Raw genomic sequence first — 60,948 nt, 5'->3', positions numbered from 1 at the left:
ATCAAGGGATTTACCAAGAAGCAAATAACTCACTCAGGCAATTTAATTCACTTTCTGGGCCACTTGACACACTTTAAAAAGGACTGTGAGTTCATGAGAAGGACGAAGTTCTACTGAACTGTGATGATTTTTGCACCATATAGTGCAACCATAGAAAAGAGATGTCATGAGAAAATTACAACTGTTGGCCAACCTCGTTCATTCAAAATATGCAGAAAAGAAAAATGTCAGGGAAACAAGTAGAAATTGCAGCCAGTCACTGCTCAGCAAAATCCCAACATTCTCCTGTGTTACATTTAAAGTAGAAGATGCACTGTAGCCAAAATTGACGTTTTCATCCACTATCAAGGAAAACATTTTTGTTTTAACGTGGTGGAAAATCTGAAGAAGCCCGAGATTCCATCAGACTTCCATCTGGGACAATTGCTTCAGAGTCCAGCAAATTCAGCAAGCCTAGAATGCATCGTTTCAAACTTTAAATAGATCCATGCAGAACTGAGAATTGGGCTTCATCTATCTACTGCATCAAAGCTGATCTACTCCATCCACATGGCCAGCTAGATGGAGAGAGGTAGACTGTAACACTGCATGCTTCTGATTGCTTAATGCTTCACAACTACCACTCTGTGTTATGGTCAGGAAATGTTTTTTTGACTTTGGATTATATAATATTGAAACTTGAAATGGGTCACAGCATATAAAACTCACTTGAAAAAAACACCAAACAAATTGTATAAAGACATTCTGACACTATTGCAATTATGCATATTTGTATTATGCACACAGAAATTTCACTTCTTTAGTTCTACTACCTCAAATTAATCTCCTATCTACTGCCTTATTTGGATATGTAATACAATTTGACTACTAATAACAGAGAGATAGCCGTGTTAGTCTATGTTCTATCAAAACAAAAAGGCAGTCCAGTAGCACTTTAAAGACCAACAAAATAATTTATTAGGTGGTGAGCTTTCGTGGGACAGACCCCCTTCTTCAGACCAGAGCCACATTAATTTGACTATGTAACTAAAACAAATTTTAAAATGGAAAGTGCTATAAACTGGGCCCAGTTTTAATCTGGGTGCTAAAACCATAATTTTACCCGATAAAAACCCTCTCTAGTAAATATCATGCTACCCCCTGCCCGCTAGGTTTGGTCTTCTAGATTGTAAACTCTTTGGGGCAGGGAGTTCCATTTACTGTGCACACAGCAGCTAAATCAATGTGGGCCTGACCTGCTTGAAGTTCACTAAGTGTGGCTTCAACATAAGTAATACTGACCTGAACAAAACATTCTTTTTGGTTGTTTTATTCAAGTTCTTCCATTTCAGGCCATGCTCTTGAAGTGTAGCCTTAGCCCAGTCCATAAATACAAACATGTTACAATAGAAAAGACGTGGCTATACAGGGTCCTTCAGAAATGGAAAGAGACAAAACTCAGCTGTAATGGTAGTAAAGGCTTGAGAAAAGCGCATAATTGGATTGATTGGTTGTTTAGAGTCTGCTGGCCCCTTTCAGACCCTGAGGTTCACTCTGGTTGGCTGACACAGTTTGTGCTGCCCAGTGTTCGCCTGAAGGGTCTTGTTTTGGACCCAGCTATCATGGAAGGGCTTCGTAATTACAAGACACAAGGGACCCTGCAGAATACGCAGGGATGCCATTCAGGCTTTCCGTCCAGGCTGTGCTGGGCACTTACAGAAGCCAGGTCCTGCGCCAGCCCTTGCAGAGCCCACGTGAGAGGTCACAGGGGGATGGATGGGGGCAGGTGCTGGAGCGAGGAAGGTGGGGGCTGCAGTGTTCTTTGCTCCAGTAGAAGATATATTAAGTACAGCACTTTGGCCTGGTTCTCCAGCCCCTGGCTTTGCTGTCACTCAGGAGTACTTCCATTGATGTCCATGGATCTACACCCATTTACAGGTGAAGAGAAGCAGGTGGAAGCTGATTAGTGTGTGCCCAGCCCCTTCAAGATCCAAATACCCTGAACTTAGCTTTGAACTGAGCCTGCATCTCTACTTTCCACCTGACCCAGCATCTCTGGGTTGTAACTCATCCTGCCCCTGAATCCCAGCATACCCTTGAATTCTGAGCAGGGTTGGTTCTGAATCCAAATTCCAGGGGCTCAGGCTGAGCTCACTTTAGTTTCCCTCCTGGAGAAACCAAGCAGCTAAATACATTTCCTTCAATCTTGCATGGACTGATGCTGTACCAAAGGGAAACACAGAGCTTAATGGACAGTCTATTGTCTCTGTTATCTGTCAGCTCCAGGCTGGGGTTAGGAGGAGGAGAGATGAATTTGTTTCCTTTGATTAGTGTCTGAATTAATTCTTAATGAAAGCCAAACCAGCTGAGTATTGTCTGCAGCCCTGTCTTCAGCCAAAGTACCCCCACAGAAAGACATTAACAGCTAGCAGGATTATAGCATTAATGTTGCAAACTATTCTTGATAGGGGCTTTTCCACAATGCTGGTGAGTTTCCTTTCCAGGACTGCTTTCTCTTCCTGGGTCAGTGAGGGCTCTGGGTTGCTGGAGATCCCACAGAACCAGAAGTATACCTTCTTCCAGCAAGGAAGGCTTGCTGCGGCAGGAAACACAAAGAAGGAGGGGCAGTTAATCCCATATTCTAATCGCTGCGGTATTCCACCGCCTCTCCTCTGTCCCATACCCTCAATATGTCATGTCACTGCTTTGAACATCTCCCATGAAGCACTACTGCTCGAGGCACATGGAGAGAAACCAGCCACACCCTCAGTGGAAGGGACCGCTTCACCCTCTCTGCTGCTGAGAGGTCCAAGAACCAATGGCTTGAAGCTCAGGAGGGGCTCCAAGCAGGGGCTGTGCCCGCTCACTTGCTACTGGCTGTAAGTATGAGTTTTGGGGGATGGGGCAGAGAGCAGTGGCACGACTTTTGGTGGAAGAGGCAGCATGAGAGTGGAGCCTCTGGTGGAAGGGGGCAGCATGAGGCAGGGCCTTGAGGGGAGGGGTGGCACCCTAGGGAGGAGATAGGCAGCCTGAGGGACAGGGACAGAGTTCAGGTGCTCATGGAGTCCCCCCGACTTTTAGGCCCCTTCTGTCACCCCATGGCTCTGCATTAGAAGGATTCGCCCCGACCAGAATTAACAGTCCACAAATGATCACGATTGTGTGGTGAGAAAGTTGTGCTCTTTTAGAAGCACAGAGCATGATGTAGCCCTCCTGGTTAGCAATGCAGAGGAAGTGAATGGGTAGGCTGGTTAATCAGCATGGTCCAGTTCACACTCCCAGCACAACTGCGCCAGCTGCAACCCAGCTGAAGGCACGTTTAAATAGCATACTGCATTCGTAGCACTTGATGTGGTCGAAGGACGGAGCAAACATGAGTCAGTCCTTGCCACTTGCTGGAGATGGCCAAATGGGCATGGCATTATACAGAACCTGAGCTGTGCAGCAGATAGGTGATTCGCAGAAGCGGCCACTGATTTTTGCTCTTCAGTGTTTGGCTGCATCAATTAAGCCAGTTTCAGAAGCTCCTCTCTCTCCCAGTGAAGCTGACCGGGGCCGCAGGAACTCAGGCGAACAGACATAAAGAGTCTCAACATGGGTAACCCAAGCCAGTGGCCAGTTCAGAGATGAGTTGACCTGAATCAATGGCCCAGCTGCAATTTGGTTTGAGCTGTTCCTGGATCCCAGACCTGCACTCAGTCCACAAAAATCCATCTGGCCTTACTTTGTTCCGGCATTCTCAAAACGTAACCATATGAAAGGCTGTCCTTTAACGAGCCTGGGCGTTTGACAGATGAACTATTTGTTGCTTAATGAATTAAAAAGCTGCATTTCTCTACAGTGGAACTTCCACAAAACTTCGAGGATTTCATGCTGTCTGCCACAGAACTCATGGCTTGTTTATCAAGAGGGAAGCTCTGTGTGATTTACACCTTTTAATTGTCACTTGCTGTTCTTTCTAAATATAACCTGCTATGAAAGGTAGCGTGTCATAAGAGCTTGAAAAGCCTGGTACCAAAACCTCATTAACTTGTTGTATAAGTGCTTCTGCATTTCCTTTCCCTTCATTGCTATTTGCCAAATTATCAAGATGTCAGGCTATAAAAAGATGAGCTGGGGCAGGTAGAATAAGCATTGATAATAAACCACAGGCTCATCCCAGAACAGCTGCACTAAACTTTGAATCCAAACATTCGCCTGTTCATAAAAAAGGGAGAACTTTTGTTGTGGTCTCGCCCCCCTTTGTTCCAAGACACTGATGAGAACTAACTCACGAATGGCCAGCCTAGCCTAAGGCAATGCAGAAAATCACATGAGCAAGGGACCATTTTTGTGGCTTCTGGGGAATGGGAGGTGGGGGTTAAGTTGAAAACATGCACTTGTTACTTGGCATGGCTTTCCAACATACACTGCTGACCATGCCAAGAAGCGCTGGTGGGGTGCTGAGGTCTTTCTCATAAGTAGATAATTAGCCTTGTGCTAGTAGAATTTGCTGATGCAGTGTCATGCATTTAGGGTCTAATAACAAGAATTTCTGATACAAATGGAGACTGAGCAGTTGGACATAAGAGATGAGATGGGGGACCTTGGCATGAGGCTTGTAGTGACTGTGAGAGGCAATGCTGCTGGCTGATGTTCCAGCCATTCAGCTAGATAGATCTTTTGTCTCAGCAGCTGTTAACTCTCTAGACTAACTTGCCTGGCCTGTGAAGATTAAACCACACCCCGTGGGTCCTGGAGCGTTCTTGGGAATACCAGGGAAGCAGGAAGAGCATTGGCAGGAGGCCGGGGCGGGACCGAGGGAAACAGAGTAGGGGCTTTTGAATTGGAAGCAGTGCTCCTTTCTGTTCCTGTTGTGTGCCCATAGCAGAGCCTTTTAAGGAGTCAGGGTGCCAGGAGTCGAGAATCCAGCTCCTGCCATGACTAGGGAAGGACTACAGACTGAGAGTAAAACGGGATGTTTACTTAGATGCAATCAAATTAGTTTCTTTATTTTTAGGGCTTGTTGGACGTCTCTGTGCTGAGCACACGTGAACACCTCCCCCTCCACTTAAAAGGTAACATTCCAAACCAGACGAGGGAGCACTTGGTGGTTTGAGTATTAGCTTACAAACCCCTGAGTAGTGTGTTCAAGTCCTCTCAGGGCCATTTAGAGAACTGGGACAAACGGTCTTCCAAAACCAACCACCTGTGGTGGGATAGTGAGAGGTCCTGCTGTAAGTACAGGGGACTGGACACAATGATGCCTGAAGGTCCTGCTGGCTCTAAGCAAGCAGTACCTCCCCATATGTTTATTAACTCAAGTGGCATCCCTGGGAAACAATTCTCTTGTGGTCTCAATCATGTTTCAATTGTTCTGTTACACCTCGCAACCACATAAGGCCTCAAGAAGGGTGGTTTTCTTTAAATGTAATGCACCCCTTTAAGAAGATGATGTGATGCCTGTGTGCCAAAAGGAGTGGGGTGCCGGGGTGCACAGACCTAAGACTATACACTCAAACCACTGAGAGAAATGAATGTGCTGTTTCCAGCTGATGGCAGCAGCCTGGTCTTGAAGCTGGTGCCAGAGGGAGGATTAAACGTGTGTGAGAGTCCCTCACAGGAAGGAATTCCTATTTGGCAGCGATCCCAATCCAAGGTGGGAAGCCTGCGACCTCAAGGAGCTTTACTGAACACAAGCCTTTAAGGGCAAAGTACTTTAAACTCTCTTGCATCTTCCACACCTGCTACCCTCAAAGTGCTGGAGTGGCAGGGGTGGGGGAAGCAGCCAAGACAGGCTTGAGCACTGGGTGATATGAACCACCAATGTGCCGAAAAAGGCAAATAAGTTCCTAGGCTGTGTCACCTGAGGCAGTTCCAGGAGAGATGGGGCACTAGTAATAGCATTGGCCCAGACACGGCTCTCACTGGACTACTGTGCACCACGCTGCTCATGCTCGGTGAAGAAAGACTAATTCAGAGGGGCACGGGTGCAACGAAGCGCTGCTAGGACGAGCAGGCGGAGGGAGGCATTTTGTAAGAGGGGCCTGGACTAGCTTGTTTAATCCTAACAAAGCGAAGGCTGAGGGAGGCGCTGATGGCTGGCTGAAAGCACTCGGGTGGGTGCAGCACGAGTTAAGCTAGGTAGTTAGGTGAAGCACTGGAACACATTACCTTGTGGAAGCTCTGTCACTGGAGACTTTTAAGCGTCAATTAGACAAACACCTGCTGGGGATGGCTTAGAGCAGCGGTTCTCAACCAGGAATCTACGCCCCGGGTGGGGCCATGGGATTTTTTTTGTGGGGGGTAAGAGCTGTGAGCTCCTGCAGGTGCACCCTGGAGCCCCGAAGTCCCAGTGCACTCTATGGGGCTAAGTCAGGAGCCCTGGCAACCAGGGCATCCAATAGCCTTGTTAGCCCCCCCACCCCCACCCCCACCCCCCGGCATGGGCAAGATGGAGGCGGTGGCTCCATGCCCCTGAAAGGGTTGAGACTTTGGGAGGAAGAGGTGGGGCTGGGGATAGCCAGGCCCACTTTTCCCTCCACCCCGTCAGTGGGCCTGCCAGCAACCTCTATGGGGCTGAAGCCGAGCCCCAGCAATTCACACCAGGCTGAAGCTCCCAGCCCCTGGGCACAGTGGGGTTGAAGTTACATCCCCAGATCTGCAGCGCTTTACCCAGAGTAAGCAGTCCTGAAGGACACGCCAAACCCTCTTCCCCAAACACTCCTCTTCCCCCTGGCACTCCAGGCTTGTCCCTGCCTGCGCACTCAGTGCCTGGGCAGTGCAGGACGGCTGCTGCTCTGGCTAGTGCCATGGAACTGGCTGGCTCGGCATTCCCCGGGCTCCTGCTGCTGCCCCTCCACTCCCAGCCCCCTTTGATGTGCCTCCAGCCATTAAGAGCCAGCTGAGCCCTTGGAGCACAGTCACCCCAAAGGGGCTCGTCTGACACACAGCTCCTAGTCACCTCTCCCTGCATCCTGAGCCACCCCTCCTGCCTGGATACAGCTCCTAGCACTCCCTCTCTGCCCGGCTTCACACCGCCCCTAGTTGCCTCCTGATGCATAGCTCACCATGGTGGGCTTAAATGGTCTGGGGAAAGTAGGGGACGGGGGCGGGCTCGGGTGGAGGTGTGGGGTCTGGGTGGAGGTAGGGGTCAGGAGTGGGCTGTGGAGGTGGGGTCAGGAGTGGGCTCGGGGTGAGGGGTCTGGGAGGGACAGAGGATGCGAGAGGGGGCTTCCTAGCCTGGCTCCTGAGTTGCAGCCCCTAAAGCCCTGCCATAATCCAGCCCCATATTCCATTTAATTTCCTGCCATCGGAGGACCCTTATGCATTGATTCAGCTCAGTCCCTCCTAATCTCAGCCTGTGGCCCTGGCCAGTCTAGGCTCCCAAGGGCTGTCAGATTTCAATGTCATTTTGGTTGCTGAGTTTTGTGTGCGAGCACTGTGGGATGCTGGTCGCCTCTGACAGGTGGGCAGTCAGACTGTGCTTCCTTCTGGCCTTAAACAATACACTGCTAACTGCCGCCTCCCACTGCTTTCCTTTCACTCATCTATTTCCCCACATCGCCTGTTAGTAATGAGCTAGTGTACCTATTACAGTGGGCTCTTGGCAAGTTAGCTCTGTATTTTAAGCAGTGCTTTTTGTCCTGAGCACCTAATGGTATGTTATGCCCAAATAAAATCTCATCCTCATTTTAGAATAAGGGAAACTGAGGCAGGGAGACATGACCAAGGTCACAGAAAGCTCAGTGGCAGAGAACCCAGGGTGCCCAATCCAGCGCGCTAGCCACTGAACGACGCTGGCATCTCATTACCTTCTGCTTCACTGAACAGTTGCCTCATTGACTGAATTAGGCCAGTAAAGCAGGCTAGACAGGTAGGAGAAAGCCTCTCTCACAGAGCCTGACATGCAGCAGGGATAGAAAAAAAATGTTGAGAGTCTCCTTTCCATTTTTCATCCACTTAAGGATGCCAGCAGATCGCACTACGGAGATGGTTTTCACATAGCCTTTAAAACAGATGTGTGTAATTAGCCAGACACCCTCTATGGGCCCTAGCAAGCTGCAAGTTGCTCTGCAGCAGACTAAAACACCCCTTATAGGGTTATGGTTACCCCATATCCACAGTGGCATGAAGCATCCCTGAGAATCAGGCTTATTAAAACCTCACCAAATTGCCTGTCTCCATCTCAGAATGGCCTGGCTTTAACGTCCAGATCAGAGGCCCCCCCTAGATCTTAAGCACAGGTGCTACATTGGGCTATTTCAGTGTTTCTCTGGCCCTCGTTCCTGGCACGGCTGAGAAACTGCTGGGACGCTTCCCCATCCAGCTGGCCCAGCAAATGTAGGCCATTAAAGTCAGGTACTTTTAAGGGCTCAAAATGCTTGTGCCGGTGCCAGGCTGAGTTGTGCTCCTCCTGGCTCTGAGGCCAGGGCAGTGTGGGTGAAGGAAAGTCCATATTCCGAGGGATGAGGAGGAGGAAACATTCCTTGGGTAAGTTGTTTAGGTTTTAGATGGAAGCTCTCTGCAATGATGCAGAGGGCTGGCACACTAGAATGCACACAAGGGGGTCAATTAGCAGCAATGTTCCCTCTATTTCTTTCCATCCATGTTCAGAGTAAGCTTTGTTCTGTGCACTCAGGCATGTACGGACATGCACCACCAATAGAAACACATGCTGCTGCTGTTGGGGGCAGTGGGAGCTCTGCAAATCATCTGGGTGCCATTGGAATTGCTCCGGGGAGGCCATCCAAGCAGTCAGAGACCACCGGTTAGCAGGCGGAGTGTAAGCGCAGTAACCTAGACTCTAGCTGTCTCCTCCCCAGATGTGGCAGGGGTAGATCTGTGGGCCTGATGCCTCTGGGAATGGGAACAGATGCCCTACCTCCACACATCTGGTCCATGGACCCCAGACCGAGCCCACCTACCTCCATGTTCTTTGGTCTCCGAATCTGTGTTCTCCCCTGTCGCCTGATCTGCATCGCTCTCGCCCATTGAAGGATTTACCTCCCCCAACTCACTCTTCTGGCTCACCAGGTCAATTGGAGGAGCTTTGTTGTGTCTTGTCCACCATGTCAGGCTAGCCAGCTAGATACAAAATAAGAGGGGGAAAGCGATTTAAGTAACTGTCAGCCTCCAGTCCAAGCCCAGTCTTGGTGTCCTGGCTGGAAACAGGAGCTGTCATTAGAGGGTTTGACCTCACAAAAATCTGGGTTGCTTTGTGACAACAGCTCTTGTGTTTTCCCTTGGCTTGTACCATTTTAATCCTTCGGCAACTTGACTAGCACCGGTCTCTGCATACAGGCTTCTCTCTTGGGGAAATTACATGATCTGTACAGGCAAAAATCTGGTCTGGGGGAGCCCAACAGCTATATGTGTTGAAGTCGCAGGTAGGGCCAATACGCTTTGGGGTCATACTGATTTTCATTTCCGCTTCACGCATACTCCCTTCTCCTGAAAATATGGTCCACTTAAAACCAGGGAACTATTAAGCTTTAATTCATGAAGTTGTTTATTTCCTTCCCCTGCCTCTCCTAGCAACCTGCCAAATCACAGTCTACTAGGCAGGTTCTTAACTGCTGAGTGAAGTGGCCTTTCAGAGCAATGACACCAACAGCGCTTCTCCGCAGAGATGCAAAAGGACCACGGCTGCATTCAGTGCATCAGTAGTGCCGGTACAGAATAGAATTTCACAGTGAAATGCCATCAACCGAACCGAGTCCAAATTCAAGTCATGAAGGTCCAGAAGTTCAAGATTATCAATCAACAGAAAGAACAACAATGGGCCAGGGCCTAGCAGAGCCAGAGCTTTCAGCCTTCCCACACGAGGACACTGGGCCAAGACAGACGTCAACAACATTATGGTCATTCAGGGTTTGGACTGTTCTAGCCCTTATGTGGATTTATGGGGGAGAAAGAGAGAATCTCCCTCGGATCCCCTACAGGGACTGTGATTCTAACCACAGTGTGCACTGCTGTGATGGGGTAGAGGGGGAGGGATCCCCTTTTTCTTGAGAACTAAGAGCACTCCACCCTCAGAGCAATGGGGAAACAGGGACTGCCTGAAACACAGTCCACCCTCTGCTAAGACTATGTGCTGCCCTTATACCAGGAGATTGTAAAGTCACAGCCTATGTGTTAGGGTTCAGAGCAGCTCCACCTCTATTCCCTGTGGTCCAGCAAAGGCACCTACTGTAGGGTCCCATCTCCCACACCACCATCTCTTGTGGGAGGACTTGCACCTCCTTCTCTTCCCCAGTCAGGGGTTTTCTGGATGTGCAGTTCCCTACATGTATTGTGCTGGTTCAGCAAGCCACACTAGCTAACCTGGCCAGCATCAAAAGCTTACAGACAGCGTAAGAGCCTGCAGTCACAATGACCACATAGCCTTTTTGGAGCAAGCACATTTATTCTTAAGGAGGAAGCATCAGAGAGAATTTATATTAGAAACAATAAAATAACCTACCTATATCGAACAAAACTTATCAGGGATCGGCTTCCCCACTCCGCACTCTGGAAGATGTCAGTGTTTCCAATCCTTACTTAAGGAGCTGGGGTTCTACCCCCACCCCTCCGCCCTGGAACAGAAGGTCCTGTCTGATTGCTGGATCAAAAGCAGGTCCTGTGCCATTTTAAAAGCTGGGTATTTATCCCCAAGTCTTTTCTCTGCCAGTCTAGTAGAACTAGTAGAGCTGAGCCTCCCCAGAAGAGGCGTCCCTGTGGAGGGGATACAACCTAAGGGAATTTGTCTAGTTGCTGCCTCCCCTTCAATTCTGTAGGGGCCTTGGTCATCCATTCCCATGGAATTGCGTACAATCCCTGGCCCACATCAGCACAAAACATAACACAATACATATCGCCAGAGATATTGCAAGAAATCTCCATATCTGCCATGCTAAGCTTATGGAAAGTTGGCCACAGAGCTGGGCTGGAGACCTGGCACTACATAGATCCCCTGGCCTTTTCCCAGCAAAAGGATGGCCATCTTGGCATCACAGAAATGCTGCTTCTCATCTTTGACAGGCTGATGTGGAGGCGTCCTCTCTTCCCTATCGGTCTGTGGCACATGCCCAGGCCTAGAATGCATGCCTGGGGATTCAAGGCACCCTGGCACTCTGTGCGAGGTTCTGGAAAACTGCTGACAGCTGGTGATGAAGAAAGAACTCTGCAACATCATAACTTGGCAGCCTTGCATCTGGCTGGGCACCTTCAGCGTGCCTTGGCTTGGCACAAACAAAAGAAACATTCAGCAAAGCAGCTTCTTCCTGTAAACAGAGCCAGCCGATCTGTCTGCATGTCTCCTTTTTATTAAAAGCTGGGAGGTTTCACACTCGCCCTAAGACTTGCCAATTTCCCATCTCTGGCTGGCTTTTGGCAGGCCTAGGAGACCTTCTCCTGCCTCTGGGAGGAGCAGAGTAGCTGCTGACTCCAGAAATGAAGGCTCTCATTTGCTGCTCCTTTCAAAGCACACAGTAATCCCAGGATGGGCCAAACTACTCAGCTAGCAGCAACAGACTTGAAACCAGACTCACATGTGTTCTGTGAGTGCAGGAGTCAAAAAGTCTGGGCCTTCTGGAGAAATGCACAGTGTGGGCTTGAACTGAGCTAGAATTTGCATTGACATGAGGCCTTAACTATTAACACACCATGGTTTATACTCAGAGGGATAAACATGTTAGTCTGTATCAAAGGGAAAAGTACTCCAAAAGTTACTTGAGTAAAACTGTAAAAGTACAACCGCTTGGGGTCAGAGGGGGTGTACTTAAGTGTAAGTTACCAGTGTCCCCTGGAAAACTACTTGAGTAAAAGCACACACCCACCCACACGCACAAACACACACCCACATCACTTCTTTATTGTTCTCAAGTACCCAGAAGTGAAAGCAGCTGCACTTATACTCAAGTAACTTTTGGGGTACGTTTTTCCACCTCTGGTCTGTATCTGCAAAACCAGTGAGAAGTCCTGGGGCTCCTCAAAGACTAACAGATTTCTTTGGGCAGAAGCTTTCATGAGCAAAAACCTACTTCATTGGATACACTGTAGTGATGCCGCCGCCGAAGTGGGTTTCACCCCTGAAAGCATAGGCCCAAATAAATCTGTTGGTCCCTAAGGCATCAAGGGGCTCCTCATTATTTCTGCATGGTTTATACTGCTGTTCCCCCCACCTCTACTCTCAGCGAGGAGGTGGGAAATGCAGGTGCTCACACTTGCCATTTCCTGCCCACTTGGTCGTGGGGTGGTGGAAGAAGGGAACTGCTGCTTTCCTCTTCCTCCCCTTCCCATCCAACGTTACGGAAAGAGAAAGAGGTGGCTCAATTACTTCTGACTTGTTGAGTTATGGGTTAGTGGGAGGGAACAGAAGCCACCAGGACCAGGTGACCCTGGCCAGCCCACACCCCTCAGAGTGGCACTTTTGCCAGGCTGTGCAGGACAGAGGTATTGAGGCTGAGGAACATTCACTTTTCCTTTCCACCTGCAACAACCTACCTCTCATCTCCGCCAACCAAGGAGGCATCTGCTAACATGCAGCTAAGGCATTAGGTCCTGATCTTCAGAGGTATTTAACACCAAAGATTTCCTGCAGCTAAATGCCTGTGAGGACCAGCCGATGCAGGACTTTCACTGGACCGAGGAGGTGCCCTGACTGCAAGCCGCTTGCGGGTGATCACTAACGCAGACCTTATCTACGGTGGTAACCCCAGAAGGTTATCCCAGTGATAAGCTCTAGAAGACAAGGCGGGACAGTGAGGACAACACTGCAAAGTTGTCCTCCTGTCCACCATCTACGATTCCCTGAGCTCTCTGCAGACAAGCCTTAGCAAAACAGGGCTGACCAGAAGCAACAATGGTGATTACGTTGAAAGGCAAAGTCACCCATTTTTGCCACCATCAGATGGATCCGGCCTGCCTCCAGGGAAATTAATTTCTCCACTGGGTCACTCCCAAAGTCACACCATTGTAAATGTAGATTTTTTTTTTAACATGCAAAATCTAGATGGCAATTTCCAGCTGACAGAAAATGTTGCATGAGTTTGAGAAGATTTATAGCTTTATTTAAATAATTTTCAGCTAAGATGAGCATCAGGCAAGGCTAATCTTTCTTGTCACATTTTGCTAAATTACTTTGATTTGAGGATCCTCATCTTTCCTGAGGTATTTTATTTTATTTTATTTTATCACTGAGGAAATATCACTAGAATGTTTCAAAGTTTCTGAGCAAAAAAGAATTCAAGAACAAACACAGCCCCCATGCCTTCACCCCTCCAAACACAAAGGGCTACTTGTGGGGGAGGTTTTTCAGTCCCTGGAATACATGTTTTGATGCCAGAACCTTCCTCAGAGCTCAAAACTAATCACTGATTTGCAAAACACACCCATTTTCACTTAGGCCTCAAAATATGGCTGGGTTTTTCAAAAGAACTTGGACGATTTGGACCTATGGTCCAGATCCTTAAAAGCTGTCCCCTCACTTGCATTGAAATCAATGCAAACCCGTAGCTTAGCTTTTGAAAGCCTGAGGGGATGAAATCCTGCCCCACTCAAGTCAATGAGAGTTTTGCCCTTGGCATCAAGCTACCACTTCTGACCTTCCTGTCCCTGCCTATAAGGAAGCAGACCTTTAGAAGAGCTGCCCGTGCTGAGAATTTGAGAAATCTCATCCTCAGTTTTTAGGAAGAAAGGAGGAGACACAGCTCAGTAGAGAGGAAAAGGGAGAGAAAGCTGTGGAGCAGAGATAGAAACAGAGAGACACTCAAAAGCTACGGTTGCACCAGAGCTATCTGTTGGCAGAAGTCACTGCCAGAAGAGATTTCCTAACAAAACTTCTTTCGACTGAGTGCAGCCACACACGAAAGCCAATCAAAAGAGTGCTCAGCTCTGCCAACAGAGCAGCCGGACTGCCCAGCTGCTCTCTCGGCAAAACAGGCACCTGGAAGCACAGCAGACAGGGCTGTCCATTGTTGTGGATGCCCTGTCTATCGAGAGAAGGCCCCCCCAGAGTGTCCACACTGCTTTTTCGTTGACAGAACCTGCCAAGAAGAGGTGACATTCCTCATCTGGGAGACACAGAAAGTTGTCAATGGAAATGCCAACTTTTGTCAACATACTGTCGATAAAACACATTTTGTGTTGACAAAATCGGGGTTTTGTAGGCAAAATTAACTAGTGTGGCTGTAGCCAAAGTGCACTGTGTGTTCCCCATCACACACACATTCATGTACACACACAACCTTAACTTTCAGAAGTACAGTTTATAGAAGGCAAGAGTTGCAAAGTCACCAATGAGAGTTCAGTGCCTAACTCCCCTGGACAGTCCCTGGGAACTGGCCACCTTAAAAAGCTCCCCTTTCAGCTTCAGCTGACTAGCCACGAAACACCTCTCCATTCAACCTTGTACCCCAATTTTCCCACCCACTCTCACCTTTACATTCAGGAGCTTGCCACGAACTGTTGTTTTGGGGACTAGCCTTATCGTAGGTCCTCCCCAGCCAGCATTGTCCTAGAAACTAAAACTGCAGCAGCTTGCTTCAACACTGACAAACCAAGGACACAGCAGTGGCCTATCTAGAGAGCTGTGATCTCATCAAACTCATTCAGCGTGGATTTACTAGAGGGACATCATGTCTAACAGGGCAGCTATTTTGGAGTAAGCAAAAAACAAAACTGCTGACAGGGGAAAGTTAGCAGCATAATTTACTTGGACCTTAGGAAAGTATTTGACGCAATAGCCTGGGTGTTGCTGAAGAGCTGGAATGCAGACAGAATGGACCTGAATGCTGAAGGCAGGTGGTATTTCTGACTGGAAGCAGTTCACGGACCAGTAGTCCTACTAAGAGCATGTTGTCACAGGGACTTGACCCACCCAAGAGACCTAGATTCAGTGTAAATTCACTTTGCTGTGCTCAGTCACATAGGAAGCTGACACCCTATTTTTGGAGTCATGGCTCCCTACAGAAGGCATGGGGAACATTAGGTGTCTGAATGGGAGCACATTGAGTGGGAAGCTGCCAAAGCTAGCCAACAGGAGAAGCTGAGGAAACAGGCAGGGTTGAAACTCCTCCCCTCAGAGAGAGTTAGGTGCCTGCCAGGAGGTGCCTCTCTGACAGGGCCATCAATGGAGAGGAGGGCGGCAAAGGGGGAAATTGCCCTGAGTCCTGTTGATTTAAAAGGACCTGGGCTCTGGACCATTGCTGTTGCTACTGTGGCAGCAGTGGTGGCCAAAGCCATGGGCCCTTTAAATCACTGCCAGAGCCCTGTACAGCATGGTCTGAGCAGCACTGAGGCTTGTCTGGGAGAGGCAAGGCATGGCCCAGGAAGGCTAGCCTCCCCCAACTCTGCCTCTTCCACTGAGGGACACCCCTTCCTTGCCTCTGATCTGGGCCTGCTCCCCCTGCCCCAAACTGCCCAGGTCCCAGCAGAGTCTATGGCCAGCCTGGCTCCCTCCACTTAGGATTCACAACTGTGAACCCTCTTCTGGGGTTAGGTGCCCAAGCCAAGTCAGTCCCCTCCGACAAACTGTGAGGGAGAGATGGCGGTTCCTGCCTTACAACCCAGAGCCCCGTGGTTAGTCTGCTCACCCAGGATGAGGGAGAGGTGGGAATGTGTGAAGGGATGGATCACTTGGTGATTGCCTGCTCTGATCGTTCCCTCTGAGGCACATGTCATTGGCCACTATCAGAAGACAGGCTATTGAGCTAGGTGGACCTTTGGTCTCACCCAGTCTGGCTTTTCCTGTGTTCTTCCCCTGTAAAATGTAGAGGTCTCCCAAGCGAGTGCCCTAACAATGGGGCTATACGGTGTTCTCATATGTATCTCTCAGCCTCTCCCACGAAAGCCAGTCTGTTTAAAACGCCTCCATTCTGGGGGAGCAGGAGAGCGGGAATCCATGAGGGAGTGGCACAATCTGAGAGGTTCCACAGAAGCACAGAAGAGGAGAGGCAGAGAAAGAGAAAAGAGCAGTAAAAACTGCCCAACACCCCTCCTACACGTACCAACACCTGCCCCTTCTGTGATAAGATCTGCGGCTCCAGAATCAGGCTGATCAGCCACCAATGGACTCACAAATAGGATGGTGACACGAAGACGTCCTACTCGTTACTAGTGACCTCTGACAGGGAGTGAGAGGACCACAGATGAACTTGAGCCCGTGTCTGTTCTGCACACTATGGAGGTCCAATTTTCAGAAGAAAGGGGCATTGCGCCCATTGACTCCACCTGGCAACTCAGCACCTTGGAAAACAAGCCGCTTAATATATCCATCTCACTCTGGAGCAGAACAGTTGAAGCTCCTGGTGCCCTAGGTCACAAGACAAGCACAGGGCCTAGGAATGTACCAGACCATTAGCCCAGGTGGCCCTGTCGTTGGCAGAATTTTTGCATGTTTTTGTAGTCCTTCCTTCCCTTCCCTTCCCTTCCCCACCTCCTACCTTCCCCGTGCCTGAGGGACTTTGAGAGAACTTGGCAAAGTGAGAATAAATCCTTCTATTCCATCTGGCACCTGACAGTTGTGTTTCAGCTTCACAGTCTCAAATTTAATTGTAAGCTCTTTTGCAAGGTTTTCAAGGACGGCGTGACACAATATGGACTGCCTACAATGAAGACATATGAACTCTGGAGCATACCAAACAAATTCTTTGCATATTTGTTTCCCAGCAAAGCATCAATCACCCAGGGGGATAGGAGAGTGTCCAAATCAGCAGGGAAAAATGCTACTGCTGGCAGTTCTTGGATTGTAATTCATTTAAAGCTCAGCACTTTAGCTGCACCTCTTTAATACAGCTACAAATCGCTGTTTTTCCTTCTGCGACTTGCACTGAGTTCTTCCTTAACTGGTGTAAAATAGCATAGCTCTCTTGAAAAAGCAGTTCTTAGTATGTTAAATCAATGGAGTTACGCCAATACACACCAGCTGACAGCATGACCATCTGTATTTTTCTTAGACTGTGTGGTGGCAGGTCTTCTTTATTTCACTTGGCAAAAGAAGTATAAATGTTAGCTCTTATCTGGCAGTCATCATCACTAGATCTCAACACATTTTACGAAGGAGCTGAGTAGCATGATCCCAATTTTACAGCTGGGGAAACTGAGGCAAAGAGCTGCGACATGGCCTTGCTCAAGGAAACCCAGCAGGTCAATTTCAGCATCTGGAATAAAGGCCTGTGGTTGTGATCCCAGTCAGAGCTCTTTTCACTGAACCACGCTGCCTCCCAATCATATGGCGTGGAGGGAGCTGGGTTGGGTCTGGTAAGGAGCTATGAAGCCTTTTCATCACACAGTTTTCTGCTCAAGCCCAGGCCAGGCAGAGGGCATAAAAAGTAATGTTTAAAAATATTTAAAAATTCAGTTTTAAAATTCTTTTTTATTTAAGTTAAGTACAAGGGGATTTTTTTTTAATAATAAAATCCAACCCTATTAAAAATTAAATTTAAAATAATGGCAACCTCTATTAGGGCCTGAATTATTCATTAATCTACCAAAACATTTAAATCGAATGCAAAACAAATAGTATTGAGAAGAATATCTTTGCTGCCGAGTTGTAAAGAACGTCAAACCGCCGAACTGGTGGATATCACTGGCTAAGCCACGTGAACAAGAATATGAACCCAGCTTTTGACAGCAGGAGCCATTTCTCTAAGTGCAGAGAGAATATTTCCTTCTGCTATATTTACCTGCATCTCTGAAGGTATCAGGCGATTGCAGCTCTCTTTGGCTGCTGATCACTGTTTGCTGGGAGCTGCAGGAAGTGGCACAAATCAGGACATGGATTCCCACCGTTCCCATCAACTGCTAAAGGTGGTCTGAGGCCAATGAGAGTGATGGTCACCCAATACCTGCAGGGGCCCAAGTAAGTATAACGGTAGCAGCCCTCCAGGGACTAACCCTGATGGACTGCCGATTTTTATTGCCCATGCCGATCTAGCTACCCCATGTGTGATCCTGTCCGAGCCCTGGGTGGTCAGTGCCTTCTGTTGCTTATACCACCTCAGCCGCCTTTCTATTTTTAGTGTAACAGTATGGGTATGCTCCCACTGCTACCATTCTTGCTCTGCTCTGCATATCAGTGGGGTTGATTGTGAGGTTAGCCCATTGGATTGATGTGCATGCTGCTTGTGCAAATTTATAGACATTCTGATAGACATTATGCTGAGGCATGGAGAAAAGAATGAGATCCCATCCCTGCTCAGAAGGGGAGACGCTCCATCACTGGTGGGTTTGTGGATGTTTTCCTCAAAGATCTGCTCTAGGAATTTTTTGGAAGAGGTTCTCTTTAGTCAGGGGGCTAGACTAGATGACCTCCTAAGGTCGCTTCCAGCCCTAAGATTCTATGATTTTCTGGCTGGAGTTATCCAGGAGGTCTCACTAGGTGATCATAGTGGCCCCTTCTAGCCTTTGAATCTCTGAGGGTCATTTTACCTTCCTTCCCTCCACATGCGATCACCTACATGTAACTCCATTGAGGACAATAGGGAGACACCAGGGATCCATGTGGTTCAGAGAATCTTTACATCCTGTACTCCATTCAGCCAGTCTTTTTAAAAATAACATCTGTGGACTATGGTTGCACTTACTGGGCCTTTTATCCTTTCGCTGCCCCCAACTTTTATGCAACACGCTCTGTAAACTAAACCTCCTCGAATCCTAAACTACTTGACAATGTCTCTCTAAGCTGACACTTATTACAACCTTAACCTTTATGCACAGTTCTGTTTTAATGCAGCAAGTCAGAGAAAGTTGCTTTCCTCTGCAGCATGATGCTGTGTTGTGAGATGTAATTGAGATCACATTGGGATGGAATGCTATTTCTTGAAATGCCAGTGTTGCAAAGATATTAATCTTGTTTGCTTGCTAGACTGATGGGGGCTTCGCTGAAATAGGGCAGAAGTTTCAATTAGGTCCACTTCATTCCTTCTCAGGAACACACTGTGATATCTTATCTTATCTCCCACCCCACTTCTTTCCCTTCTCTCCCAGAAACGTTGTGCTGTGGTGTCTGCGTAGTTCTAAGCATAGCACGGGAACTCACACGCCTTTTCAATAGTACATTGAGCTGCAAGCAGCGTTAAAACTATGAGCCCTAGCAGCTCAGGAAAGATGCTCCTTTGCAGAAGTGCATTACAGAGAGGTCAGTAATAGGAGAGATGTGGCTTTAGAGCTCATAGGGTCCTCTTGACTCCTCCAATAGGGTGGGGCTTTAAAGGTTTGAACCAGTGAGCTGCTTACCTTTTCCTCTGGGATTGGTGTGGTGCAAAGACTAATGAGGATAATGACGATGGCTGTGAGCACGCAAAGAATGAGGGCAAAATACAGGTAATGCACATCCTTTAGGACAGCTGGTCTTGGGTCTACCTCGCCACAGGATGGCACTCTATAGCAAAACTCCATGATCATCCGAGTGGCACCTACTACGAGGCCGAACATGAGGCCCCAGAAAGCACCCTGCGAAGAAACCATGAGAAGTCTGAGGAAATGAAAGCTCATTAAAATTCGGATAACCAGATATTCCAATTTTATAGGGACTGTCCTGATCTATCTGAGGCTTTGTCTTATATAGACAACTTATTACACTACATTAATTAACTATTATCTTCTATAGATACCTAGATTTTTCACAGTTGCTCTCTGGTTACCCTAACTGGAAGCATCTTTGAGGGGTTTTATTTTTTTACAGGCCCTTTCCGGGTGTATCCCCATCTCTTGAATGGAATCACCAGAGCAGAACAGCAAGGGAGGCAACTCATTTCTGCTAGATATCCTTAATTGCCCTCTGACCTTGTAACCCACATGTTTTCTCCCTTCTAACTGCAATAAAGACACATCAGGCTCAATCACCTCATTGCAGGATGAGGACCAGAGTTCTCTGTAAGTTGAGCACTTAGATTTAGGTTCTGCCCAGTTGATTATCAGAGCTCCCACCACTGCCGGCAGCATGTATTTCTATGGGTGGGGCACACCCAGACATTCCTCAGTGCCCAAAACAAAATTTGTTCTGCCCATGGATGGAAAAAAATAGAGGGACCACTGATAGGGATTTGTCGGTTCAACAGCATGTCGCAGAGCACGTCCATCCTATGGGCTTCAAAAACAGGAGTAAAAGACCTTGAAAGACTGCAGTCCTTCCATGGGTGACAAATTTATTTCTGGCCACATCATAAAGCGGGGACAGAGGCAATAGAAATCTTAGAGATGGTTTGAGCTTCACCTGGGGCTGCTACTGGAAGAGGGTGTGGTGGTAGGGAGTCATTTTCACTGCTCCTTTGTTCTCAAGGAGTCTAGTGAGAAGGTTTGATTTTCCAGAAATAACTGGGGCTGTAAGCTAGGTTCTGAAATAGGTTCTGCAGTCCCTTGTGAGGTTTCTCCTGCCTCAAAGGCTGAACATGTGTGGGGAGCAAAACCAGACCTCAGCGGACGTTTCAAAACAATGGGATTAAGGACCATTGTGATACTCCTCTCTTACTGCCTCTTCATACTGGACTGGAGGGAAGCCAAGTACTGCAATTAATTTCAAGCTACTGGTTGAACCTCTATCATCTGGCACCCTCGGGACCTGACTGGTGCCAGACGAGAGAATTTGCTGGACCATGGGAAGTCAACATTGTCTAGCAGCACTACCAACACTTCCACTGCTTACTGGACTCTTAGAAGACATTTAGGGGTAAATTACAGCTAAATAACAGCACAGAACCCTGAGAGCCAGGACTGGGGGCTGTAAACAAACTTTATGGAACTGCAGAAAAATTGGACACATCCATGATAAATGGTCATCTGACTAACTAAAATCATGCCAGATTATGGATGTTGCAGGAGGAGAGAGTTCTAGAGGTTCAACCTGTAGTGAAAGATGTGGGCTGCCCAGACTTCAGTGGAATTAGAACCTGTTCTACCAATTAATGATCTGTCTCCTAGAGACTAAAGCCAGCTCCTCGATGCTATGAGAGCTTGGAATCTGAGAAGCTTTGAAGACCTGGGCCTAAGGCCCTTTCTGTACATAGGGCAGTCACAGCACAGGCAGATGGAATGCAAGTTTGCCCCTCACTGACTACCACCTAGACCTAGAGGGGCCACCTCCAGAAGTATGAAGCTAGTTCAGTTTCTGTGCCCCCTCTGCTGAGGTTGTCAGTGACCCCTGGTTGTGGTGGCAAGAGGGCTATCCATGAGCAAGAGGGCGAAGTCCTGCTAACTCATGTCAATAAGCTCCTTTGTGACTGCCATAAGTTTCCGGGACTGGGTGTGAATGGGGGACCTAGAGACGAAAGATTCTATAGACCTGTCTCAGTCCTTCAGCCATCCTGTCCTGTGAGATGTCCCGTCTAAAATCATTTTATTGTTAATCCCAAACCACTGGAACTAGTTCTCATGCACATGCACACAAACCTAACCACCAACCCGCCCTCACACACCACAGCGTGGTGCTATTATCCATACCAGCCCACTTACTGATTCCTCACTTACAGGCTCGTTGATCCTCTTGCAGAAGATAGCCAGGATGAAGAGGGCAGTAATTGGTGGGGCCAGATAGCTGGTTATGGACTGAATGTAGTCAAAGAGCTGGCCACTGTTGGACGTCTGAATAATGGGAATCCAGAGAATACTGATGACAATGAGGATGAGAACAAACACCCTGGAAGATTGGAGATTGGAACAAAGAGTATTAGTTCTGCATGCTTCAGAATCCACCTGAATCTGCAGTCCCTAATCAAGACACAGTTCCTTGTGTTTTCAACGAATTCTCAGGGAAACCACTGTGCACAATGAGTGAAGTCCTCATCTGAAGTGAAACCTCTGTCAGGTTTCTCCTTGTAATGGTGAGCACAAAGTAAGTTCCACTCACCTATGCTGGATAGCAAGCAAACAGCCCTGTGCTGAGATATGGTCAGAAGACAGAGGTTAAACTGTCAGGACCTGAATTACAGGGTTCCAAGGACACAACGTAAGAACTGCCATACTGGCACAGACCAAACATCCATCTAGCCCAGTATCCTGTCATCTGGCAGTCACCAATGACTGGTACCCCAGAGAGAATGAACAGAACAGGAACTCATCAAGTGATCCATCTCCTGTTGCCTGTTCCCAGCTTCTGAAAAACAAAGGCTAGGGACACCATTCCTGCCCATCCCGGCTGACGGTCATTAATGGACCTACCCTCCATGAATTTAACTCTCTCCTTTTTGAACACTGTTATAGTCTTGGATGCCGCAACAATCTATGGCAAGGAGTTCCACAGGTTAGCTTCACGGTGTGTGCAAAAGTACTTCCTTTTGTGTATTTAAACTGGCGACCTAATTAACCAGAAACAACAAGAAGTTCTGTGGCACCTTATACACTGACAGATATTTTGGAGCATCAGCTCTCGTGGGCTAAGCCCCTCTTCATCAGATGCATGAAATGGGTCTTTGCCCCTGAAGGCTGATGCTTCAAAATATGTCAGTCTATAAGGTGCCAGAGGACTTCTTGTTTTTGAAGACACTGGATAACTTGGCTACTAACCACAGTTCAGCAAGAAGGGGTGCTGGTACTTCTGTGCATGGCATTCTCAGGACTTGCTGAATCATAGCCACCCAAGTCGCCCGACACATTGTTAGTGGGAATGCTGCATGACAGAGGCACTATCTTTTGGATGAGCCAGAGACTCTGACAACTTGTGGTCACTGAAATCCCACAGTCACCTTGCAGAAGAGTAGAGGGGTTAACCCTGCTGCCTTCACAAAATTTCAGCTAACTCACCATCTCCTATTTAATAAAATTCCCACAGAAGTTTCAGCGACACACAATATCCACCTCCATTTCTGCCCTGAAGTGGTGTCTGATGTTCATGTGTACTATTAAAACACTGATGCGTTCACCCCTCTCTATCCTTCACCTAACGCACAGGGACATGCTGAAGGTTGCTTAACACAGGTCACCTCAGATAAAAGGCTGTACAGAAGTGCAGAATACTATGAACATCCTTAGGGGACATCTTCACTTACTAGGATATCGCCCCAGTCTGGGTCAATCTTCCAGGGTTCAATTTCATGCACCTAGTGGGGATGTGCAAAATCAAACCATCAGGACTTGACAGTTGACCCCTCTATTTTTCATTACTGCAAGGAGGAGGGAAGGTCAATGGGACTGTTTCTCCCATTGACGCCCCTCAGTGGGGACAGCCAGATAAGTCAAACCTAGATAAGTCAATGCCAGCTATGCAATTGGTGTAGCTACAACTGCGTATCTAGGATCAACTTTCAGGTCTAGCGTAGACCTGGGGTTAGAGGGAAAGATTTTACAGTTTTGGTGTAATGCAATATTGGAGTCTGCCTCCAGGGAGCACCGTGATTTCACTATGGATTGTGTTGAGGGCAGGAATCAATGATGGATTTAGAGGACACAGAAGAAATAATCTCTCCAGATGAGTGGCAAGTTGAGCTTGTTTGCTTTAACAAATCTACTCCATGTAAAGCTGGGCATCATTACTTATTGCATATTTCATCTTTTTTTATTAACGTGTCCTAGGCAAGTTAATTTTCATCTGTTTTCCCCACCCGCCTCCTTCCTCTAAAATATGCTGTGGTTCAAACAATGATCAATTCAGGGCATGGCCTAGGTTGTACAGGAGTCCAACCAGCTGATCACAATGGTCCCTTCAGACCTTATAATTTATATATCTTGGAGTCCAGATCAGGACATTTTGATGAGCTTAAAATCTGCCATCAAAACAACAGCACAAAATGGTGTCAGCCTAAAATGCTCAGTGAAGCCGTAAGAAAGTGAAAGGACCTGCCAACGATCATGAGCTCCTGCTCCGTAGCTTTCTTGCGGAGACGCTGCCAAATATCTATGGCAAAGAGTGTGCTGCTGCTGTTGAAAATCGAGGTGAGGGAACTCATCAGGGCTGCCATCATCACAGCTATCATCAAACCCCGCAGTCCTGGGAAATGAACATGGAAAATTTGCTGCATATGAAAAGGCCAGAGAGCCCTTTGACCCTGTGGCTGTGGTCCAGGCTTATGTCGAATTTTTAGAGCCAGTTCACACTTTACGGTCAAATTCTTTATTTTGTAAAAAAGGAGAAAACCAACCAACCCTCCTTCCTTTTCTCACAATACCAATTTTTCCAGGAATGCGGTTTTCTTTAGAATTTTAGTTTCAATGAAAAATGCGAAACCTAAACAATTCTGTTGAAAAATCTGAAAAATTTCTACATTTTTGTACATTGTTTCATTTGATACTTTTGCATAGCAAATACTCTCATCTTTTCCAGTCAGCGTGGCTACTTTCTATTTATCTGTCTGTCTGTTAAATACATATGCACACTCACGCCTACATAATAGAAAAGAAAACGTTGTTATCTTTTATTTATTTACCAACCCAGCTGATAGTTGCAGGAGATTAGCTCCTCATTGGGATAACTCAGAAGGCTATTCCATTCTGAGTACACAGCTGTTCAGCATTAAGTGTTGAACTTCTCTAATTCAGAACTCTCATCTGGTAATATCTGTAATCCGGCATAATTTTTGGTTAGCCAAATGAGAACTTATCATGGGTGTCGCCAACCTTCCTATGGTCCCATAAAGTTTGTTTACAGTCACCAGTCCTGGCTGTCAAGAGTTCTGTGCTGTTATTTAGTTCTAATTTACTTTCAAATGTCTTCTAAGAGCCCGGTAAACCGTGGAAGCGTTGGTAATGCTGCTAGACAACATTGACTTCTCATGGTCTGGCAAATTCACTCATTCAGCACTGGTCAGGTCCCAAGAGTGCCGGAGGAGAGAGGTTCAAAATGTGGTACACGCACAGACCCCTAGGAATATAGCTTTCTCACCTACAGGCATGAGTCCCATTACGAGCTTCGGATAGGCAATGTTAGAACATCCCACTTTTGCTCCACAGACGGTTTCACAGATTTCTGGGTCCACACATCCCACTTCATCTGTAGCCAACAGGCAAGATTAAAAACCAAACAAGCCAGCTTAATGTGGCCGAGTTACGCCAGTTATTGGACACTGCCTTAAAGGAAATTATTTTTCCTACTTGATGTATTTAATATAAGCCAATAAAACAGCAGGGGCACTCTTTTCCAAGCTATAGCAATGGGGGTCAAAGAACTTTTTGGGTCCCTGAATACAGGTGGAGTTTTGTTGTCACACACGGCAAACTTGGTTTAGAGCGGGTGGAAGCTTCACCCTTAGATGGGTCAGTGATATGTGGGGCTGAGCCTGGGACCTCTGGTTCTAAGCACATGAATCCTCAGTGCCTATGTTAAAAGAGCCAGAAGTGTTAGCTAAAGCTACAGCGGGCTCATCCATCTCTCTATACAGCCCAGCCACCACTAGAAGAGGGCATGCCTCACTCAACAGAGCCTCTGAAGTTTGTATGAGTTTGTCTACACTGCATTGTAAATCCTGCTCTGTGGGACACAGGCTTGGGGACTCAGAGTGTCCAAGCTCGCACACCGCACTGCAAAGCCGGGCCAAGAGCTGCTGGACCCACCATCGCATCTATACGGCACCTTGCAGACTTTCTGATTTGGGTCTGTGGGTTGGCCTGCTTCCACACTGCAAATTAGCAGGGCTGGGACCTAGATCAAAGTGGGATTCAGGCTCTGGTTCCCCTCCCCTCCCTTGGAAGTTTTTAAGTCCTCAGTTCGGCTGGTCTGAGTCAGACTGATTGTGTGTGGATGAAAGGGGAGCTGGGCTCAAACGAGTCAGTGCCTGGGCACAGGGTGCAGTCCGAACATATCCTGTGTCTCCATGTCCCTCTCTCATCTAGTGCCGTCTGTCTCCTATTAGGTACATGCAGTGCCCGCAGGATGGTACTGTGACACCAGCCTCTTGCAACTATCCCAATGGCTTCTGCCACAGATGTCCTAAAGCAGCACCCCAAACCTAGCAGTCAAGCCAAGGGCACAGAGCTCCCTCTGAATTGTTAATGCGTGTGTTCGCAGCACAGGATCAGTCTAAGGACTTGTCTGCACTGCGGGAGTTTTGGAATAACAGGACAGTTAACTTGGAGTAGTAACTCCATCAAAATGAATGACTTTTGCCTTTCAGTTTTAAAATTGACTCAGTGTGTACTAAGCAGAGGTAATTGCAATTTAACTGGCCTCCTGGGAGGCAACCTATCATTGCTCTTATTTCAAATTGGGCTCTGTAGTGTGAACACTCAGTTTCAAAATGCTCTTGAAATGTGAACTCTGTAATGTCTGTTGTCTCATGTCTAATGTCACTCCTAATGTCAAAATTAATTATGTCTGAAAATCCCTGCAGTGTAAACATAGGAGTGTAGGGAAGAACAGCCTACCTGGATAAAGAGCTCTGCTGATCATACCCGGCATGACAACGAAAAACATAGGCAGCATTTTCAAATAACCTGCCAGCACCGACCCGCCCTTGGCATGGGAGAGGCTCTTGGCAGAGAGAGACCTTTGCACAATAACCTGCAATCGGTATGAAAATGGAAAGAGTTAAAAGAAAACCCTGCAGAAAGAAACCAGAATCATCCCCTAATGCAGGATGCTTCCATCTCAAAGGACCCCCAAGCACTTTGCAAGACCGTGGCAAAATTCTCTCCTCTCTGATCTCCACTGCAGATCCCTGTTGTGTGGTTCAGTCTTGCTAGCAGCAGCAAGGGTCTGACTGCAGTAAAGAAATTTTCCCTTGCCCTGTACAGGAATCACTTCACCCTACACTGCAATGCAGCCACCTCTGGGGTGAAACACGGCCACTGCTTAATGGTGCCCTCAGCAACAAGACACACAAGTAGAGAGTGAAAAAGAGAAGGGCATTTTGTTAAAAATCCCAACCCACATTCTGGTTAGCAGACTTGAATTTCCCACCTTCAAACACAGAGCCAAGCTTTCTAAAGAAGGGACCCATTGCTCTTTGCTCCCAGCCCTCCCTAGGTTTTTGTGTTTGCTCAGTAAACTTCACACAAGGTTCCAGGTTCATGAAGAGGTGGACAGCAAATTGGTTGTGGTCAGCAGGTGTGTACTACTTTGGGCTGCCCGAATTTTGCAGGAATTTCAGAAAATAGGGTTATGGATGAGGACACCAATATTTAAGCAACTTGCATAGATTCACACATCATAGCAGGGTTTGGTCCTGCTTTGAGCAGAGGTTTGGACTAGATGACATCCTGTGGTCTCCTTCAACCCCAGCCTTCTTTGACTGGTGGAGCCAGGAACAGAATGCAGACATCGTGGCTTTTACTACCTATCTCCATCAAGAAACCACACTTGCTCAGCAGCTAGCTGTGTGCATATGGAAAACCAGCACAACCTGCTGCTTCCCCCATGTAGCCAGACAGAACCCCCGCCTTTTGCTCTACTCCATCTTGCCTTACCTAGGTGCTTCAGAGCACGAAAGGGTTAAAAGGAATAGCCCAGCCCTGGAATGCCCGAGAGCACAGATGGGCTTATGTTAGCCACGGCCTTTGAAGCTCGGGAGCAAAGAACAATGGGCTAATTAACAACCGGGCCTCAGACTGCCCTTGGCTAATTACCATCAGTTGATTCACCAGGACACTAGTCCCAAACAGGAGGAGGAAAAATCTCCGGCCCATTAAGACACAAATGCCCTTAATTGTCTGTCTCACAGGTGTGAACAACACCCTTAAACTCCCTGTGAGAACCAGTATCAGACAGTTTAATTCAATTAAACCAAGGAAGAAGCCTACATGACCCAATGGGCATAAAGAGGGGTCCGGCAGACACCCTATTTGAGCTCCAATCATCTTTCCTGCGGGACAGGAGGGTGGGGGTCTCCCCAGGTCCCTGAGGATGCTCAACTCCTGGGGAAAAAAAAAAGGACAAAGGACTTCTTCCCAAGGAATTGAGGGAAACTGGCCAAGCCACGCTGGTAACACAGGGGTAAGAATAAGACCTGCTAGGTATTTTACTTTTCATTTCTTTTTCTTTTTTTTTGCATGCATTTAACAATTATAGATCTATGAATTAGAGTGTGTGCTAGCTATTTGTAATCAAAGTATAAACCTTGTAACAACTGTAACCACAAGAGCTTAACTTGCTAGGTAAACAAATAAAGCAACATTGTAACAGTAAGAGATTAACTTGTTAGATAAATAAACAAAGTAATCGATTAAGTGGTAACCTGACTCCTCCTGTTACTGTGCTAACCCGTACACAAAACAAAGAACCTGGCGGCTTTTCAGCGGTTCTCAGCCTGGTCACTAGTGAGCTCTGCCCTGGCAGTTGAAATCTCATATTAATACAAGGGCATAAGTGGCATCTCACCTGACCATCAGCTAACACCGCACAGTTAGAACAACCGTGCCCCACAACAGCAAGAAGCACTGAACTGCAACGGGAGCTGCGCTAGCTTTGAGTAGTAGAAAGAATGAGGTCTGGTCAATTCCAGCCAGCAGAGACATTGCTCTTCCAACAGCAGATGGATGGACACACACATTCCTCATCTCACCGAGGCCAGGTCTACCCTAGACTCTAAAGTCGAGTGTAGATACACAATTCCAACTATGGCAATAGTATATCTGGAATCGACTTATCTACAATCAACTTATCTGGTCATCCTCATCGAGGGAGGTTGACAGAAGAGTTTCTCCTGTCGACCTCCCTTACTCCTCACAAGATTGTGGGGTACAGGGGTCAACTGACTCTTAATAGTTCAATCCCATGTGCCTCCCTCTAGGCATGTGCAATCAAACCCCAGAAGACTGACCCTGACCAGGATGATCTGCTGGGTAGTTGAAGACATACTGAATCTACAAACAATGCTGCAGCCTGAAAAGGAGATCACTTGGATGAAAAGTGGAAGGGAAGAGAGAAAAGAGACTTACTTTACCTGATCAGTGCACCAACACCAAGTAGCCAGCACAGAGAGGCCAAAGATAAGCCCTGGCCATGGAATATCCCCAGTGACAGGGTTCCTGAGCATATGGAAGGCGTCAGACTGTGGGAGGTGACAGGTCGTGTTTGGGACTGTGACGTTGGGTATCGCAGTGCTGTATTTCTCTTTAAGTCCTTCATACCAGCCAACTTTTTCAAACCCTGAGGAGGAAGCAGCCAGTGGGTTAGGTCTGATGACCTGCTGCAAGGTCATTCGTCCATTTTGTCCTCTTGCCTTCCTGCTTTTTTCCTCTCTTCCTTGGTCTCCTCTCACCTAGAGGTTAGTAGCCCAGTTGTGTGTAGGGGGAGGTAGCAGGATTTTTCCCCCAGAAGTGGTGGGATGTTAATGGGATCTGGGAAATTCTGCACACGATTGGGCATTCTAGGGGAGCCAGCACCAGAGAATTTCCTCAGCAGTGGCATCATGTCCCACACTGGCAAGGAAGTGCCTGTAGAACCCCAAGTCTCAAAAACCTCCGGAAGAGCTCAGGCAGGAAAACATGAAACCACATGTCAAGGCTGATTCCCATTCTGATGCTCTGAGTACAGAAGCAGGGGCCCTGCAAGAGACCTTAAAATACCTTGCCTCTGTAGGCTTCTACTTAATGACTTCCCAAGGTCACAGATTCCCTGACCCTGGGAGGTAGCTGAGACCACTCAAGTGACAGCTCCTCCCCCCCACCCCCTTTACAACCTAGGAACTGATGTCTCCCTGTGGGGTAACCACAAGCATTTGTGCCTTCCTTAGGAGACAGTTTGAAAACAAAAGAAAGAAATTAAGCTGCCATCTGATACGTGACCTTTCAATCTTGGGCATGGATATACACACACACACTCCTCTAGGACACACAAATCAAATCACTGCCAAAAAAAAAAAGTAATTTATGAACAAAATATAAAGCATACTAAGAAAGTGATAGGGCACAGATAATTACTTCCTTGGGATTCAGTTTAGAACTTACTGGGTACAGGAGAAATAATTCCACACGCTGGAGACATCCCTTACCAAACCCAAACTAAAAAAATAACGTGCTCACATCTAACTAAATGTTCCCTTTCTACTTACATATCTGTATGCCCAGGTCGTGTTGTGGCCTAAATACTAACTGGGTTTATTAAGTCTTCATTAAGCTTGGTCCCTCTGCTGCAGCCAGACAAAGAAAGACCCCCCCGCCCCCCAGCAAGCAACTTCTTCAATTCAAATGATCCCTCTGTTTCCATTGGCTCATTGGGCTGCTTGTCAACAGAGAACCCATTCTCTCTGGGTTTAACCCTTTACGGGCCATTCATGACACCACAGGAAGCAGCATTTGGATGGCAGTTTGGCAAGAAGACGAGGATCAAGGTGCTCAGGGTAAGTTTTTGTTCCCAGTAATTCCCCCTGTGAATCCAGAGTAATGCCACTGAAGGAAAGTGGCAGAGATGGGTGAAGCACAAAGGAGTTATGCACACATGTAAGAACCGAGTTTGACTCAGTGGCTCTGATCCAGCAAACACCCTGTGCAACTAAAAGCAGCATTGTGGAATAAAATGAGGAAGATCTGGCACTGCCAGGGGGCAGTTCTTTCAGTGACTGCTGGTATTAACATTAAAGCGTGGACCTCTGTCGAAAGAGGGAAAAACATGACCTCAGGCCTAGCTCAGGACCACAAATCTTGTCTGACTCAGGCTGTGGGTCACAAGGTCCCTTGTCCTTCTTACCTATAAAGGAGAGAACCGAGGCTCCAAGAACCATGATCACAGTCTGCAGCACATCCGTGTACATCACAGCTGTTAAACCTCCTGGAGGGAGAATGGCAAAACATAGAGTATGAGAGTGTCAAGGTCAGAGGTGACTGGTGCAGAGATTCTCTACTTGGCTCCCTCCCCTATCCACCCATGCTTTCCCCACCCCTCCTCTTCCCACAGAAGTGCCACACCATTTCTGGGAGCTGTGGGGGTAGACCCCCCTGCCCTGGAGTGGCACAGTCTAGGAATAAGTAGTGCTTTTTGGCTGTACCACTGGAGGGTGGGTGGGACTGCCGCCGCCCATTGGAAGTGGCATGGCAGTCCTGATGAGTGAAGGTGGGGGTGACATAGGGGTGCACATAGCCCCCAGTGCACCCTGCAACATGTCACCTATGGCCAAGATGGATGAGGTAATAGCTACCAACTTCTGGTAGTGGAAGAGACAAGATTGTGAGCTTCATAGAGCTCTTGCTTGGGTCTTGAGAAGGTAACCAGAGTGTCCAAGCTCAATACAAGCAGGATGGATTGTTAAGCATAAGGGTTTCACACATCCTATATCACAACATACACGTCTCATAGAGTTGGAAGGGACCTCAGGAGGTCAAGCATCGTCCCTGACAGTTTTTTTTTTTTAAATCTATTTGCCCCAGACCCCTAAAAGGCCCCCTCAAGGACTGGGCTCACAACCCTGGGTTTAGCAGGCCAGTGCTCAAACCACTGAGCTACCCCTCCTCCTATAGGAAGCTGCTTAAAAATAAGTGGGCAGTTGAGGGTTAGCAGGCAGTAGGGTGTTACAAATTGTTTTTGTTAAGTCCATGTTTAGTCAGAAATGGAAGCCTACAAAAGACTATATACAAAAACCCCACAGATCATCCCAGATCCAGGGACTACCCCAAACAAGCCAATAAATATGTTCTCTAAAGCCAGACGCTCAGCTACTACTGAATTTCTTCTGAAGAGAAAATCTAGGATACACCCTTAAAAATGCTTTAAGTCACCTTCTCTAAACAAGGGCACTCAACCTGAAATCTAGATTGCGTTATGCAAGGGGGCCACTCAAAATGTCCTACGGTATACATGAAACTCTAATGCTTAACTATCTATACCAACAACTACTTTGCTGAGACACTTTGGTTACTTTCTTCAGGTCTGAAGAACAACTCTATGAAGCTCAAAAGCTTGCCCTTTCCAACAACAGAAGTTGGTCAGCTGTTGATAGCACCTCACTTACCAAATATGTCTCATATCCTGAGACCAACATGACTACAGCCACAGAGTGGGCACATCACCATATTTACATAAATAGCCAAATCTTCTGTGTTAAATGTCCATGGTGAAGACTCCTTTTCAGGACTCAATTGTGGCATTGAGAAAGGGCAACCAGAGAATCCTAGGTTAGTATTTATCTGGCCCCAATTATTGCACTGCCTGAGCACCTCATAATCACCAAGAGATCTGAGCTCCAGGACTCCATCGGAAGCACAGGAGCATCATCCCCAATTTACCAGAGGGGAACTAAGGCTCAGATTAAACCACTTGCTCACAGTCATGCAAGGATTGGGTGGCTGAGCAAGGAACAAGAATTCCGGAATCACAGTGTGGGGTCCCACCCACTAGGCCATCACCAAAGAACCCTGTGAGTGATGCAACCATGTGGGCCAGGGATAGGAGTTTTCAGTCTTCTACAGGAAACACAAGGCCTTTTGTAACCTCAGAAGCACCCCAGGCAAATGGTTTGCTTCTGGAGCTCTTCAGAGGCCAACTTCCAAATGGGGAGGCAGGGAGAGAAAGAGAATTGCTTACATCTTGGAACCAAATGTTAAACAGCCCATGAAATGGGTCAGTTGTGTAAAATTAACAGCTATTATTACTGTATGCTCCTTGTGCATGCTACTACTCAAGGGCTGTGTCTACACTAGCCCCAAACTTCAAAATGGCCATGCAAATGGCCATTTCAAAGTTTACTAATGAAGCGCTGAAATACATATTCAGCACCTCATTAGCATGCGGGCGGCCGCGGCACTTCAAAATTGACGCAGCTCGCCGCTGTGAAGCTCGTCCAGACGGGGCTCCTTTTCAAAAGGACCCCGGCTACTTCGGAGTCCCCTTATTCCTATGAGCAGATGGGAATAAGGGTACTTTGAAGTAGCCGGGGTCCTTTCAAAAAGGAACCGCATCTGGATGAGCCGCGCGGCGGCGAGCTGTGTCAATTTTGAAGTGCTGCGGCCTCCCGCATGCTAATGAGGCGCTGAATATGTATTTCAGCGCTTCATTAGTAAACTTCGAAACAGCCATTTGCATGGTCATTTCGAAGTTTTTGGCTAGTGTAGACATGGCCAAGGACAGCTTTCCTGCTCTCTCTTTGTACAGTCCTATAGTCCTGCCCTGAAGAGGCATGACTCAGCCCTAGCATTGCCCCACTGATCCGCAAGTAAGGTGTTTTACCTTAAATCCATTACTAGGGGGCCTGATTCAAAGCTCAAAGTCAATGGAAATCTTTCTATTAATTTCAGTGAGCCCAGAATGCACTGAAGCAAAATGCATGGGGAAGGTCTTCATTTCCAGGCTCCCAGATTAGTATAATTACCAGCTATAGTGTAGATAGCTGTCACTGCTAGCAAGACCACAGTGGACAGGTAAAGGTTCCAGCCCAGGGAGACTTGGATGAAGAGTGCTCCTGAGAAAATATCTGTCTGGAAAAAGAGCAAAGAGACTGTGAGTCTTTCATGGGTTGCATTTACTACACTTATGCGACATAAACTCCAGTCAACTGGAAGTCTCAAAATCCATTAAACAAGCAATGGGAAGGAAGGATGCTGTGAATGTGAAGGAGGAACAGACAGAGAGGAAAAGGACAGACACGACTGGACCAAAAAGGTGCACTGGGCTACAGCAAATGATGGGCTTGATTCAGGGTTGCACAATGGTTCCTTTTGCCAGCTCCTACAACATGCATAAACCTTCCCCAGTTGGTAATACCCAGTGTTCTCTCCAAGTTTTTCCATCTGTGGATGAAGTAAATTTTGTTAGATGTATCAAGGCATATGCAGATGTGCGTCATCAATAGAAACTCATGGTGCCAGCCCGTGGTGGCTGGAGGGTGCTCTGCTAATCAGCTGGGTGGCATCTGAATCTCTTGGGTAATACCCCTAATCTGTGTTCCATGTAAACTGAGGTCTCAGGCTGCCGCCCAGGAGAGAGTTAGGTGTTGCCAGGCTAATTAGCAGAGCGCTTACAGCCCCTCACGGTGGACACCATGTGTTTCTATTGGTGGTGCACATCTACTCGGCATCCCTGCTCTGGTTCCCAGAAGCTAGTGTGGTGGAATGGCGCCCTATAACACCTTGCTGGCAGGTAAGAAATTGGCTCCTCATTCAGACGCGTGAGGGCCAGAACCCCCCACACTCTCAGTAGGTGAAGGCTCCTGAAACTGGAAAAGGGAAGTGAACGAGTGCTCGAGCATGAGTCACTGGAAAAAAGTGAATTTTCCAAGCATGGCGAGTGTCAAGAATGGCTAGTGTGAACTCACTCTTCTAGCAGGTGGGGTCATTCGCATCTGCTAGAACACCACCTTGGTATCATCCTTGGCTTGGGAGACTCCATGATCACAGTGTTGGACTATCAGCCGGAAAGACCAGGAATGAGTGGCCAAAGACTTGTGCTGCAATCTACCTATCTGAAATGGACACTGGTAGCCACCTCCTCTGCTGGTTGCGCTAACAACTTCAATAAAATTAGGCCTATTTTCATCTGCTGGAGATCTGACCTAGAGTTGCAGAAGCCTTCTGGGACAGTAAACAGGGCCAGACTGAAAGCAAAAAATGAGTTATAATTGAGAGGCAGCCATTGACAATACAATAGATGGCACACGACAAGGCGGGAAGGTTTTGTTCTGTATTAATAAACGCCAAGGAAATCTGGATCTGGAGAGAAGCCGACAATGCCTATAGCAAAGCAAGACAGAATGGTGGCAAGAGAGTGTCACTCTTGACCTCCAAATCATCTTCCTAAAACCCAGTTTTGACAGCTTCAACTTCTCTAATCCAGAACTCTGTCAGCCAGCAACACCCATAATCCAGCATGATTTCAGTTAGCTGGATGACCACTTATCATGGGTGCAGACAAGTTTCCTGCAGTTCCCTAAAGTTTGTTTACAGACTCCAGTCCTGGCTCTCAGCATTCTGTGCTGCTATTTAGCTATTGTTTACCCCTAAATATTTTCTAAGAGCCCAGAAAGCAGTGGATGTGTTGGTAATGCTCCCATAGGCCGTGTCTACACGTGCCCCAAACTTCGAAATGGCCATGCAAATGGCCATTTCGAAGTTTACTAATGAAGCGCTGAAATGCATATTCAGCGCTTCATTAGCATGCGGGCGGCAGCAGCGCTTCGAAATTGATGCGCCTTGCCGCCGCGCGTCGCGTCCAGAAGGGGCTCCTTTTCGAAAGGAAGCCACCTACTTCGAAGTCCCCTTATTCCCTTGAGCTCATGGGAATAAGGGGACTTCGAAATAGGCGGGGCCCTTTCGAAAAGCAGCCCCATCTGGACGCGCCGCGCGGCGGCAAGCCACGTCAATTTCGAAGCGCTGCTGCCGCCCGCATGCTAATGAAGCGCTGAATATGCATTTCAGCGCTTCATTAGTAAACTTCGAAATGGCCATTTGCATGGCCATTTCGAAGTTTGGGGCACGTGTAGATGTAGCCATAGACTGGCAAATTCTCTTGTCCACTAGCAGTGAGATCCTGAGGATGTTGGATTACAGAGGTTCAGCCTGTGTTAGGCTTCCTGATAATTACAACCCTCCCATGCAACGTGGTGGCAGAGGCCAATGAAGGGCTTCCTTTACATAAGAGAGGTTTGTGTTCCCAGCAAGAAATGCAAAGAGAACTGGATCCACACACTGTGATGCCATCCTTTACTCAGCTCTCCGCTCTTCCTGGCAAGCAGGAGGATTATGAAACTGAGCAGCAAAGTTATTAACCTACTTTCCAGCAGGAAGTGTGGCAAGAAAAATATCCCTTGTAACCCAACCTCCTGCTGTCCAGCCAGCCACTAAATGAACACTGTGAAAACAAAGGTGTTGCCTTAGAGAAAACACTTACAAGGCCAAATAGCTAAACCAGACATGCCTGACAGATGCATATGCATTAGTCCTGGAAGAGAGGTCACTGAGAATAAGCAGTGAACACAAAACACAGACCACTGAACTGAAATGCACTGAAAAAGCTCTGCTTCCCCTAAAGCCACCTAGGACTGTGATGAGTCTTGGTAAATGTAGGCAACTTTTTGCCCAATATCTGGAGCTCTGCTGTGCAGAGGAGCCTGCAGATGATGAGGGTGTTATGAAGCAATGGTGCAGAGGTGAGAGTGAGCTCCTCCAGCCAGAGTCCTTAAGGAGGGACCTTAGAACAAGATCTTTGTTGGCACCGAACCAGAGCCCTAGAGACTGAAGTTCTGTATTTGCCCATGGACACAGGCAACGGCAGCAGAAGCTTACCCAGATCGACCCACCGGCATGGTCCAACCTTGGCCTTCAGGCACTACTTCTAGGGTTCAAATATAGCTCCTGTTACAAACTCTACTGGGTTCAGTTCTCTTGAACAGAAGCTATCATGCCAGAAAGACATTTGAGCCCAGATCCTCAAAGATATTTAGGCTCCAAACATCCCCTGGTGAAATGATCTGTGAGGATCCAAGCCTTAGTTACGTGGGTTGGATGTAAACTTAGAGAGGTTGGCTTACGGACAGAAGGCTGCTATTCCCATCGCCTGTTCCTGAACTAGGTAGTCTGCTGGGAAATAAATGTCGCCTGTGCCTAAGGCTTTGCACTACAATCCTTCCTCTGAGTACACAGGTATCTCTTGTTAATGCACTGAGCAGAGAATATGTTTTTTCTCTTTGCTGTGTTGAAATGAAAGCGAATGATCAGATGCTGACATTGCTTCATGCGTCATACCATGCTACTGGCATGCAATTAACATTTAAAGGATGCCAGGCTTTGCCTTAAGGGGGAATACATTTCCTGTTCATCTTACTGACTGAAACAATGGAAGTGACTGAAGATGAGGGAGGGAGTAGAGATAACACCAGATGTTTCTTAAAATAAAATCCTTAAACTTAGAAACTTCAGTAAAGAAAATAATCATAGAAATACTAGTACCCTAAGATTATTTTTGCAAAGAATTGAATCAACACAAGATGTAGTGGATTAGATCCTCATGAGGAGTACAGTACATTTCATATACACCAGTCAAGGGAGCTAGACTAATTTGCCCCTGCTGAGGATCTTGTCTGATATATGGAGTGGAGAATGAGGCAGGCAAGAGTGCACTTTTCGTGCGTATTCAGCTCCTTAGTTATTTGTAAGGTGAATATAAAGTTCACAAAGCAATTACTCTGCAGGCTCACAAACAGGAATTTCGGGGGGGGGGAGCAAGTGTACTTCTTTGCAAATGTGGACCTCGTTTTTTTAAAAATATAAAGGAGTTCAAAATAGTTGTGCAATGAGTGTGCACAAGAGAGGTGAATGGGAAATTTGAGTGGAAACAGGGATAGGTAAAATGATTTTGTTAAAACACACTAAAATTTATGCAGTAATAAAGGTTTTATAGAAATGACCCTCTGAGATCTTGCTGGAATATAAGTGAAAAATAATATTCTTTCATCCCCCTCCCTTTCCTTTTGCTAGCAACCAAAGGCATGCTGGGAAATGTTGTCTCTTCTCTGCTCCAGGGCCAGCTCTCTAAGCAGAGAATTGGCCAAGGAGCTACAGCTCCCAGGGTGCTTTGGGTTCCCCCCATCATGCCCTGCAGACTCTCCCAGCACAGCACAGCAGGGAGGAAAAGAAAGAAATTGGACATGGTGGGGTTTGTTCACACCCTTCACACACTCCTTCCTATGGGCCTGCTCTGCATATGTCTGTGAAGCCAGCTTGCTGAAGACACAATGTTGCTTTACCAATGGGATACATACTGATATCTTGGTGAATATATAGAGAATGAGGGACAGTACGGACATGTAGATTTGAATCCTCTGTCCTCCAAATCTCTTCTTCAGGTACTCGGGCATGGTGACAACTCCTGCAGCAATGTAAACAGGCACAAAAATCCAGCCAAGGGCCAGCAGTGCCCAGGTAGCCTGGAAATAGGGAGGAAAGCAATTAATTAATTGCACAATTAAGTCCATAATTAAACAAATGCAGTAGATTCTCCACAAGAGAAATTCTTTGTACATGCAATGAACCGCACGGGAATATGGCATCTCTAAGGCATAGCATTACACTGCCCTATGGACAGGAAGGTTAGGGCCCTGCAATGTGAGGGCTGGAAGATAAGGTGGTGGATAGATGAATACAGCTGGGCTGACAGACACCACGGGACCTAGGGCAAGGCAGGACAGCAGTCTGGTTCCACACCCCAAACTCAGCTGGCCCCAGGGCAGAAGAGGAGGGGCCTAGGGCAGTCAGCCCCCACCTGGACTGTGGTACTGCCCCTCCCAGCCATGCGCAGTGGAACATCAGCACTACCGCAATATTTCAAAGGAGTCTGAGGCAGCTGGTCCCTTTGCCTTGCCCCTGTCGGTGGGCCTGGATGAATGAGAATGCAGCGAACACTGCCGTCCGCACATTGACAAGCCTCTCCAGGTCTCCTCGTGTCTCTCTTTTTTCTGTCTGTCAGATACTGTTCCACTTCCTTGCCTCCTTGGCAAGATTCTACTTCAGTGAATGAGGCAGGGGCTCCATTTCAGATTTTGGTTGTGGGGGCAACTTTACCCAGGCTTGTAGAGGCTAGTTGGACATTTGACAACTCTAGTTTCCTGGCAGATAATTTAGCAGGTTGCTGACTGGATCCCTGTATCTAATTCCTATATAAACAGAAAGACAATTGGTAAACCCACTCAGCTCTAATGAGCTTATGTTCTGACATCTTGTGGCAAGTCACTTAAGGGATACCGTTAGGTTTAAAATTTTAATATAGATCCTTATTTTGTTACTATCTCTGCAGAGAGAGAGAGAGAGAGATCCCATCAGAATTCCTGGGTTCTGTCTCAGCTCTGGGAGGGGAGTGGTCCCCAGCAGGTTGCAGCTGGGGCAGATACATCTGAGTTCTGTGCTGGAACATCTGATTGGCCAGACTGGACCAGACTGAAGGTCCATCCCAGTCTCCTACCTTCGGACAGCAGTTAATGCCAGGTGCTCTAGAGGGAGTGAAGACAGCAGGCAGCCACTGAGTGATTCATCTTGTCACCCCTTCCCAGCTTCTAGCCAACAGAGGGGAAGGACAGGCAGGACATGGTAGTGGATCTTGGTCCACACTGTGTAATAGCCATTCTGCTTGAACTTATCTTCTTCTTTTTTGTCTTGATTGTCACTCAATAATGAGTAGGACGCCTTCATGTCACCCTCCTGTTTGTGAGTCCGTTGATGGCTGATCAGCCCGATTCTGGAGCTGCAGGTCTTATCACAGAAGGGGCAGGTGTTGATAGCTATTGGAGGGGCACTGGGCAGTTTTTGATGATTTTTGCTTCTTTTCTGCCTCTCCTCTGTATTAGAGCAGGACCTCTCAAATTGCACCAGCTCCTCACAGATTACTGTTCTCCACTGGTGGGTGGTTTTGGACCAGGTTCTCCCAAGTGTCGACACCGCCTGCTGCACTTTTTCATGTGCGCCTTCAGCGTGTCCTTCAACCGCTTCCGCTGGCGTGCAATGCTCCTCTGTCCTTTCTTCAACTCAGAAAACAGAATCTGTTTTGGGAGGCGCTGATAAGATATCCAAACCATGTGACCAGTCCAATGATGTTGTCAGTGAATGATAATGGCTTCAATGCTGGACATGTTTGATTCTTCCAGGATGCTAGTGTTCAGGCGCCTGTCCTCCAAAGAGATATTTAGGATTCTCCTGATGCAGCATTGATAATATTATTCAAGTGCCTTCAGATGACACCTGTATGTTGTCCAGGTTTCACATGCAGACAGTAGCATTGGAATAACCACTGTTCGGTATACAAGGAGCTTTTTCTCATGATAGATATCGTGGTTCTCAAAGACCCTTTGTTTCAGGTGGGCAAAAGTAGAGCTTGCACAGTTCAGATGATTCTTGGAATGGACCAGCAAAGATTCTGTGTTATCAGATAGACATGTATGGCAGGAAAACTAGCACCAGAAATGCAGCTTGCAATTCCTCTTGCATGTATGTGCTGGGCCTAGGATTTGTGTTCTCAGAAGGTCAGCATCTAACCACCAGTTGATTTCAATAGGGCAGGATTAAGCCCCAATTCCTTTCCAGTTGTTGAACATAAAAACACACATTTGGGAACCTGAAATGTTATTACCATGTTGCTAGTTCTTGTGGCTTTATGGTGAGTCTTGTAATGTTACAAGGGACATCCCTTATTTTTTCATCTCTGTACAATAAGATCAGGAATTGCTGCTGGTGGTGGTAATAATATCAGAAGGAAGGATAGAGCAGGGGTGCTAAAAACACAGTCCCTTACTTTCAAAGTACAATGTTGGCAATGCTACATGAAAGATATGTTGTTTTGCCTAAAGCTCCAGGTCCCGGAATCCTGTGATTAATTAAGAATATCAACTCTTCCCAACTCCCTGAAAAAAAGCTTAGTTTCTAGCCTTGCTGGCTGCAGAGTAAAACTTAAAAATATGACTTGAGGCCCATGAAGGTTTAGTCAGTGGAAGTTAAAGAAAAAGAGCCACTCAAATTTATATCTTTACATTTTCATGATATTTACAACAATCTTGTGATTTTTGTGGACCTGACTCAGGAGTTGTGAGCACTGGGGGGTGGTGCGGGGTTTGGCACGCATGGGATCCCCCCACCCCATCCCCTTGTAAACTGTAACTCCAGGCCAGCCTGGATTCTTACATTCCACTCAAAGCCCCCGACGGCAAGACCCCCAGCTGCCCCTGTGCCTGCTAGGCCAATGAACAAGCCGCTGCCCACGTTGCTTGACATCAGAGAGGCACCAATCTGAAACACACAGTACAGGCAGAGAATGCAAAAAGTCATTGCAAGTAGTGTCTAAGCAACATGAATCACTTCCCCATTGCCCATCCCTCTGTCATGCAGGAGGGGATTGGGGGCTGGACTTTCATTTAAAGGATACCACCCTTTGACTTACTAAAGTAATCTAACATAGGTGAATCTAACCCTGGTGCTGGGCCTCCTCCAGTCAAGTTTCACTCAGCCACTGAGTTCCCTGGGAGCTTTCCCTTCAATATGCACCACTGGAGAGTTGTTCTCATGAATTCTGAGGACTGGATTGAGAGTGCAGATCCGCCAACAAGAGATACCGTAGCATTTACACAGGCAAATAGACTGATGAGGCCTGAGTCCAGATTCAGGATGGGGCCCATTTGAAATGAGCACTTGTTTCAAATGGGCCCTATCTGTGAGAATGTAAATTAATGATTGTGGATCTTGTTTCTGGCCAACTCCTGAGTCTTACGCCTGGAAGCTCCTGTGTTAGTCTCTGAGGTGCTCCAGGACTGCTTGTTATTGGTGAAGCTACAGGCTGACATGGCAACTGCTCTGGGACTATTTCCCAGTCTATGGGTAGTTCATGAAGTGCAAGGAATCTCCCTATGCATGTATTGCTTTGCTCCCAGAGGACTGACGCAGCTGTGGTTGCAATTGACAGGGTCATGTTAATAGGGGTCCCCAGCCGCAACAGAAACGCCATGGAAGAATGAATGCAGGCTAGAGTTGCCAGATTTTTGGAAAACTTATGAGGGTCAGGCAGCCACAGCCGTGGGATCCCCAGCATGGCTGTCTGTGCCACATAAGTTTTCCAAAAATGGGGAAAACTGGGAGGGGGGAGGGGATGGCGTGGCTGGGCCCTGCAGCCCACAGCTGGGAACTGGGGTCCCTGGCCAGAGTGGGGCACAGGGACTGTGCAGTCCCACAGGATCCCCAGCAGGAGTTGGGGACCTGGCAGCAGGGGACCTCTGCTTGGAGCAGGGTTCCATCTGGGAACCAGCTGGGGTGCAAAGCCCTGGCCAAAAGCCCCAACTGCAGGGTCCTGGTTGGGGGGAAGGAGGTGCCCCACAGCCCTGTGGCTGGGAGCTGGCTGGGGTGCGGAGCTGCCAGCAGTCCCAGCCATGGGACCCCCATGGGGACTGTGCAGCTCTGCAGCTGGGAACTGGCTGGGGCCCCTGCTCACAGCCCCAGCTGCACGACAGAATTTCTCTGGCAAGTCCCAAGTCCCACATCACCCATTTACGCAAAAATGCCCAGCGGGAATTTGTGTAAATGCAGCTTGTGGGACTGGTCAAGGAAATCCGGGTCTGTCCCACATACTGGGGGATGTCTGGCAACCCTAACGTAGCTCCAAGTGGTGGAATGTTTCCTGGATAAGCTCTTCAAGTATGCAGTGGGGGAAGTGCATGTGTGAGAGCAGTTTGCATCCTTAACCCCCACCTATTTGTCCCTTGGCCTATTCAGTCCCCTCCTCCCAGACCAGCAGATGGGTTGGGCACAATGTCCAGGGAAGGGGCTGATGTCCTTGGCATTGTCTGAGCTACAGTGGAGGAAGTTCCCCTCCAACGGCGATGAGAGTTGAGTGTGTAATGTGCTTTTAGCTTCAGTGCACCACATAAATGCATCATGTGCTATGCATCCCGGTGTGATCACCCCTCACCATCTCTCTCCTCACGGCGTGACTCTGCTCCCCTTACTCATGAAGCACCACATTGAAATGCCACTCAGCGGCAGTCATGAATGCACAACCAGGGCCCACGTTTGTGAGGGCCTGTCAGATTAGCAGGTGTTGGGCTGATACCGCCTCTGTAGGTCATCACCACTGGAGCTCCCTGGGTGGCCTCGTTGGCTGATGTCACAGCAGCTTGGAGAGATAACCTGAGCGGCAGTTGTAAAAACTTCCATTCAGCAATTCAAACAACTGTTTGCTGCTAAGGCCCTGGCTGGCTACAGCAGACACCATGTCCCCCAGGCTCTTCTAAGCTCTGTTAGTTTCTTAACTCCTTGTTAGCAGAAGGGTTCTTGTTTTGCAATGACTGGTGAGCCTGCTCTGCTGCACAGGGTGGTTGGGGGCAGAAGGGCAGAGATGATCCAAATCCGTCTGCTTTAAGAATCTTACAGAGTCTGGGGCTGCAGGCACTTTGCACTGTCCCCTAAAAATACTGTCAGGACAACCCTCTTTCCTCCCTGTGGGCCAAGTCCTGGAGCCCTAACAGGCACACCTCTCCCTGCTACAGTCAGATTCATGCAGGTGATTATAGAGGAGCAAGTCTCTGAGATTGCCCTCACAGATACACCACTTCTCCTCTCATGACTTCTTGTCCCCTCCACCAGACTGTGGAGGCCTGTCCTCAAACCTGGCAGTTCTCTGGGGAACAGGCCGGCCCCAACTTCTGCACTGACCCTACTGCCCCACTCCAACTTCCTGGCCACAGGGCTCTATGAGACCTGCAACAACAGAGAGGGGGCTAGGAGGATGACGTTTGTGTAACCTACCCACTGGTCTCCCCATCTCCATCCTGTCTATGTATATCCCCCAAATCTATGGAGAGGTGTTCACAAGGTCTAGGATGAGGACAAGAGAGGAGATGGAAGAAGGAAGGTGTCTAACCGCTCCTTTCTACACAGGACGAGTGGGGCGCCTCACCCTGAGCATACTTTCCATCTATGGGGCAGTTTAAGGCCATCTGGGCCCTCGCTTTTCCTCAGGAAAACTCCAATTGACTTCTGACAAAGTAGGAATGGAGGTAAAATCCTGTCTGCCCAGAAACAAATGACAACATTCCACTGATTTCAATGGGATGGGGTTGCCCCCTCAGTACCTGTCATGCCAGTATTCCCACTGGGAAGTGAAAGGGCACCAAAAAAGGGACTTTTTCATTTATAACCTGAGAGAATGCCTTGCCTTTCTATAGGCAAATATTTAGATTCCAGACCTGGACCTTGAGCTGTTCAAGAGACACTTATATGGCAAGAATGTTGCGTGGATTTTAAAGAATGTACAACCCTGTGACCCATGTGTAAGTGTGGGATCAAATACATATAGATGGAAAAATGAAGCGGCCTGGAAAATCCTAACACCTCAGGTTAATTTTAACAGTGCTCCTAGAGTGGTCTAGTGATTCCTTAACCAGATAAAAACAAGGTACAGTGCTTTTCACACAGGCTAAAGTATCTCCGGCTTTAAATATTGATTTCCTTTGGGGCAAAGGTTTGCCATACATCTACATAGGCCAAATTCATCTCAGGTGGCCACTGATGTCAATGGAGATATGTCAGGAATAAATCTGGCCTTGCATTTCCAATGCTTTGGCTTCCCTCCTACAGAAAGTTTGCTTCCCAACCACACCTTGTCTGAGCAGCCCATTCCTAATATGGCACTGCTGAGCGCTGAGCAAAGATTAATGGAGTTTGACCTGCTTCTCACCTTCTGAGCAAGTTACAATATTAATACTGTATGAAGCCGGAAGCTGCAGCCAGAATGAATGCTGCCAACTGCCTTTTTTCTCCATATACAAAACTGCTGATTAAAAGGCTGATGGCTGTAATGTGAAATCTTATCTTGGGTAAATATACTGACTCGCAAGAAATGTCAGTACCTTCACTAATACATAAAGTAAAGTCTCAAGTACGTGAATCCAGAGTACATGGCCCTGCTGTTACGCGGCTGAGCCCCGACTCCTACAGCGACCCTCGCTTTACGCCACTTCATTCACACAACACAAAGCTGTTGGGCTGTCAGCCTGCCTAGCTTCCTGCAGCTGCAGGCAGCTAGGCAGGCTAAGAACCCCTTCCCACTGCTTCCTAGAGCAGTGCTAGGCATCGCTCTGGGAAGGGAAGGGGAAGGCTTCTAGCTTGCCTAGCTGCCTGCAGCTGTGGGCGGCCAGGTGGGCTAAACCTCTGGCTTTCCCACTTCCCAGAGAGGAGCCACTTGACAGCCATGCCAATTCATCCCCGTTAACCCCTCCCAGCTCAGACCCCCCCCCCAACTCCCCTGCCCCCATGGCCCCAGCTCACCTCTCCCAGAGGGGGGCTCCAGCTGCACGCCTGAGGCTCCCCTCCAACCCCCACAGACCTGGCTCCAACCCTAATCCCCCAACCCCCCCGGCTCACCTGGGCCTCAACCCTCCCCACCCAGCCCCAACCCCCGCAGACCTGAACCCAACCCCCTAACCTCTGTGTGGCCACAGATCATCCCCCCCACACAGCTGACTCAGCACAAGCAGGGCTCCAACCTGCCCCCATCTCAAGCACCCTGCCCCGGTGCACCCCCGTTCAACCCCTCCCCCACCTTGCTCAACCCACCTGTGCCCTCAGCTCACCCCACATACATGGGGCTCCGACTTCAACCCCTGCCTTAGGCTCCAGCTCCCAGCGCCCTTTGGGGCTCCAATCCTTCTTCACTCAACCACCCCACCTTGGGGCATTCCCCCTATTCAGCCCTACCCCCCCAGCCGGCTCACCCCTCCCTCCCATGGCCCCCTCCCTCCCGTGTGTGTGTGTGTGTAGCTGAGCTAGGTCTCTCCCTTCTCTTTGGGGTGTCTGTGTGGGGGTGCTAAGAATACTTACCAGTGGGAAGACAAGGATAGAACAGGAGACACACAGGTATAAAATGGCTGGCTCTTTGGGGCAAGGATTTGTTGTTTCTGCACGGAAATCAGTAGCAAAAGGTGTTCTGGGAAAAAGCCCTTAGAATTTACAAGTACATTTTTTGTCCTGCTGAGGGATCAACATTTGTGTGTAAGAGTCTGGGCCCGATCCCATAATCTGACCCAGCCCATTGTAAAGGAAAGAGTCTCTCAGACAAGTGTAAAGTGGAACTAAATGGATGAGTAGAGCCAGCCCCGCCCCATTGGGGGAACTGTCATTCCCCCCAAAATTGGAGAGTTGGAAAAAATAGGCACGTTTTACGTGTGATCTAAGCAATGTTTGCGGTGTGACAGCAGGTTTCGTTTCTTGACAGCAGGGAAAGGCCCCAGCAGGTGGTCATTCTTTAGCTGTTATTACAGTGAATCACTCCTAGGTGACAGAGCAAAGAATAGGCACTCCGGGGGGGAGTGGGAGGAGAGAGAAGAGTATAGGAGCTTTTCAGCCAGTGTGGCTGGTGGCAGGTGGAGAGTGAGCCTCAGAGAAACATCAGAGCCAGAGATGCAAAAAAATAAAGTGCCCTACATTCCTCACACACCTGAGCAGAGGGGAGGCCGGAGCCAGCGTCCTACAATGGCAGGGTTCTTGGGGAGCTGGAGTTGCTGCCCCTTTTAATCCCACCCCCAAGGAGGCACCTGCTTTGGTTTCCATATTTCTTCCACCACCAGGCTGTCAGCTATGGGATGGAAATACTTTAAAAGTAATATGGGCCATGTCAATACCAGTGAGGGGAGATTAGTTCCAAAGTCACGGGGTTGTTAATTAGAAATGCTGTTTTGGCCACACCTTTCTGATAAACTGGAGAGGCTGTTGGTAGCTGAGCTGATTTCAGCTGCTGTGGTATGAGAGGGATAGCTCAGCGGTTTGACCATTGGCCTGCTAAACCCAGGATTTGTGAGCTCAGTCCTTGAGGGGGTCATTTAGGGATCAAGGGCAAATAGATTTAAAAAAAGTTGGGGGGGGGATTGTGCTTTGTCCAGCCAAGAGGGCAGGGGACTGGGCTTGAAGACCTCCAAAGGTCTCTTCCAGCTCTATGAGATATGTATCTCCATATTGTGTGACAGGAGATACCTGCCTTGGAGACCACCTCTCCAGACCAAACCAGTTAGGGTGTGATAGCGTGATGCAAAGACCCGAACATGGCTTGAATGTTGCCATCAAACTGGACTTTAGCTGGGACAATGGAGTTAAACTCATGACTCTTGCAAAGAGTGCCAGGACACTTCAGTGACCACAAGTGGTCAGAAGACAGCACCTTCAGTAGCAGAGCTGCCCTCCCACCACTTTGCATCAAAGTTTCAGCACTGATGCTGGAGGAAGTGTGTCATAAGTGGGGCTCAGCACCTTGGAAAATCAAGCATGAAGTACCTCAGTCAGTGGGGCTGAGAGCCTCTGTGGGCTTGGAGCAAGTGACCCCGAAGGGGTGTGGCCAAGGGTAGAAGGAGTGGGGCCTAGGGCAATCAGTCCCTAGTGCCTCTCAGACTGTGGTGCTGACACCCCACCCCTTCTATCAGAGCTGCGCGGAGTGGCAGAGGAGCATGGCCTGCATTTCAAAGGGGCCTGGAGCTCCCACCACTACCACCACCATGAGTGAGGTAGCAGCAGCAGCTGGAACTTAGGGCCCCTTTGAAATGCTGGGCTCCAGGGCAATTCCCCTTTTGCCCCTGCTTCTGTTGAAGGGCCTGATCCCAAGTTGGGCCCAGACAACAGAAGCAGGCCAAACACAGAGGCTGCTTTTGACTTAGGCAACTTGACAGATGCCAGAGAGTAGGAGAGCTAAGACTAGAAACCACTCATGCATTCTAGCCACTTGGCCCTATGACCACCTGGAGTTGCCTGGTCCCCAGACACAATGAGACCTAAGAACAGGAAGGATGCTGGGAAACTCCAGTTTCCTTTCACCATCTCCTCAGTCTTCCACGCTCCCGTTACACAAACCATCCCTATGCTTTTCCCTAGACATCACCTGGGAGAAATCAAAGCACAAAGCACATTAAAGCAATAACAGCTTTTATATATACCTACGTGTCTCCGACCAAAGGCCGAAAATTTAGCCTAGAGGATTTACTGGTGCTGTGTACACAGAGAAAAGTTTTTGGTTGAAAACGGCTTTCTGTTACAGTGGCTCATGGGAGAGATATATGGCTGTAGATTGTGCCGTTGACTGAAAAGGCTATTTATTCCTGTGACACCTTTATTCTTTTAAAAAGTTTAAATTATTTGCGCAGGTACCTTTCACTCCCATGAAAGTGAGCCCTTTAAGAAGTTTATTTCTTTCTGGTGAATCATTTTGGAGATTTATGTTGCTGTGGTTTGGAACCAAGTTTTAGCCCTTGCGCAGTCAATAAAACAGACTTCACCCCACACCAGGTAGTTAGAGATGAAGGGGACTACCATGCAATTATTTACTTTGTTGCCTATGGATGATTTTTATCTCACCAGGCAGAGTGGAGTCAGTCAGTGCACCCATGGCCAGTCTGCAGCTGCCTGTGGGGTGTGTTTGGAAGAGGGGAAGGTTCTAAATCCAGTTCTAAACAGGGAACCCCATCACCATCGGGGGTGGACGTGTTAGTCTGTATCCGCAAAAGCAAGGAGAAGTCCTATGGCATGTATGCATCTGAGGAAGCAGGTCTTCGCCCACAAAAGCTTAGGCTCCAACCTATCTGTTAGCCTATAAGGTGCCACAGGACTTCTTGTTGCCATCATCAGCAGGGTTCCCACTCAGCTTTTCCACCCATGTGTGAAATAAATTTTGTGATGTGCAGATGTGCACCACCTGTAGGGATACAGGCTGCTGGCTTGTGGGCACTCTGCTCATCAGTTGGGTGGCATTTGACTCTCACTTGGGTGGCCGTCCAATCGCTCAACTTACAGGGGACACTGATACCCATGTACCTCATTGCCACTGACCGGAATAAAAAAAACAAGAACAGAAAAGACCAGGGAGACTGAACTGTCCTTTACCTCTAGGCAGGGGTTCTTCTAGCTAAGGGCTGAGGTTCCTGGGTGGGCACTGCCTTGCTGTGCCTGCCCCAGATCTTTTTAGCGCGTACAGAGGCTCACCTGAAACCCCATTTTAAATTAAAAAAATGGATGCATCAGACTCACAGGCCACCATGTCATGGACCGTCCAGCCAGGAAATACCCACCAACTGTGCCTCGGCTTGCCCGTATGGATGACTGAAATAGAGAAGAAGCGTTATGAGCTTTCCCCCCAGATTCCCATGAATCACTCTGGCCCTCTCTTGATTCTTGGTGCCAGCAGCATACTGGGAGTTATCTCGGTTCTGCCCTCCCATCTACTGCTAGAATTAGTTAACTCCCCATATTAAGCTCCTTCCCACGCTTTGGCTTCTGGAGGGTTCAGTAAACAATTTTGCAGACACTCAGGCTGTGTTTACACTGAGCCCTAGTGCTGACAGTTTGATGCAAATAAGAAGACTTGAAAATGCAAATGTGGATCATTTGTATATTCACACGCTGATGTGCATATTCAGGAGGCTAATTTGCATATCCACAGTAGGGCTCAGGCAGTGTAGATGCAGTTCTGTTGGCAAAACCCCCCTTTGCTGTCAGCACCTTATGCCTGGAAAAAATCAGGCATAAGGGGCTGCCGACAAAGGGGGTTTTAGCCGAGAGAACTACATCTACACTGCCTCACTTAGGCTGCGAATATGCAAATGAGCCACCATTTTGCATTTTCAAGATGGCTTATTTGCATGAAACTGTGGGCACTAGGGCTCTGTGTAGACACAGCCTCAAGGTTCAATGACCATAGTTAAGACAGGGAAACAATGTCCTATGCTCCAGCAACTCCACCGGAGTGAACTGCAGGCTGCAGATCATCCATTCCTGAAAGCTCACCTGCTAGAGACCCTGGACATAAGAACATACAAATGGTCATACCAGGTCAAACCAAAGATCCATCTATCCCAGCATTCTGTCTTCCAAGAGTGGCCAATGCCAGATATCCAAAGGGAGTGAACATAACAGATGACCATCAATTGATCCCTCCCGTCGCCCATTTCCAGTCAAATCCTTTTCTCTTCATTCCCTGCCTCCCTCCCTCCCCAAAATCTCTCAGCTCCCCTTTCTGCAGCCATTCCATAGACTGCCTTCTCCTTCTCCCCAGAGCATGATTGGACACAGCCTGTGACAGTGGCACTAGCCTGCCCTGAATGCTCTTCAGGAGATTGCAAGGAATGGGTTCAATGTTGCCTCCTGCAAAGATGCAGAGGGGAATGAAACCCCCAGCAAACTGAGCAAGGCCTACTACAGGCTGGCCCTTTGTAAGTACTATATGCAAATATAAGGCCAGCACCTCCAAGTCATCAGCTGGAGAGACTGAACTTGCAACCTTAGGACCAGCTGGCTGTCACAGAATCACAGGGCTGGAAGGGACCTCAGGAAGTCATCTAGTCCAGCCCCCTGCTTCAAGCAGGATCAACCCCTACTAAGTCATCCCAGCCAGGACCTTGTCCAGCCGGGACTTAAAAACCTCAAGGGTTGGAGAATCCACCACCTCTCTAGGCAACGCATTCTAATGCTTCACCACCCGCCTGGTGAAGTAGCTTTTCCTAATATCTAACCTACACCTCTCCCTCTTCAACTTCTGACCATTACTCTTTGTGCTGCCATCTGACACCACTGAGAACAGTTTCTCACGCTTCTTTTTAGAGCTCCCCTTCAGGAAGTTGAAGGCTGCTACTAAATCACCCCTAAGTCTTCTCTTCTGTAAACTAAACAAGCCCAAATCCCTCAGCCTATCCTCATGGGTCTTGTGCCCCAGACCCTTAGTCATTTTTGTTGTCCTTCGCTGAACCTGCTCCAGCAAATCCACATCCTTTTTATACTGGGGGGCCCAAAACTGGACACAATATTCCAGATGTGGCCTCACCAGTGCCGAATAAAGAGGAATAACTACTTCTCTAGATCTTCTCGAAATGCTCCTCCTAATGCACCCTCGTTTGCCGTTAGCCTTCTTGGCTACAAGGGCACAGTGTTTACTCATATCCAGCCTTTCATCCACCATAACCCCTAGGTCCCTTTCCATCGTCCTGCTGCTGAGCCAGTTGGTCCCCAGCCTGTAACAATGTTTGGGATTCTTCCGTCCCAGGTGCAGGACTCTACACTTCTCCTTACTGAACCCCATCAGATTTCTTTTGGCCCAGTCCTCCAATTTATCCAGGCCCCCCTGGATTCTCTCTCTACCCTCCAACATATCTACCTCTCCCCCCAGTTTTGCGTCATCCACAAACTTGGCTGTAGAGCCAAGACTTCACTCTCTCTCATACATGGTCTCATTGCTGCTGGGGTGACAGAAATCAACAAGCAGGCTGTTTACAAGCAGGTGTCTGGCTTCTGTCCCTTAATGGGAGGAAGTCACGGAGCTCCAGAACTCACCCATATCCCAATGGCGAGGACGAAGACAAAATAAATGACGATGACAATGATGTCCATCACCTCGAAGGTGAAGTTTCTCTGTTCAGGTGGCTCCATGGTGGCTGGAGTGGGGTAGCTCATGGCTGTGAAAGAACTGCTGCTTGTCTCTCTCTTACACTGGACTTTGAGGTACGTTTTCCTTCATTATTCTCCTTTAATAATTAACAGAGTTGGAGCGTGTCAGAGAGGGAATCAGGAAACACACAAGGTGTCAGGTCACTCTGCCGGCGAACAGGCAATTGACACAACCCAGCCCACAGCATGCCTAGGCGGCCTGTCCAGAGCTAGGTCTTCTCAGCTCTACCTGGTGATTGGCCCAGCTCTGGATGGGCAAACCCTCAGTAGGTGCGGAAGGTGGGTTCAGATAAGCAAGTTCAGGGCATCGGGCTTTTAAAGAACATTAGCCTGGGACTTAGGAGACCTCACATTAATGAATGAACGTGTACTACCCAGAGGCACTGAGACCTCATACTAGGGTGAGTGAAGTCTCTGCTTTACAGTCTTGGCTGAAAGCGAGCTGGCCTTTAGCTCATGTGGTAGAGCACAGGTCTTTAGTCCCTCTGATCCCAGGTTCAATCTCTCATACCAGCAACCTGGGTCTGTTGGCCTTACAAACGGATTTAGGACATCAGGTTTATCTTGACTGGTACACATAAGCAACCACTGTGAGAGTAAGGGCTGTGGAAATCTAACTGACCTACAACATGCGTGCCCAGATCTTCCCATAATATACTTAGATTGCACCAGGGGCCATCCTTCTGTAGTCTGAGGTGCCACCGTAGGACAAAGAGTAAATTGTTTAGGGCCTGTTCCAACTGCTGTTGAAGTAACATCACCAGTATGCATGATTCTACCCCCAGCAGCTGGGGTCCTATGAGAATAGCACATTTCCTGCCTTTCTGGCTTCAGAGATCAGCTTGAAAACATGACCCCCCGGGCAGCTTAAAGGTTCAAAAATCAGAAGGAAAAGAAAAGAGAACTCGAGAGTCATTAGTTTTTAAAGCTGATGGTTTTAAAGACAAGTTGGTTGGAGGGGAAGGGTTGAAATGATTTTTCAGCGCTTGTGTTTGTCTTTTCCATTTGATGGGAGTTGGCGCAGGCTCAGGGTCCTCAAAGCTGCAGTGTGCCTATTTAAAACAGCTACCTAGGGTCCAGGACCTAAAATTAGCATTTTAAAATAGACAAAATCCATCAATTTCTTTTTAAAGATAATTGGAAGTCAAACCAAAAATGTAACCAGCACACATTTCTACATGGTGCAGTGCCACCTGGTGTACAAATGAGAAAACAGTTGAACGAGAATCCTGCACCTATTATTTAGAAAAACAAATTCCTTTCTCGCCCTTTATAAGCAAAGAGTCTTGTTGGCAAATTCACCCAAATTAATGAGACATAAGTCTGAGGGCCTAACTGCCCGTAGTTATTAAAGATCCCCTGGCATGGCTTTCCACCGCAGGGCCTCGTATCCTGGACAATTTGCAATTTCCTGCTTTTTCCTTGCAGTACAAATTAGTTTTGGGATTCAGCCTCCTGGCCCGCCTTAACCTACAGTGTGCAGTTTTTATGTGTTTAAAAAAGTGGCAGTGTTCTACACCAGAACCAGCTGCATTTCAGCAGCAGGAATAGAATTACTATGACTATTATTAAAGTGAGTCCTGTGCAGTTTGCAAGCTGCTTTCTCCACTTTCAGGAGGAAAACAGCTGCCTGTGTCAATATAAACTCTTGATTATTATTGAATTCTGCTATCTGCCATAAAATCATGTGATCCTGTCACATATATGCTTTGCACTGGTGAAGCTGACTTGCCTGACTTGTGTGAGAATCAGAGACAGTTCCCAGGAAAGAGCTGAGGTGTGAACCTGGAAATGCAGCTGTCTGTGGCTATTAGTGGGGGGTAGCAGGTGTACACCTCTCAGGGTTTGTCAGGGTGCTGTAATTGCTACAAGGTGTGGCAAGCTTGTAACTCCAGTTCTTCACCTACATCCTGCCACTGCTATGTGCCACCTGGCGTAGCCTGGGCTATGTCCCAGCTGGCAGGAGGCAAATATTTACTGGTGTGCTGGCAGCCCTGTATCTTGTCAATCTCGAGCCAAGCAGGACCTACCCCTGCTCCCATTGTCTTCAAGGCAGCTCTCCCCGCAGGGGAAAGGAATCCAACACATTCCTAGAGCAGGGGGTTCCTTGTTTCAAGCTGAAACAAGTGCTTCAGCCTGCCTGGGGCTTAGACCACACCAGGAGAGTGGACATGAGGGAGAAGGACTAGTGTCTGGGGCAGCAACCCACAAACCAGCATTCCCGGCTCTTAATGGCTCTGCCACTGGCAAAGTGGGTGTTATGCAAACGGTTGCTCGGTTTCACCAGCTGTACAAGTGTGTGTGTGTGGAGGGCTGGCTGGAGGGGAAAGATGAGGAACCTGTCTGAAACCCTTTAAGAGGTGCCCAGTGCTATAGGCTCAAAATGGAGAGAGGGAACAAAGAAGGTGAGAAGCTCCTGAGGGGAGAGAACACAAAGATGTAGGAGTAAATTGCCCCAGCCATCTGTGCCAAGGAAAAATGGAGCTGATGAGCATGTGTAAAGGCCGAGCTGCCCTCTGGGCTGATGCCTCCTGTACCCTCCAGAACATACGTATGAGCTGCTAACAGCTGGAGCTAAGGAGCCACCATGCCACTCTAAGGAGGGCACTGATAGACCCATCTCCACTGCATTTGATTCCTGGGTCCAAGAGGAAGTTCTGTGTGCAGCCATGCCAAAGACTGAAAGGTGAGCTACTGGACGCTACAGTTTGTTTTCCTCTTCATTTTCAAGCTCTCTGCTCAGGGAGGGTTAAGCACTAGGAGGTCACTTCCCAGGGAGGCATCCAACCTGTGTCTTCCTGGGTTCTAAAAAGAGGCTTTCTCACTTTGACGGGTTGCAGCTACCTCTCAAGGTCAGGGAATATGTGACCCTGGCAGGCTTTTAAGCAGCAGCCTATAGAGGTGAGGGATTTTAAACATCTCTTGCAAGCCCCCGCCTTCTGCACTTGGAGTGCCAAAACAGGGAACAGCCCTGACAGCTCCATGATGGAAATGGAAGAGTTAAAGATCTCCAAGTCACTGTGTCAATCCAGTCTCGATTGGTTACTTCTCTTCCTCCCCAGATCACATCACAGGAACACCGCACAACCCACGGCTGGTAGTGATGGGTTCAGAGGGTTTGTATAAGAGACAGGAGGCTGGGTCAGGACGTAGGTGCACTGCCAGAGTTCACACAATAATACATATCCTCAGCCAAAAGATACTCAGTCCTCGTTTTCAGGAGCTCAGTCCCCAGCATCGTTTAATAATAAGAGGGACTCTTGGCTGCTCTTCCAGATTTGGAAGCTTCCCTCCCAGCAGCAAAGCTGACCTATAACTTTCCCTAGTGCTTTGTCTGCATTGAATGAGAAGAGTTTACTGCTGTGGCCAGATAATGGAGAATGCTGGAGGAGAGGCTAGTTCCATCCCATGAGGATTTTCAAGGATTTCAGATGATTTCCTGGCCTGAATCAAGAATCCCCAAATTTCACTCCATGGCTTTAATTTCCACGTTGACCTGTTCCATTTGAACTATAAAGTCGCTTACAGTGGGAAACCAAAGGTCATGTTGGATGCTACAAAATGGAATTTTTGGCTTCAAAATGGGATATTTCAACAACGTGGAAAAAAGTCAGACTGGGGAAGTGGTCCCAGATGACCCTTGCCCAGGAGAAGATTCTCTTTTGACGGACTGCCCCTGTCTGACTAGGATATGTTTGTCGAAGAATTCGCAACCAGGCCTAGCTGTGGAGCTGCTTCCTGACTGCGGCTGGAAGAGGCCTGTGCTGTAATCGCTGGGTTCTGGCTCTGCCACTAACTCAGGATTGCTACAGAGGCTTGAGTTTTCCACATTGCTTGTGTAATCCACCTGCTTTCTGAGTGTGGGTCACTGACCCACTTACCAAGAAAGCAGGAGCCTCCTCCACAGCCTTAGCTGAGAGGTGCTGGGCTTTTAGCTCAGACTGTCGAGGCTCTTGCACTAAACTCCAGAGGTCCCAGGTTCAAGTTCACCTGTGGGTGGTGACATTTGTATACCTGCTGGACTCTGAGCATGGTGCAGTGGGGACATGCTTACACACACACTCTCATTAGAAACTCTGTCTCCAGATCCAGATGCTTTAAAATGATCCCAGATGCTCTTGGTGGCTCTGACCTGCAAAGAACCAGCCTCTGCACCTGGACATAAGCAGTTCTTATTCAGTTGGCTTTGCCCACAGCTGTACCTGAGGATGCCAGGGCTGGGTGCTGCTGGTAGTCTTCAGGCACATGGAATCTGCTATAGCCAAGCATGTCACATGGGAGCCTTGCAGCCCAATGTCCTGGCCTCTATTCCCGCTGAATACATGGCACCTCAGCTCCAGAATACGCTTTGCTAACTGGGCATTGCTAGACCTTTGACTGAGCAGGTGCGTTTCCTCTCTGGCCCCTGGAGGCAGCTGTTGTGCAACCTTGTCCAGGAGATTTGAGTCCATTTATCTCATGCTGTCAATAGGAGCCTAATCTGGAATGATGCCAAACAGCTGCAGCTCCCAGTGAATTAAATCCTGTCCCTGCAGCTCTTAGGCGATGCAGGTCCTGGCCAGGGTTCCCTCTAATTTTTTCCATCTGTAGGTGGAATGAATTTTCTTGTGTGCACGAAGGTATGTGCAGATGTGCACCACCTGCTGCTTGTTGTGGCGGGCTGCAGGCTCTCTGCTTATCAGCTGGCTGGCACCTGAATCTCTCCTGGGTGGCTCACAAGAGCTCTGCTTGCAAGGAACACTGGTCCTGGCCCATGATCAGGGCTGCAAGGCGTGATGGAAATAATAAAAAAGAAATAAGATGCTCCCTCAAAACAACGGACTCCAGGATCTGGCCCAGAGAGGGTCAGAGATGCTCAGCACCTCTCAGAATCATCCCCTCCCTCAAAGCAAAAGTTTCTCTGTTGCTCCATTATAGGTGTGATACCTGCCAAAGGGCGGCTGGCTGACAACCCCACAGAGCCCGGGAGCAGGGCTGATATTCCCTAGCCAAGGATTACACCCATCAGGAGGCTGGGGATTGACAGCTCTGGGAGGAGGCCTCCCCAGTGAGCGAGAACCCACACTGGGTGCCTCTGCTCTTCCGCAGAAAGGTCGGTTGCTCTCGGGAATGAGTTTCACCGGACGGCCCACGGGTTTAGGGCTTGTTTCAAGGCCGGATCTCCTGCCTTTCCTCCTTTTTTGCTTGTCCGACAAGCAGGCCTGCCGACGGGAGGAGGGCAAAGGGCACAATTGTGACGGGGCACAGAGCTCCTGGCCGCCCCCCCTGTTACTACAGCCAGAGCCCTGAGCCCTTTAAATTGCTTCTGAAGTGCTGTGGCCTAGGTAGCGCTGAGGGCTGGCTGTGTAATGCCCCACCCACTTCTGCCTGAGGCCCCGCCCCTTCTAGGGCACAGAGCAGAGCCCTTTCCCCACTTTGCCTAGCTGCTTGGCAAGGCTGTTTGCCCCACTGCCTACAAGGAGCCATTTTTTCAGCATTCTGGTCCTTCGAATCTGTGCTTGGTCCCCCTCGCATCCTGATTACATTGGAGGCTGACTCAGAGCCACCCCACTTGGGACCAATATGTTAAAGATTCAAGGTCGCCTGGAGCATGGAGGTTAGTTTGCTTGGGAGCGCAGGCTGTGAATTTGCTAACCAGTTACTTTTTCCCTCATAAGCGTCATTTGCGTGAAGTTTCCCACCAAAACCAAACCAAACGAAATCCATTACCCAAACAGGCTAAGAGATTCCAGCCTGCTGAAGCCCAATGAGTGTCAGTCACACATGTAGGACTGAACCCCTCCGCAGGTAGAAGCTGGCATCTCTCCGTTAACATCACATGGGCCTGTCTATTCCCCTACATTGTTGACAGGGGAAGAAGTTAAGCTGCAAAGACAGTAGCACTGTGGGAAGAATAAAGTTCCTGTCTAAGAAAGAAAAGACCAGGGTCCTCTCGGCCCACCTAACACAGAGCAGATTCTTACTGGTGCTAGGTCATCTATTCATTACCAATAACAACAGCCATGTCCTTTGCACGCCTCTGAGGTGCCTTTTGTCCCAGGCTCTCAAAGCACTCAGCAACTGGACAATTAGCCCTCAGGACAGGCCTGAGAAGCAGGTATATGTCATGGGCCAGATCCCCGGTTGATGTAAATCAGCTTAGCTGCCCTGGGTTCAACATACAGCAGTGGAAGATTCAGCCTCCATTGCACAGATGCATAGTTATTCTTGGCATTGCTTTGTATACACTTTGGCTCAGACCCAGCCAGCGTGATAGCTCCAAAACCTCCCCCACAGAGAGGAAGCCTGAATATCGTTCATATGTCTCAAAAGTGTACAGTACCTTGAGCCGGTCTCCTGTGGGTTCCCCTCTGTGCCTGCGTGTTCCCATAACCTCAGTTTCCTCCGGTTTCTGATGCAGAGGCGGAGTGGCCTGAGGGAGGCATGGCAAAACAGCGGCACGCCCATGAAAAAATCCGGTTTCCCTCCTCCTCCCCCACTGGCCCTGCAACGTGGACTTGTGTTGCTCCACATTTGCTTTGGCTCTGTGCATTGATGAGGGAGTGGCCATCCATGCCAAGCCACCTGTCCAGAAAGACAGCTTATATTTGAGCAGTGGACCTTCACCTGGGATGTCAGGCAGGCTGGCATTGTGCGGCTGCAGCCTTTAGCTCATGTCCCCTGCCTCGCCTTGACATTAAATTACCACCTGAGTCAATTCCCTGAGCAAATGTTTGCTCCTCTCTCCCCTCAATTTGCCTGGCATCACCAGCAGGTGAGGGTGGTGATCAGCATTAATTTCACAGGCACAGGAAACAATAAAAGTTTAACAGAGTTAGCATGCGAGAGGGGAATGGAACGACAGGCACTTAGTGTGACGGTGAGTGACACTGACCTGAATGTTGCAAGGCCAGTGGTGGAGTGCTGTAAATTAGCCTGCCTTTGTTGACTTCAGTGGCTCTGCCCCTCTAAGGTCTTGAAAAGCCAATACAACTACGCTTCATATTATTTGCTTTCCTCTCTCAGCAGCAAAACTGACAGGACATTTGTCTTCTCTGGTGGAGTATCATTTGCAGCTCCCTTCACAGCAGCAAAGAAAGAGACCTTTGCAGGGATGGAAATTACAAGTGGCATTTTGCGAAGTGCAGCTGAAAAAGTGCGAAAGAGTAAGTGTTTCTGGGGCAAAGGATGTTTGGTTAAGTGACAGGCAATTATTTCCCATAGGTTAACAAATACACGAGTTTCCTCTTCATTATGCAGCTACTTCAGAATCGTCAGCAAATCGCTCCAGTGATAATTAGTGGCTTTGTAAATGTACTGCAAACTAGCATATCTACAAACGACAGCACAGCCAAGACAATTCAGGAAAACAATTGCACCTCACCTCTTACATATTGTTATTAACGTAGGATGGAAATTTCTGAGGCAGGTTATGGTATTTTGCTAAAGACCCCCTATTTGAATCCTAAATCTGGAGTAGGCCTATAATCCTATAGCTCAGAAACCCAGCTAGCATGTGTGGAAAGATACCTTGTTGCCTCTACTCCACTCACCAGACCCAGAGAGGGTTGTCCCAGCTCCAGCAGGAGCTTGGAGTCTGAAGGGAGGGATAGTTGTCTCAGCAACCACATTCTAAAGAGACACCCTGCATATGAGTACCAAGTTATGGTGTTTTCTCCTCTGCCATCCCGGACTGGTACTCAAAACAAATGTGTTATTGCTCTATGCTGTTACTGTCTCTTTTACTTTAACCTTCTAGATAAGCACCCCTGAATGTGCCCATGTAAAGCTGCCATCATAGCTCTTGTTAATGCATCTCCCATCCAATTAGACACATAGATGTTATTGCATGTCTGCTTTGTTTAAGTAACTTGTTAAGGAAAACCGCTGGTACTAGAGATAAAATGTTCTATAAGCGATGGGCAGGGATACTCTGTAACTTTTTTAGACTATTGGCTTATTGTGCTCATTTCGTCTTGCTGCGAGGACCTATCCAGGCTTGAGTAACACCCGTGCCGTAGCTTCCCGCCGCCCACTAATAATCTATGTAATCAATTGTAACCTATTGTCTGGCAGTGCTCCACTCACTCTGGATGGGCAAAGTGGCACTCTGCCAGAGCTGTGTGTAATAAACCCTCCTGCTTGCTTCATATACGGTGTCCAGACTTTGTTCCAACAATTAATCCCTTCCTTTGGGTTTTTCTGGGGAGTTGGAGACTTCATCTGACCGTTCATTTCTTCTTAGTCTTGGCTCATGCAGAATTTAGCTGGAATAAAATCAAATTCTGATCTGGTGTAAATTTGGTTGGCATCCAGAGCAATCCAGCTGAACGGCATCAGTGACGCTGAGATCAGCCTCTGGCCCAGCGTTAGCTCGGTCTCAGTGCATAGTGATTTAGCAGGATCAGGCCCTTTATTAAATTAGTACCCTTTTGATAAGAAGGGTAGGTTGTTTAGGGCTCGGTCACATCAGGAGGAAGGAAAGAGACCATATCCCTAAGGATGTATTGTATAGCGAGATTCGTGACAGCTGTAGAAAGTGGAGTTGCCCTTTATGACAGCAGCACATAAGGTGCAAAAATAGTATGAGTCCATGCAGAAAGCTGGGAGGAGAGAGCAGAAGCAGGATCAACCCCCACTAAGTCATCACAGCCAGGACCTTGTCAAGCCGGGACTTAAAAACCTTGAGGGATGGAGAATCCACCACCTCTCTAGGCAACACATTTCAGTGCTTCACCACCCTCCTGGTGAAGTAGTTTTTCCTAATATCTAACCAACACCTCTCCTTTAACTTCAGGACATTATACTTGAAGCAGGGAACTGGACCAGATGACCTCCTGAGGTCCCTTCCAGCCCTATGATTCTAGGATCAGATTCTAATCACGTTCAATGGGGAGGAGGTATCTGCCATTGGGTGCAGCTCACCGTGAAGCCGCACAGAGCTAGAGGAAAGAAGCAAAGCCCAAACGAAGATGGCAGGTGCCATAATCTTGGAGTCTGACTCAGACAATACACGGATCTGTGAAACTTCAACCAAGTGGCGTCGTTCTCAAATTGGGCTCGTCAGCTCCTGACTAGACTTCTTATGTGAGCACTGTGGTACAGCAGATCAGTGGTGGCCCAGCTATCCTTGTGAGGTGGGTCACCAGAGATCATAATGAAAAAAAAACTGCCTTCCATCCTAACAGGGTTACACGGATCCCTAAATAGAACCATCAAGTCAACACTCTCAGGGTAGGCCCACACGGCCCACAGCAGCAAGTCTTACAGCCCAGGTCAACAGCTTGGGGATTGTGGGTTTCGTACTAGTCTTCTAAAAGAGCTGGGAAGACAGTGCTTTGAGGTGGCTTGTGCTAGAGCTGGGGCTCTGAAGACCTTCATCCCACAAGGTGATGAAGGCCAAGTGTAACCCTGAACCACAACTTCAAAGTGTGGTCGACTCAGCCAGAGCCGTAACTAGGTATTTTTGCATCTGGGACAAAATATTATTGATGTGCCCCCTCTTCTCCAAATTAAAAACTGTCTCTAGTTTGCTAATTTTTACTTATGTGTTAGGAACATATTTTACATAGATAATTTTAAAAATAGGATCAATAAATAAAATGTGATGTTAACAAACAATAATATATATAAAAGAACATGTAATGAGTGACAAAGTAATTCTGAGATTCTGAGCCATATTATAAAGTTACAGTATGTGTCTTTAGTGTGGCAAACCCATCATAAAATAATAAGCTTAAAAAAAAAAACACCAGACACCTTATTTCCCTCGTAAGAACAGACACCAAAGGGCTGCAGCTGGCCTGATGCATATGGAGACTGCAGCAGCGTGGGATGGGAAGCCCAGTCCCAGGGCTGCAGAGCAGCCCAGCCTGGGACCCCTCTCAGAGCAGGGGGCAAAGCCCTGCAGCATGGAAAATCACAGAATCACAGGATTGGAAGGGACCTCAGGAGGTCATCTAGTCCAGCCCCTGCTTCAAGCAGGATCAACCCCCACTAATTCATCCCAGCCAGGACCTAGTCCAGCCGGGATTTAAAAACCTCAAGGGATGGAGAATCCACCACCTCTCTCGGCAACACATTCCAATGCTTCACCACCTGCCTGGTGAAGTAGTTTTTCCTAATATCTAACCTACACCTCTCCCTCTTCAACTTCAGACCATTACTCCTTGTTCTGCCATCTAACACCACTGAGAACAGTTTCTCACCCTCCTGTTTAGAGCTCCCCTTCAGGAAGTTGAAGGCTGCTGTTAAATCACCTCTAAGTCTTCTCTTCTGTAAACTAAACAAGCCCAAATC

General features: G+C 48.1%; 1 protein-coding gene across 1 annotated transcript; it reads right to left on the bottom strand.

Annotated features, from left to right (window-relative positions):
• Positions 1-201: 201 nt before the first annotated feature.
• On the bottom strand, positions 202-50,684 carry SLC5A9 (solute carrier family 5 member 9). Its single transcript, XM_075002274.1, has 14 exons — positions 50,557-50,684; positions 48,262-48,333; positions 40,393-40,497; positions 37,488-37,652; positions 33,105-33,210; positions 30,491-30,571; positions 28,746-28,951; positions 26,230-26,365; positions 24,752-24,859; positions 23,710-23,860; positions 21,406-21,574; positions 19,177-19,392; positions 8,886-9,045; positions 202-2,575 (listed from the first exon to the last, which is right to left on the bottom strand). The coding sequence occupies exons 1-14, from the start codon at positions 50,674-50,676 to the stop codon at positions 2,370-2,372; spliced, it is 2,001 nt and encodes a 666-aa protein (XP_074858375.1). The 5' UTR covers positions 50,677-50,684; the 3' UTR covers positions 202-2,369.
• Positions 50,685-60,948: the final 10,264 nt, after the last annotated feature.

This window comes from Carettochelys insculpta, chromosome 9 (assembly GCF_033958435.1).
Source record: "Carettochelys insculpta isolate YL-2023 chromosome 9, ASM3395843v1, whole genome shotgun sequence".
Classification (NCBI taxonomy): Eukaryota; Metazoa; Chordata; order Testudines; family Carettochelyidae; genus Carettochelys; species Carettochelys insculpta.
This window is presented reverse-complemented; position numbering and strand designations above follow the sequence as displayed.

Excerpts from the sequence above, each read along its gene's own strand:
- SLC5A9 (XM_075002274.1), bottom strand. The coding sequence starts at position 50,676 with ATGAGCTACCCCACTCCAGCCACCATGGAGCCACCTGAACAGAGAAAC. Across the intron at positions 37,653-40,392 it reads TCGGGGGCTTTGAGTGGAAT|GCTACCTGGGCACTGCTGGC; the intron begins GTAAGAATCCAG and ends CCCTATTTCCAG. Across the intron at positions 24,860-26,229 it reads CAGCAGAGCTCTTTATCCAG|ATGAAGTGGGATGTGTGGAC; the intron begins GTAGGCTGTTCT and ends TGTTGGCTACAG.